At 46.2% G+C, this 72,089-nt stretch overlaps 2 protein-coding genes and 1 pseudogene across 2 annotated transcripts; 2 read left to right on the forward strand and 1 right to left on the reverse strand.

The window, feature by feature from the left end:
- The first annotated feature begins 19,489 nt into the window (after nt 1-19,489).
- On the forward strand, nt 19,490-20,795 carry LOC100037531 (probable aquaporin TIP2-2). Its single transcript, XM_044575276.1, has 3 exons — nt 19,490-19,751; nt 19,835-20,082; nt 20,175-20,795. Exons 1-3 carry the CDS (start codon nt 19,622-19,624, stop codon nt 20,541-20,543), a joined length of 747 nt encoding a protein of 248 aa, XP_044431211.1. The 5' UTR covers nt 19,490-19,621; the 3' UTR covers nt 20,544-20,795.
- Nucleotides 20,796-27,885: 7,090 nt separating this feature from the next.
- LOC123161646 (uncharacterized) lies at nt 27,886-29,092 on the reverse strand. The gene is made up of 4 exons (XM_044579457.1): nt 28,757-29,092; nt 28,584-28,682; nt 28,362-28,493; nt 27,886-28,265 (listed from the first exon to the last, which is right to left on the reverse strand). Exons 1-4 carry the CDS (start codon nt 28,998-29,000, stop codon nt 28,039-28,041), a joined length of 702 nt encoding a protein of 233 aa, XP_044435392.1. The 5' UTR covers nt 29,001-29,092; the 3' UTR covers nt 27,886-28,038.
- Nucleotides 29,093-29,734: 642 nt separating this feature from the next.
- LOC123158051 (uncharacterized) lies at nt 29,735-59,861 on the forward strand (annotated as a pseudogene).
- Nucleotides 59,862-72,089: the final 12,228 nt, after the last annotated feature.

Below are 72,089 nucleotides of genomic sequence, written 5' to 3' on the forward strand. Positions count from 1 at the left end.
CCGAAAGGCATCCCCTCTTTCGTCTTCGTCCATCGGTAACTTTACTTGGAGCTATATTTTTATTCGCCACATGATATGTGTTTTGCTTGGAGCGTCTTGTATGATATTAGTCTTTGCTTTTTAGATTTCCACAATCATCCTTGATGTACACACCTTTTGGGAGAAGCCCACTTGATTTAGAATTTATTAGAATACTCTATGTGCTTCTCTTATATCTTTTGAGCTAGATAGTTTTGCTCTAGTGCTTCACTTATATCTTTTAGAGCATGGTGGTGGCTTAATTTTGTAGAAATTGTTGATCTCTCATGATTCACTTATATTATTTTGACAGTCTCTTATAACAGCATGGTATTCGCTATGGTTATAAAATTGGTCCTAGAATGATGGGCATCCAAGTTGGGTATAATAAAAACTATCATAGAAAGTGAATTGGATGCTATGATCAATTTGATGCTTGATAAATGTTTTGAGATATTAGGATGGTGATATTAGAGTCATGCTAGTTGGGTGATTATGAACTTAAAGAATACTTGTGTTGAAGTTTGTGATTCCCGTAGCATGCACGTATGGTGAACCGCTTTGTGACGAAGCTGGAGCACAATTTTATTTATTGATTGTCTTCCTTATGAGTGGCGGTCAGGGATGAGCGATGGTCTTCTCCTTCCAATCTATCCCCCTAGGAGCATGCGCAAATTGCTTGTAGATTTTTGCAATAAGTATATGAGTTCGTTATGACTAATGTTGAGTCCATGGATTATACGCACTCTCACCCTTCCACCATTGCTAGCCTCTCTTCTGCCACGCAACTTTCGCCGGTACCATATACCTTCCTCAAAACAGCCACCATACCTACCTATTATGGCATTTCCATAGCCATTCCGAGATATATTGCCATGCAACTTTCCACTGTTCCGTTTATATGACACGCATCATCATTGTCATATTGCTCTTTGCATGATCATGTAGTTGACATCGTATTTGTGGCAAGGACACCTTCATAATTTTCATGCATGTCACTCTTGATTCATTGCATATCCCGGTACACCACCGGAGGCATTCATATAGAGTCATATCTTGTTCTAAGTATGGAGTAGTAATCTTGAGTTGTAAGTAAATAAAAGTGTGATGATCTTCATTATTAGAGCATTGTCCCAGAGTAGAAAAGATGATGGAGACTATGATTCCCCCACAAGTCGGGATGAGACTTCGGACTATATATATATATATATATATATATATATATATATATATATATATATATATATACACACACACATACATACATACATATATATATATATATATAAAGAGAAAGGCCAAATAAAAAAAGAGAGAAAAAGAGAGAAGGGACAATGCTACTATCCTTTTTACCACACTTGTGCTTCAAAGTAGCACCATGATCTTCATGATAGAGAGTCTCCTATGTTGTCACTTTCATATACTAGTGGGAATTTTTCATTATAGAACTTGGCTTGTATATTCCAATGATGGGCTTCCTCAAAATGCCCTAGGTCTTCGTGAGCAAACAAGTTGGATCCACACCCACTTAGTTTCTTTTTTTCGAGCTTTCATACATTTATAGCTCTAGTGCATCCGTTGCATGGCAATCCCTACTCACTCACATTGATATCTATTAATGGGCATCTCCATAACCTCTTGATACACCTAGTTGATGTGAGACTATCTTCTCCTTTTTGTCTTCTCCACAACCACCATTCTATTCCACATATAGTGCTATGTCCATGGCTCACGCTCATGTATTGCGTGAAAGTTGAAAAAGTTTGACATTACTAAAGTATGAAACAATTGCTTGGCTTGTCATCGGGGTTGTGCATGATTAAATACTTTGTGTGATGAAGATAGAGCAACAGCCAGACTATATGATTTTGTAGGGATAACTTTCTTTAGCCATGTTATTTTGAGAAGACATGATTGCTTAGTTAGTATGCCTGAAGTATTAATATTTCTTATGTCAATATGAACTTTTATTTTGAATCATTTGGAATAAAGAAAATTACATTGAGAATTATGCTAGGTAGCATTCCACATCAAAAATTCTGTTTTTATCATTTACCTACTCGAGGACGAGAAGGAATTAAGCTTGGGGATGCTTGATACGTCTCCAACATATCTATAATTTTTTTATTGGTCCATGCTATTATATTACCTGTTTTGGATGTTCATGGGCTTTACTTTAGACTTTTATATCATTTTTGGGACTAACCTACTAACCGGAGGCCCAGCCCGAATTGCTGTTTTTTTTGCCTATTTCAGTGTTTCAAAGAAAAGGAATATCAAACGGAGTCCAAACGGGATGAAACCTTCGGGAGCGATCTTTTTGGAACAAACGCAATCCACGGGACCTGGAGTGGACATCAAGCAACAAAGGAGGTGGCCACGAGGGTTCTCGGCATGCCCTCCAGTGCTGGGCGTGCCCCCACCCTCATGGGCCCCTCGAGCGTCCACCGACCTACTTCTTCCTCCTATATATACACCCGTACCCTGAAACCATCAGAAGTGACCACGAAAACCTAATTCCACCGCCGCAACCTTCTGTATCCGCGAGATCCCATCTTGGAGCCTTCGTCGGTGCTTTGCCGGAGGGGGAATCGACCATGGAGGGCCTCTACATCGTTTCCAAGGCCCTTCCAATGAGTTGTGAGTAGTTTACCTCAGACTTTCGGGTCCATAGTTATTAGCTAGATGGCTTCTTCTCTCTCTTTGAATCTCAATACCAAATTCTCTTCTTGGATATCTATTTGATGTAACTCTTTTTACGGTGGGTTTGTCGAGATCCGAAGAATTGTGGGTTTATGATCAAGTTTATCTTTGAGAAATATTTGAATCTCCTCTGAATTCTTTTATGTGTGATTAATTTATCTTTCCAAGTCTCTTCGAATTATCAGTTTGGTTTGGCCTACTAGATTGATCTTTCTTGCAATGGGAGAAGTGCTTAGCTTTGGGTTCAATCTTGTTGTTTCCTTTCCCAGTGACAGCTGGGGCAGCAAGGCATGTATTGTATTGTTGCCATCGAGGATAAAAAGATGGGTTTTATATCATATTCCATGATTTTATCCCTCTACATCATGTAATCTTTCTTAATGCATTACTCTGTTCTTTATGAACTTAATACTCTAGATGCAGGCAGGAGTCGGTCGATGTGTGGAGTAATACTAGTAGATGAAGGCAGGAGTCGATCTACTTGTCACGGACGTGATGCCTATATACATGATCATGCCTAGATAATCTCATAATTATTCGCTTTTCTATCAATTGCTCGACAGTAATTTGTTCACCCACCATAATACTTATGCTATCTTGAGAGAAGCCACTAGTGAAACCTATGGCCCCCGGGTCTATCTTTTATCATATAAGCTTTCAATCTACTTTTATTTGCATCTTTACTTTTCCAATCTATATCATAAAAATACCAAAAATATTTATCTTATCATATTATCTCTATCAGATCTCACTTTCGCAAGTGGCCGTGAAGGGATTGACAACCCCTTTATTGCGTTGTTTGCGAGGTTCTTGTTTGTTTGTGTAGGTGCGTGGGACTTTTGAGGAGCCTTCTACTGGATTGATACCATGGTTCTCAAAAACTGAGGGAAATACTTACGCTACTTTTTTGCATCACCCTTTCCTCTTCAAGGAAAACCAATGCAAGCTCAAGACGTAGCAGGGGCGCCCAGGGGGGTAGGGCGCGGCCCGTGCCTTGTGGGCCCCATGTGACTCCACCGACCAACTTCTTCGTCCTATATATTCACATATATTCCCAAACCACCAGAAGCATCCGCGAAAACACTTTTCCAGGTAACGTACCAGCACAAGTAAGGAAATATTGAATAACCCCTTTTCCTATAATATTACCGCTACCTACGCGGAGTCTTTTAGTATGCATGATAGTAGTATCCTCTTCATGAGGGTCTTTATTAGCAAAATCATCATTTTTTTCTTTAGTAACCTCATAAATATTTTCTTGCGCATCGTGACAAAGCAAGCAATCTAGCATTGGTTTTCCCATGAAGAGGAAAGGGTGATGCTACAAAGTAGAGATACATATTTTCCTCATTTAAGAACCAAGGTATTAATCCAGTAGGAGGAACACACAAGTATCCAATAATTGCACCTACACAAACAAACATATACTTGCACCCAACGCGAAAAATGGGTTGTCAATCCCTTCACGGTTACTTGCAAGGATGAGATCTGATAGTCATAGATATAAAACAGAAGTAAAAGTGCGAAATAAAATAAAGTAAATAAACTGCAGCAAGGTATTTTTGGGCTTTTGATTTTGTAGATCTGAAAATAATATGAGAAAAGATAGACCCGGGGGCCTTAGTTTTCACTAGAGGCTTCACTCTTGAAAGAAAGCATAAAGTGGGTAAACAAATTACTGTTGAGAAATTAATAGAAAAGCGCATAGTTATGAAGTTATCTAAGGCAATGATCATGTATATAGGCATCATGTCCGAGGCAAGTAGACCGACTCTTGCCTGCAGCTACTACTATTACTCTACACATCGACCGCTATCCAGCATGCATCTATTGTATTAAGTTAACAAGAACGGAGTAACACCTTAAGGAAGATGACATGATGTAGAGGGATAGATCCAATCAATATTAACAAACCCTATCCTTTTATCCTTAATGGCAATAATGCAAATACGTGTCATGTCCCCTTCTGTCACTGGGATTGAGCACCACAAGATTGAACCCATTACAAAGCACCTCTCCCATTGCAAGAAAAATCAATCTAGTTGGCCAAACCAAATCAATAGATCGGACAGAAATACAGAGATATATAAATCATGCATAAAAGAGTTCAGAGAAGACTCAATAATATTCATAGATAATCAGAACATAAACCTACAATTCATCGGATCTCAACAAACGCACCACAAAAGAAGATTACATCGAATAGATCTCTAAGAACATCGAGGAGAACATTTTATTGAAGATCAAAGAGAGAGAAGAAGCCATCTAGCTACTAGCTATGGACCCATAGGTCCATGGTAAACTACTCACACATCATCAGAAGGCAACAAGGTTGATGTAGAAGCCCTCCGTGATCAAATTCCCCATCGGCAGAGTTCCAAAAAAGGTCTCTAGATGGGATCTCACGAGGACAGGAGCTGGCGGCGGTGGAAAAGTATTTTTGATGTGCCCTCTTGTCTACGGGGAATATTTGGGTATTTATAGAAGAAAGATTAGGGTTGGAAGAGCCATGCGGGCTGGGGGCACAAGCTTGGAGGGCGCCCCCTGAGCTTGTGGCCATCCCGTGGACCTTCTGGCCTCCTCCCAAATCTTCTAGGGTGTCTTGTGGTCCAAGAAAAAACATCAAAAAGTTTCGTTCCATTTGGACTCCGTTTGGTACTGATTTTCTGTAAAGGAAAAACAAGGAAAAAACAATAACTGGCACTAGGTTAATAGGTTAGTCCCAAAATGATATAGAATAGCATAACAATGCATATAAAACATCCAAGATTGATAATGTAATAGCATGGAACAATCATAAAATTATAGATATGTTGGAGAACTATCAATATACAATTGCTATATTTCCAAGTTGTTAAGCATGCTAGGTTTGGTTAACTGTATAATATTCTAGTATGCTCTATTGTGCAATGTGGTGCTCAGTTAACTATTTCGTTCATTTGTTATGGTGTTCAGTTAACTGGTTGGTTCAATTTTGCAATGCGACGTTCAATTGTTGTGGCTATAATTTTGTAGTGTTATGCATGTGAGAAATAAATCAAATTTGACTGTACTAAATACATGAGAAACATATACAATTGCCACATTTCCTAGTTCTTAAGTTTTCTTGGTTTGGATAATTGGCTTTTCCATGTGGCTCGAATTAATCTGCTGAATTCTATAATGTGTTTATTTTTCATCAACATATTTTACTGATAGTATGCCAACTCTCACTTAACTTGGTCAATAACTACCTTATATGTTTTGCAGGGAAACAATGGGAGGCACAATGGTTTATCATCGAGATTTGCACATGCATGGTCCTTTGGCTAATAACACATTATTGTGCAATTGTAGGAACCATTCTAATATTTAGGTTTCTAACAGTTTGGTCTTGCACATGTAGGTCCTGCTGTCAGATGTTTTGACACACTGTTCAACCCATTTTGCATATGGGGAAATGAGAGGTCCATGAATACCAACCAAGTCAAGAAACTCAGGAAAAATTGTTAGTATGAAGAAACTAGTGACAAAAAACAACACGATCTTTGTCTGCACAATGAAGAAGACATCAATCACTATAAGATGGTACTAACTCTTATACCTTGTTTTTTTATTCCTTTGAGCCATTTCAAATTTATAGAAGATATTTTTGCATATATTTGTTTTCAGGCCTTGCCAAGGCAGTTCATCGATGATTACCTCTCAAACCACCTGTATGGTCAAAAGGCGATGAAGGTATTCATACAACACCCACGGTATAATATTGAAGTCTTCCTCAAGAGGACGAAGGATGGGATCTCAATCAATCACAGGTACTGGCCTAAAGTTGCAAGGACCTTCAATATCATTGCAGGCTTAATATTCGCCTTCCTCTTCAGCAGTTTTCCAGATGAGATTCATCTGTCTATAAACCATTTATGATGCTAATTTTCAAAGGTTTTAACTGTTGCATGTGAACTTCATGTTGTTGTATAATGGGGTAGCTAGCTATATGCGTGTATGGTGTAACTGAGTGCTGGAGCTATGTGATGTTGTATTCTGATGTATTTCAATTATGAAATCCTGGTTGCCGTAATACGAAAATGAAGTCTATTGTGTGCTTAATATGAGATGTCAATTTGATTACTAGATGGATTAAAAATAATAGGCCAATTAACCTGCTTATTGGGTTTCTCTATTGCAGAGGGTTATTGAGACAACACCGTGGGCGATGACCACAGACAACCCACACAGTTTCTAGAAAATAAACGTGTTGAATCAATGAACAGTCACACACGACTTTCTCTGGACAACTATTTGCGCTAGACCACCCATCACAAATGTTTCTATATAAAGTGTGTGTGATGGATAGACTATGCCATATGTTTATTCTAAGCACCCTGTGTGATGCATTCAATAATGCGAGCGGTAAAATTATAAATATCATTTGTGATGGCAACGCTGTCACAGACGGTGTGATGCTAAAAACTGTGTGTGATGTACATACAAATGGAAACATTTGTCTGGGATTCACTGTGTGGGATGCTAAGTATATCTCACGCGATTGGGCATGTATGATTGTTTTTTATGGCTCACCAATCACACACGAGCTCTTTTTGCCTCGCGTGTGTGACTGAAGGTGCTATTGTCAACGGTTTCTGGGTCGTGTGGGATGGACCCCCTTATCGCACACACATGCATGGTGACAGTTTAAAACTCTATCATAGAAAGGGGTTAAAAACCGTTTATATATGAGTTGCCTCCACTATTGAGTGATTGATGTTTTTGTAACGGAGTACTTGAGGGCACCTAGCGAGGAAGTGTAGCGACCACAATCCAAATGGACCGAAGTCTCTGTGCTTAAGTGTCATCCTTGGATCGGTATGCTGACACACACAGTACTCGAGGAATTATAACAGAGCTCAATCACATACTTATTACATCGAGGTCCTCATAAAGAGTATCTTTTACACAAATAATATGGCTGAAGGCCATCTAAACGAAATAACTACGGAAGCTTCGAAGATAAATGAGTCCATCAACTCCAACAGCATAGCTGAGTGCATGACCACGAACTGTCGCACCTTATTCTTCGTCGGTAAAGTTTGCAACATGAGACGTTGCAGCCGTGTAAGTCAGCACATGGAATATGTTGGCAGAGTTACACTGTAGAGCGAATGAATGCAAGAAACTATATATACATGCATATTTGAGTGGTGGAGCCTCTAAGTTTAACGTTTTGCATAAAGCTAATTTTTTTTCCTACAACAAAGGAATAAATTTTATTTACTACAAAGTTTATACCAATATTTGAGAAGGTTAATGGACGGCCTACTCCATTGGGACTTCTCCTCCGGCCTTAAGGTCGAGGCACAGGTGCGCGCACGGTTTGGATCTACGGTCCACTTCGTCCCCAACTCCGGCTCCAAGGAATTCTTTCTTGAAGTCTCCTTCTCCTCGGCCTCCTTTCCCCTCTTGGAGGACTCGGTTGGTTTGGCTCTCCAGTCATGTATTGGTGGGCTCTGTGATGGTTTCAAGGTCTTACGTTTGGGTGATCGTCACTTTCGTTTCTCGGTGGCTTCAAATCGTGTGGGTCATTTCATCTTTGGCTTACGCGATCGTATCTGGCCGGATTTTATATGTCATTTTCATCTTCACCGGGGTACGGTTTTTCACCCTCGGACGCACTCATGGCATGCGGACTCTGAGTTGACTGGTTTGGCCTATGCTCCGGGTCCGACGATCAAATCCAAATGGTTATCTTCACAGCTTAATATGCCTATGGATCCTGCATCTTTGCCCGTTTTTCAGAATTTGGGTTTGATTCCGTCGCCGACGGACTTACATTCCGGCGACCCAGCTACTCAAATTCATTTTGGTAGTTTCTTGGCTCCGGTTTCTCCGGATGTCTTTAGGATTGGATCCATATCCTTACTTGTCTCCTCAAATATCTCGGCCAAGTTGCCGTCTTTTCGTGGTGGATTTTTCAATACTGGATCATGGGATTCAATCCCGGATGATACTCTTCTTTCCATCTTGGATGGTTGGCAGGCCGGCTATGATAATGAAAGTGTCAAACTTATGGTGCAAGTTTCATCTGTCCCTACCAAAGACTATATTTACAAAAGGCTTAAACATTGTTCTTTATGTGATCGGCTCGATCATGTAGCGGATTCTTGCACTGGGTCCTTTTGTCAATGCTGTGGAGATGTTTCTGGAGATTGCTCTTGTTTAGCTTCACGTAGAAATACCCATGAGCATGGGTCATGCAAGGTGGGCCCGGATCCCTTAGGTTATCCGTGCATTGCTTGCTCTGCTACGGACCATATGACTCGACTCTGTCCTGGGCTCCGTCGATGTTCTTATTGCCAGCGCCTAGACCATGTGGCCTGCAAGCCCAAGTCTTGCAAATTTTTACCTCATTGGGCCTGGACACAAAAATCACCACAAGTAACTAAATCTGAGAGGATCTTGCCTCGAGGTGAAGCAGATGTGCCTGTGGTTGGTAATTCTATGGTTGTTGGTATGGCCCGTGCTGTTAGGGATACGCGTGCACGCTGGGTTTGGAAACAGAAACAGAAAATCCCACGCTCCTCGGATGTGGGCATGTGGCTAACCCCCATTGCTTGACGCTACGCCTCCCTAGTTAGGGTGTAGTCAATTCCGCCTTCCAAAAACCCCAATCGGGTGACTCGACGTCGTCCTCGAGCTCACCACCCACGCCACCATCACGCCCGCTCTCAGAACCCCTTGGTCCTCTTCCAACGATCTCTCTCCAGGCGGATACCCAAACTCCGACATCTCAAGCTATGGCAAACTTCCCGGTGCGCCCGTTTGCCTTCGCTCCGGAGGGATCGACCTTCGCCCGCGGCCCTGCTCATCGAGTCCAGTGCCATGTCATGGTGGTGGATGATCCGCCACTCAACCATGATGGGTATGCTATTGTTTCAGTCCATCCTCCAGTCCCAGATCATCAAAAGGAGTTTTGGCTAGCTGAGGTCTGTGGCATTATTATGGGCGATTTAGAGTTTGATTTGGTTGATGATTTTATTTACCCGTTGGGCATTGGATGTGTGGTTTTTGCGGACATGGAAAGTAGAGATGCTGCCATTAGAGAGGGGCCTCACGCCCTGACGGAGGATTCCATTTTTTCTCTAATCCCTCATAATGAAGGTCTCAATATGCGCATGCCTGCTTTTGAATATGAAGTTTGGGTCATGTTTCTTGCTTTTCCAATGGATTATCAAACTGAACATCATATTCATAAGGCTGTCTCTAATTTTGGTAAATTGCTTGTCTGGCCACGACCGGGACACAACAAAGCTCGCGTTCTTGTTAAGTGTCATATCAAAGATGTTGCAGAAGTGCCACACAGCCTTCTGGTTACCAAGGGCGGTTTGCTGCCAGGTCTTGCTCGCTCTTGGTCTGTGCCTGTCTACATTCTAAATGGTAGAAACACCATCCCAAATTTGGTTGGTAATGAAGATGTTCCTCCTCTGCTGAATGCATCACCCCACCCATATGAGCTTCCTTACTACACACTCATGCAGCAGGCACAAATCGATGAGATGACTACGCAAGCTGCTCTGAATGACGAGGCATGGAATGCCCCGGAAGCTCAGGAGAACATCCAGGAAAATGGTTGGGGCGTCTGGCCTGTGGTTCCGCCGCCATACACAGGATTCAGCTTCAGAACTTTCTTTCAGTATGACGGGCCTTCCCTGATGGATGGTGTGGATCCGGAGCACAATATTCAGGACAACTTGTCTGATGTTTGGGCCTCTGACTCTGAGTTTCAGATGGTGGATGCACTGGCTGATGGTTTTGTGCAGGGAGATCCTGCTGCCAGACTTGCTTTTGTCAGAGCTGGAGGGAACTCGGTTAGCTTCCTTGTTGTTGTGGATTATGAGTTGCTGCTTTGGATGGGGTCGATGCTCAAACGCATATATACGCCCACTATCACCTTTTAGCGATCCAAGGATGTTATGTTGCCCCTTAACCCTTTCAAATTTATGCAGTTACAACTGAACATCGCTGCTTGTGCCTGGCTTGAAAACATGGTTCCCGAATTTGACGTTTTCTCTGCGGTCTTCACTTCAGCTTTTCGTTTGGGTGCTGCCATTATTCCTTCGTCTATGCTGCACCAGATGGTGGGCCCCTGGGCTGACTCGCTTGATGCTGACTGGGGGATGACTGCTCGCTCTCCTGGTCTCAAGGCGATCACACAGCTGGTCACCGAAGATGTTGCGCTACAGTCGGTGCCTCTGTCAGGCTCTAGTGCTCTCCAGGTGATTGCCTCTTCGTCTCTGTTTAATGCTCCTCAGCCCCGCAATGTTTTAATGCCACTGGACACCACCGCGGTCAGAATAAGCAATAAATCCAACAAGTATGATGGTTTCAATATAAACCATGTCTCGGACAGTAAGCGCCCCAAGTCGCGTGTGAAGCCACGGGAGGCTTCCTTTGTCACTGTTGTTTCTTTGGCTGCTGCTCCTGTGTAGGCTACGTCTGCTGGCTTCCCTCTCCAACGTTGATTGAAGATCTTCAGCAGATAGGGAGCCGCTGCGGGATAGCACAGGATGCTCTCTCCTCCGAGATGTTGTTGGATGATCAGCGCTCATCTGCTGGTGCAGGAGACTGATTTCTATCCTGCCTATGAATAAATTGTGGAATGTGTTGTCGTGGAATATCAGAGGCATCAACTCTGATGCTAAACTTTTGGCTATTAGGAATTCTATTGATACTAGCGGTTGTTTTGTGCTATGTATTCAAGAAACTAAGCGTGAATCTTTTGATCTTGCGTTTATTAAAACTTTCTGCCCCAAGCGTTTCGATAAATTTGTGTTTGCACCATCAGTAGGGGCTTCGGGTGGACTTATTATTATTTGGAACAACTCTGTGTTTGTGGGCAAGCCTTGGTATGTGGACTCTTTTGCTGTGGGTATCTCTTTTGTTGCTACGCAATCCAATGATTCTTGGAAACTGGTCAATGTCTATGGTCCTTGTTCTGGTCAGCGTCGGGTGGACTTCACTAACTGGCTTTTTGACATAAATATTCCTGATGATGAGAATTGGCTGATTTTAGGAGATTTTAACTTTATTCGATCCACTAGTAACAGAAACAAACCTGGGGGCGATGCGACAGACATGTTGTTATTCAATGAAATTATTCGAGCACAATCTCTGATGGAGCTGCCGGTTAAGTGCAGAGCATATACTTGGAGCAATATGCAGGATGACCCACTGCTGGAACAGCTTGATTGGTTTTTTCGTCCTCCTGTTGGACTACCTCTTTCCCAAACACGATGGTTTTTCCCATGGGGAAACCGGTGTCTGATCATATCCCGTGTGTGGTTACAATTCAGTCTAATATTCCCAGGTCCAAGCTTTTCTGCTTTGAGAATTTCTGGGTTAATCTTGAAGGGTTTAACGAGGTCGTCGCTACCTCCTAGTCTAAACCTTGCTATGCCCCGAATGCTGCCTCTCGCATCTGTAAAAAGCTTAAAACACTGAGATATGATCTCAAGAGATGGAGCAGGGGTGTCTCGAAGCTTAAAACTTTGATCCAAAACAGTAATGAGACTCTGGCCGTGATGGATAACCTTGAAGACAAAAGACCTTTGTACATCCATGAGTCAAACTTCAGGAAGATTCTGAAATCTCATATTCAGACTTTGATCAAATATCAGAATGATTATTGGAGGAAAAGATGTACCGTCAGATATTTCAGGTTTGCTGATGAGAACACCAAGCTCTTTCAGTCTCTGGCCACGGAGAGATATAGGCACAATGCTATTGCCGTGCTTAGAGATGATGATGTGGAAATCCATGATCATGTTGGCAAGGAGGGGGTGCTTTTCAAAACCTATAAAGAACGTTTGGGTTCTTCTAAACCCACTAGCATGCACTTTGATCTATCCAAAATCATTCGTCAGATCGATGGGCTAGATCAACTGTCAGCACCGTTCTCTAATGAAGAAATTGATGCTGTTATTAAGGAAATGCCAAACGACATAGCCCCTGGCCCTGATGGGTTCAACGGTTGTTTTATTACGAGTTGCTGGCAGATCATCAAGTCGGATTTTTATGATCTTTGCCATGCTTTTCATGCTGGAGGGTTGGATATCACCAACATCAGTGAGGGTTACATCACCCTGATCCCCAAGATCTCCTCCCCGGAAACTGCCAATGATTATAGTACAATTACTCTATTGAATTGTTGTCTTAAAATCATTACAAAGATCTTGGCTAACAGGCTGCAGAAAGTCATCCTTAAAATCATCCACAAAAACCAATATGGTTTCATTAAAGGGAGGACTATTCAGGATTGCCTGGCATGGTCGTTTGAATATATTCACCAGTGCCATACCTCGACGCGGGAGATAATTCTGCTAAAATTGGACTTTGCTAAGGCGTTTGACACAATCGAACACGCCCCAATGTTAGAGATCATGAAGCACATGGGTTTCGATGACAAGTGGCTTGGCTGGATGGAATCTATCTTTGGCTCAGGGGTTTCCTCTTTCCTCCTTAATGGAGTTCCTGGTCGAAAATTCAACTGTAAATGTGGCGTACGGCAGGGTGATCCTCTCTCGCCTCTGATTTTTGTCCTTGCTACTGACCTCCTCCAAGCTGCAATCAATGATGCTTTTATTCGTGGTCAGGTTGAACTTCGGCTTCCTCGCAACAGTGCGGGTGATTTCCCTGTAGTACAATACGTGGATGGCACGATTTTGGTGATGCAGGCTTGTCCTCAACAGGCTGCCCATATGAAATCAATCTTGGAAGATTATGCGGCTTCCGTTGGTTTGAAGATCAATTTCCATAAATCAACGCTTATACCCATTAACATTGATCATCAGCAGGCCTGTGATTTGGCTAGGGTGTTCGGCTGCTCCGTTGGTTCCCTGCCTTTCACCTATCTTGGCCTCCCCATGGGGACGACGAGACCAAGTGTTCTTGACCTCATGCCGTTGGTGCACGCGATTGAGAGAAAAATGTCAACTGCCTTGTCGCTGATGTCGTCAGGGGCCAAGTTAACTTTGGTCAATTCGGTTGTGACTTCGATCCTGATATATGACATGTGCACTATCAAACTGCACCCCAAAGTGATCGAGCACTTAGACAAACTGAGAAGATATTGCTTATGGGCAAAAAACTCTGAAGATGGAGTCAAAAACAACTCTCTTACATCCTGGGAGCTTGTCTGTCGCCCAAAGCATTGTGGAGGCCTTGGTATTATAAATATTAAAACACAGAATGTTGCCCTCCTCCTAAAACACCTATTCAAATTCTACAACCGGGATGGTGTACCCTGGGTTGAGCTGGTTTGGGATGCTTATTACAGAAACAAGGTACCGTATACTGCTGATGCGGTGGGCTCATTCTGGTGGAAGGACGCGATGCAACTCAGCGGGATCTTTCGGGGAATCACCAGGGTCGTCCCGGGGGATGGTTCAAGCTCTCTATTTTGGAAAGATGTCTGGTTTGATGGAGATGACGCTACACTAATGGACATGTATCCGCGGGCTTTCTCTTTCTTCTTGAATGAGGATGATTCCATTGCTAAGGTGCTCACTACAACAGACCCAACCATGATCTTTAGCCTGCCGCTTTCGGTCCGGGCCAGGGAGGAGATCAGAGAGATCCAGCAAGGATCGGCGCATGTCAGTGTAGCTGTTGACCGTTGCGATGTCTGGGAATGCACGCTCGGGCATTTTTCGTCCAAGAAGTACTACGATCACTGTTTCAAACAGGTCGTGGCTGATGATGCGTTTGGTTCGCTCTGGAAGGCCAAGAGCCCGATCAAGTTCAAACTATTCGGGTGGCTGCTTCTTGTGGATCGTCTGAATACCAGAAACATGTTAAAACGTAGGCATTTTGTTGTCGCTGGTGACACCTACACCTGCATGCTTTGCCAAAACCCTCCAGAGGAAACAGCGGAGCACTTGTTTTTTTCGTGCCCTTTCAGCCAACAGTGCTGGAGTAGAGTTGGAATGTCTTGGCCGGTGGGGGGCAACAGATTAGCCTTGCTACATGGAGGTAGGGAGCGCTGGAGGCAGCCTCTTTTCATGGATATCTTTTTGCTTGCTGCTTGGAGTTTGTGGATGGAGAGAAACAACCAGCACTTCAGAGGGGTCCAGCATTCCTTCAGGGCATGGCTGGCTAGATTCAAGCATCTTTTGGAGCTGGTAATCCACAATTGTAGAGAGGAACTTCATCCTTTCATGTCTGATTACATTGTAAACTTAGATCACTAGTGCTGGTTCTAGCTTATATGGTCGGGGGGGGGGGGCTGAAAACCCATTGTAAAACACATGTAACTGTATCCCTGTGAGTAATACAAAAGTCAGTGGGAGCCTCTCCTACTGTCGCTGTCAAAAAAATATATTTGAGAAGGTTCCTCCAACTCAAATCCAAACATTAACCAAGTACTATCATTAAACCCAATACTTTAATTAAAGAGTGATGAGATCAACAATAATATCCACTTCTAGATACTCAAGATGTCCATAATCGGGGACACGGCTAACCATGATTAGTTTATACACTCTGCAGAGGTTGCGCACTTTTACCCACAAGACTCGACCGCATCCATGATCGGAAGATCGAGACATAGTCTTTCTGAAGCATTAACTCTCTGGATAGACCGGTACACCTACTTTCCCCTACATCTGCTAGTCCACCTCTTCAAGAGCTCACACAACTTACTCAACTATGCCAGAGCCCATAATGGCTTGTGGCTGCACACGAAAGTTTCTAGGTATGAAATATCATATGATCCCTTTGAGCCTGGGTGGCGAACCGAGGGAAAACCACACAGGTACTCCGGGATTCCCATGGGCAAGCACTGGTTTCTCTAGGTGCCCCAACGAATCCACCCAGATGTGTATTAAAGTAGCCACCTTAATGTTGTCAAAAATTATTATCTCTCACAACTTCCATGTACATCACGATCCAATCCCCGTCTACAAGCATGGCTAAGCAATATATGAACATAACGTATATTCCCGGGATGATCAAAGGTAATAGATTCCTACCTCATAAACTACAACCAAACCACATGTTCCCAATCCTACTCATGCAAATATTTGAGGGGAAAAACTAATGCATAGTAAAAACTGGGTATTGAAAAGTATGATCAAAGTGTAACTTGCCTTGCCGACGATCGGAAAAATCTAGATATTTGTAGTAACAAGCTTTGCACTCCGGAAAATCTAGCATAGACAAACAATAGCATACATAAGCAATCAAGAAAATGGTGCAAAGAGAAATTGAAGAAAAGATCCAAAGAACTTGAAAACAAGCAAATAACTAAATTAACCAGAGAATGAATTTTAACAGCATTATATTTATGTGGGTTAGATCTTAACAGTAAGTACATGTGATTAGCTACGATTTGCAAAAAGAATCAACTCAAACGGAGCTACAAACTCAAGATACAAACAAAACAAGTTCAAATTCAAATCTGAACTAAACTCAAATTTTAAATTGTCAAAATCATGTTCAAGTTGGTCTACTGGATAGATGGGATCGCTATGAAGATTTAGGCGTTGGTTTCGTCTAATTTGGACAAACGAACTAAAAGTTACGAAGGTTTAAATATCAGGGGCTAATCTACGAAGAAAATATTCGCGGATAGGTCCCTGGCCAAAAATTAAACTAAAAAAAAACTACCGAATAAACGTTCGCTACAGAACCCAATCTAACGAATTTCGTTCGTTACAGAAACTAATCTGACGAACGTCCGCTAAATAACCGATCTAAAATAATAAACCAAAACTAAACCAAAAACCGCAAAAACCCGGGCGAACCGGATCGGTTTTATACCTGTTCTCGACGGCGGCGGCTTCGGGGGGCGGCGATGGCGGCTTCCGGCGAGGCAGCTGGAGGGGTCGGCGGCTTCAGCGGTGGCGCGACACGGCGGCGGCGGCGGCGGCGCGGGCAGTGGCTGGCGGCGGCGCGGCTCGAGGTGAGGAGAGTCTGGGGCCGGGGCGGGGTATTTAAGAGGAGAAAGGGGCGGCTCGGCTTGGAGAAGGGGCGGCGGGGCGGCGACGGACTTGGGAGTCCGGGTCGGACTCCTCGGCGGCGACGCGTGACGCTGCGGGACTCTGTCCCGAGCAGGCGGCGGAGGCGGCTGGCTGTTGGGCCGGCTGGGCTGGGCGCGGCCCAGTTCGGTCGGCCCGATTTTTTTAAAAAAAACAAATTTTCCACAGACTAAAACACACAAAATAAATATAAATAAAATCCTAAAAATTTCAGAAAAAATCACATAGCTATATGGCCTTATTAGTGACCTCATGAACATTTTTCTAGGCCTAAATGCCTAAACTAAAAACAAACATTATAGTACTAATTACTACGCAAACAAATAAATAAACTAGCGAATAAAATCCAATAAATTCTCCAAAAATTCAAAATTTAATTTTCAATATTTTTCTACTGAATTTGGAGAAGTCGTATTATTTTCTCTCATTGTTTTAAAATATTTGGAAAAGAATTTTGCAAAACAGTTTGATCCAATTACCAAATTTTGATAAATCAAAATTGGATTTTCGTGAAACCTCCAACTCTCTCAAATTGGTCCTTGAGTTGCTTAAGGCCTCTTGGATCAAAATGCAAGCAAAACAATGCAATAAGTCATGGATGCATATGAATGATCTATGAATAACATCCCAATTTGGATGTTACAGGAAGATATCTAGAGGCTAACGGCAGAGTGAAGCAAGAGGATGGTTAGGGATGCAGGGGTCACTTGACTATATGCACTGGACCAGAAAGAATTGTCCTGCGGGATGGTAGGGTTAGTACAAAGGCCACTACAACTACATACATGTGCTAATATGTATTTGCAATGTAAACTGGAATTTGTAAGTTAGAAAAAAAAATTATACTCTGTTATATTTATGGGATCGGGTCCGGCCAAAAGTTAGTAGAGTAAATATACTCTACTAAGCTTTACTCAGCCGGATCCTCCACCTTTGTATAGTGGATCAGCTAGAATTATCCTAAGGGCATCTCCAATGCCGACCCTCAAACCGCCGCATATGTGTAGACTGCAGAAGTCATCCAACGTGGTTCTGTATCAGTCCGCTGAACGGTCCGGACGTGTTTCACCCCGCGACCCAGAGATAAATGTGGGAAGCTTTACGGGTGTCTGGACCGATGCCATGCTCGCGTCTGACCGCCCTGGCCCACCCAAACCCCCTCCCTCTTCCTCAAGTGCTTCTTGCCTGAAATGGTTAGCACCGCTCTACAGCGTCAGTGCCACATTCATGCCCGACCAGAGTGGACGCGACCTCTCACTAGCGTCGGCATTGAAGCGGCGTACCGGCTGAGAGAACGCCGCCCGCGCCGCTTCCCGGTGTGGGCAACTATTCCGCGTTGAAACGACACGACGGTCGTCTGTCCGTCCACCTGCCGCCCACATTAATAACACACGGTTGTCGAGGCTGCTACTCTGGCGCCACCCGTCCGTCCCTCCGCCGCCCACCATTGCTATATAAACGGCTGCCCCGGTCATAGCCGTAGTCATCCGCCTTTGATCCCTTTCCCTCTTCGTACCACTCGCCCATGGCTTCCTCATGCTCGAAAGATCTCTAGGACGGGCTGATGTCGGAGCAAAAGAAGAAGATGGCAGCAATTGTTGCTGGAGGACGATGACTCGCAATGGAGGACGTGGCCTGCGACGAGCCGGCGCCATCCTCCTCATCCACGCCACCGTCCTCGTCCTCGCCATCCTCGCCGGTGCATTGCACCATGACCATCGGCGAGACCCATGCCCATTACATGGACATGGTGCGATATGAGCGGGACGAGCAGTTCCAGGAGGCAAAGGCCGCCGCCGCCTACACCACCACCTCCTCTAGGAGCACTAACAGGCGGAGGAGCAGCTCGCCGCCGACAAGCAATCATGCCGGACATGTACCTGGTGGAGCAAGCGGCGTTGCTCGAATCCTACCGCGCCGGCTGTGAGACCCTCCCTCTCCTGTTGGCAGTACCGCTAGCGTCAGGCTGAATTGGAGGTCGCCTACGAGGAGTCTGACTAGGCGGCAGACGAGGTGTGGGGCAAGACCGACGAGGACGGCATCGCCGCCACCGCCGAGGTCGCGCCCCGCTGCCACGACCATGAAGTCGGCACGTCCGCTGGCGCCGCCGATAGCGAGGAGTGTTGTGCACGGTAGGTCATCGCCACTCGGCTCCCAAGAAGGCCACCGCTCCTCCCCTTTCGTCGATGCCAAGATTGGTGGGCTGAGTATCGTCGGTCCATTAGTCGCTTGATGGCGACGTGGAGACGAACAACTTCATTTCCTGGGGCTCCGGAGGTGGAGGTTACGGAGGCGGAGCTGGAGTGCGTCGAGGCAGAACTGAAGAAGGCGAAGCTTCAGTTCTCGGGGCTCATGGCCGGACATGGGGGACAGGCACCGGCGATCATTTAGTTTAGGTTGTATACCTCTAGAGTCGAACAAGTTCCAATTTTAGTTGAAATATGTCCGAAATGTAGTGAATTTCATCATGTATGTTTATATGAAATCTTGCTTGTTTGCATGAATCTCGTCTGGTTTATATGAAAATCTGCCGCGTTTGCATGAGTTTCATCCGGTTAGTTGAAAAGTTGTTTGAAACGTATGCGGATAGTGTTGAATGACGGCCTTTCGCATGCGTGTCTGCGGGCTGGTTTTTTCTGTCTCGGAGGAAATTTGTGGATTGTCGTTGGAGATGCCCTAAGTATCCCTGGTAACATGCACAAAGGTCATATTTGATCTATATTATACACGAACCTAACACCAAAAATAGGCACACATTTTATCTTATTTCAAACTGAACAGCCGCTCAGCCCATCTATAAAGCTCAGTGGCCGAGTCTCTGATCCGTATTCTAAGCGACAACATTCTACCTCTCATCCTCCCAGTTCTGTTCCTCGGCCATTCTAGCCACCATGCCGGGCTCCATCGCCTTCGGTCGCTTCGATGACTCCTTCAGCTTGGCCTCTTTCAAGGCCTACATCGCTGAGTTCATCTCCACCCTCATCTTCGTCTTCGCCGGCGTCGGCTCTGCCATCGCCTACAGTGAGTTCTGTCATGTATGCTCTGCTCGTATGGCTAAAGTGAACGACGACACCTGGGTGCTAACGGAAAGTTAATAATTGCAGCTAAGGTGAGCGGCGGCGCGCCCCTTGACCCATCCGGGCTGATTGCCGTGGCGATATGCCACGGGTTCGGGCTGTTCGTCGCGGTCGCCATCGGCGCCAACATCTCCGGCGGCCACGTGAACCCTGCCGTCACCTTCGGCCTCGCCCTCGGCGGCCAGATCACCATCCTCACCGGCATCTTCTATTGGGTTGCCCAGCTCCTCGGTGCCATCGTCGGCGCCTTCCTCGTCCAGTTCTGCACCGGCGTGGTACGTAACATCAGCCCATATATATGGGCGCGTTTTCCGGCCGGCGGACCACGAAAACGAACGACACTGATACTGACTGTTTTCTTTCTCAGGCGACCCCTACACACGGGCTTTCCGGCGTGGGCGCCTTTGAGGGCGTCGTGATGGAGATCATCGTCACCTTCGGGCTCGTCTACACCGTGTACGCCACCGCCGCCGACCCCAAGAAGGGTTCCCTCGGCACCATCGCCCCCATCGCCATCGGCTTCATCGTCGGCGCCAACATCCTCGTTGCCGGCCCCTTCTCCGGCGGGTCCATGAACCCTGCACGCTCCTTCGGCCCCGCCGTTGCCAGCGGCGACTTCACCAACATCTGGATCTACTGGGCCGGCCCGCTCATCGGCGGTGGCCTCGCCGGCGTCGTCTACCGGTACGTGTACATGTGCGACGACCACAGCTCCGTCGCCGGCAACGACTACTAAGCCAGCCATGGGAAGAGTCGTCGGGTCCATAATGCCTTCGGCAACATAAAAGTGCGTACGTGGTGGGCAGTCTCACGAATGTCTCGATGATGTGAAGAACATCCTGTTGTTTGGTTCAGATCGAAGCTGTAGCACCTGGATGATGCATGTTCCTTTATCTGTAAAATGTGATGTTGTGAAGTTGGTGGGGTTTGAGAATTCTTCAGTTGAGTTTCCTTATGCGATTCAATAAGAACATCATTGTTTAGTGCATCCAAGACCTCGCTGTGATCCTTCTCTGTTTGTGCTTTTTTTCTCCTCGAATTTTCTCTGTTTGTGTTATGTGTGATTATCGCCTGTATATCGATTTAGAGCTACATATTTTTTTCACCACGTTATTGCATCCTGGTGGTTTCTTCTTCAGCTTTTATAATGGATTCTTCATGCCTAGCTCTTCATTACCATTCATCATCTGATAAGAACAACTAGCGCGGTGTAGTGTCACATTCTCCAGCAACACAATTGAGGACACACGGTTGCAATAACACGAATTTGCACAGAGGATGGGCGAATTCTTGGGGGTTTTTAGGGTGAATTCTTGGGTTTTCGGATAAAGAGGGAGATGACGCACGCACGTCCTTCATTTCCCCGGATTGGAGACGTTGACACCTCAGTATGAGAACTGAGCTCTGTTGGCAATGCGCGGGAGTTCGCAGCCAGCCCACTAGTGGTCAAGTGAGCGTTTGGTGCTCACGGAGTTTTTCTTCTATAAAAAAATACCAACAGGCTAGTCTAGCCCAGGTTGGTCTCGGTTTTTATTTTTTTTCTATAAAAAAATGCCAACAGGCTAGTCTAGCCCGGGTTGGTCTTGGTTTTTACACCTCTAAGCATGCGACAACTATATCTGGCTTATAGCGAGGGTAACTCCAGTCTTGCCTGAAGATTTCTGTGCGGCGTATAGTACTGAGCCGGCACATTTCTACCTCTCGTTCACCCTCACTCGATCGCTGATGCCATTTTGTTTGTTTGTTTGTTTTTCTTTTGGTTTTCTTTGTTTCTTCCCCGGGTTTCTTTGTTTTCCCCTGTTTTCTTTGTTTTTTCATCAATTTTCTTTGTTTCTTTCTTGGTTTTCAATAAGAACGTCATTGTTTAGTGCATTCCATACCTCGCTTGTTTGTGTTTTTTCGTCTAAAATTTTCTCTATTTGTGTTATTATTGCCGGCTAGGACATGGCGTTTGGATTAACAGTAAAATCAAAAAAAAATAACAAAAAATTTAAAAAATCTAATATTTTGTCAATAAAAATTGATGATTTTATGCGGGCAATTTTTTATGATGTAATCACATTTATGGAGGTGCCGGCAAAAAGACAAAATCGATGCTTTAAAAAGAGTGTTTCTGGAAGCATTTTGGAACATTGATTTTGGCTTTTTTTGCTGACACATCCACAAATGTGATTCCATCGCAAAACTTGCACGCGTGTAGGAAAATCACCAACCATTTTTAAAAAAAGATTCTACTATTTTTGTTGCTATTCTTCTGAGAGCATGTGAGCTCGCTCTCACAATAGCACTTTCGCCAGGGAGAGACTAGTGTACAAAAAGCACTTAGTGTGCAAAAATAGAAAAATCATCAACATCCATCGGATTCTGAATGGATGTCTGAGATCCAGCTTGAGGAACATGGTGGAGGGATCTTTTTGTGGATAACTGTTATACAAGGGGGTTTTCATAAAATGCACAGAAGCTCCACTGACTCACATGCATTGAATCTGAGACATCCATTTAATATCCGACGGATGTCACTGTTTTTTTCTATTTTTGCACACTAGGTGCTGCTTTTACACTAGTCTCTCCCCTTTCGCCATACATCGATTTAGAGCTACATTTTTTTTTCACCACGTTTCTGCATCCTAGTGGTTTTTTCTTCAGCTTCGATAATTAATTCTTTAGACATGAATGAGAAACCACATCAACAGGTTCATGCCTAACTCTTCCCTACCAGCCCTAAAAAAAGATCTTCCCTACCATTCATCATCTGATAAGAACAACTAGCGCACCAGTGACACAATTGACGACACACAATTGACATAACACGAATTTGCACAGAGGATGGGTGAATTCTCGTGGCTCTTTTTATGGTGAATTCTTGGGTTTTGTGATGGAGAGGGAGACGATACACCCACGCACAAGAGGTGAATGATGTGTTGTTCATTTCCCAAGATGATGACAATTCTAGAGTAGGCGACAACTATATCTTGCTTATAGCGAGAGTAACTCCCGTCTCATCTGAAGATTCGTGTGGCGCCAGCACATTTCTACCTTTCGTTCGCTGTTTAGTGTGTTCGCTGCTGCGGGTTTCTTTGTTTTTATTATCATTTCTTTTGTTTTTCTTTCACATTTCTTTGTTTCTTCCTGGGGTTACTTCAGGTTTTTTTCCCATCAATTTGCTTTGATTTTCACATTTTTTTCGTTTTCTTTGTTTCTTTCTTGATTATTTGTTGGTTTTTTTTCTATTTTTTTCTTTGTTTTGTTTGATTTTGTTTATTTTTTCTTGGTTTTCTTTGTGTATTTCTTAGTTTTCCTTGTTTCCATGTTTTTGCATTTTTTTCCCATCTGGTTTTTCTTTTTTTTGGTTTTTTCTCGGCTTTCATTAGGATTTTGTCATTTTTTTGTTTATTTTTGACGGTTTTCGTTGGGGTTTTTAATACACAATTAACATTTTTCATATACATCTAAAACTTATTTTGTGTACTGGCTGAGCATTTTCTACATACGTGATCAGAATTGTTTCAAATTTAGGTTTCGATGCACAATATCTTTTCCATACACATTATAAATTTTCCGTACACATATAGAACCTTTTTTTAATACCCCTTTAAGAAACTTCAAGTACATGATTGACATTTTTTCAAACATCGATTTTGATGTAAAACAATTTCATACACTTGTATATTTATGTTATACATTTGGTACATTTTTTATATACATGTTTATTGTTTTTTCAAATGCATGATTAACACTTTTTGAATTTTGTTTTGATGTCTACTTGTTTCCATACGCCTTGTACATTTTTTCCAAACACTAGGAGCATTTTTATACATGTCTAACATTCTGTAAATACATGATTAACATTTCTCAAAATTTATGTTTTTCATGTCTACATTTTTGCATACACGCTGTACATTTTTTGTATACATCTGAATTTACACATGAAACAGTTTTCAAACATATGTGTTTGACCATTTTTTAAATATTTTTCAAATAAACTTGTTTGAATATGTTTTAAACATTTTTCTAAGTCACAAAATTTGGAACGTTGTCAACATTTATAAAATTGATGCTAACAAAAATTTTACACCGTCTTTTCTTTCTCCAAATGCACACTTTTTAAGAAAATTTTGGTAAGCTTAAGTTTTGGAATGTTTGTATTTAGAATATTTTTTGAAAATATAAACACACATAAAAAGGAAGGAACGAACAAAAATTGGAAGATATTGTCGGCACATTTATGGGCCGGCCCACTCTATGTGTCCTTGACGCGATGCTACCTCCACCTTGCACTAAGCAGGCATAGACGAACCCTCTAGAGTAACCGGGCCTCGATATTGATGGGCTTTAGTCTAGGATTATCAGCCATGCCCCTCGCTTCATTCTCGATCTAAACCTTATCAGGTGGGCCCCCCATGTCAGTTGTTGTGGGTTTCGTGACCAGCTCCCTCCTCTAAGAAGAATCAGCTTTTTTTATGTAAAAAAAAGAATTGGCTTGTTCCTAAGCCAATGATTGCGAGAATTGTTGCTTTATGTCATGAAGCAATTCTGTCGATGGAAAGTGGGTTGTGGCCCCACGATGCACATATAGGCGAGTGTTGTACACAGAGCTGGTTGAAGCACACTTTCGGACATTTTTGTCCCAGTCTAAATATCATCCCGACGAAGAGTGTAGGTAACACATGCATTTTGCATCATAATATATTAAGATAGATATTCTACTTCATGCATTTTTTATCACCACTGCATGATTTATTCTTTGAGTTTATCTTTTATTGGAGAGAATTACTAGAGGGACACTGCACTCGCACGTGCCCACCAATCGAACTCCCATGTCGGCCTCCCGGGTCAGCAACCTATATCATGCGCTTTGCTCCCTGGGCGTTGCACCCATGGCGGGGCAAATGCACCCTCATGACGGCCCTGACCACCCACCCCTGGGCCGGTAGCCACCAACTGGCACAATGGGAGGACCTCATGAATGGTGGTGTATCATGCTCGGGTCTGGTTCTAGGGGGAGAGGGAAGAGGACGAAGGGACGCCTACCGCTGCATGGGGCTTTGCCTAGTGGCGAGAAGGGAGGAAAAGATGGAGCAGGCAAGCAGTGGCGATGGTAATTGCCCTATGTCGCCTTCCGTGTGCCCCTGGGAAGGTGATGTGGGGGTCAGTTTTAATTTCTAACCGCTGAGTCGTGTATGTGTCCAACTGCAGACCATCTATAAGTAGTCACAACTCTAGATGGAACATTGAATCCAGGGTACCCTTGGCCGGGGCAGGAAGGGCGACAGCCTAGAGCCAAGCATGACAGGGGGGGGGGGGGCGACTTTGTGCGTCCTTCGTACTAGGTAAACTATATAGCCCATCATTTACTTGCTTAAAAATGGAACCACCAAGGAGTTAAAAAAAGGCTTTAAAGTCCATAGCTCAATCAGCTAGCTTAGTACGTGAATCGTGAGGGGGGCATAGGCGGGAACCCCTAATTCTTAAGCCAGCACAGGGGGATGCCTCGCGTCTGGGGGAGCCTAGATGGGCCGGGCCAACCGAGCGGGTGGCCACGACCTGTTATTTTTTTTTTCTGTTCTTTGTTCTCGTTTTTTGCTTTATTTTTGTACTTTTCTTTATAATTATAGACACACACACACACACACACACACACACACACACACACACACACACACACACACACACACACACACATACACACACACACATATATATATATATATATATATAATCTCCAAAAGTATTTGACACATATTGAATAAGCGCTAAAAATTGTTGAACGAGTATTTGAAAAATTATTTGAAAATGTTGAATAAGTATTAAAATTGTTGAGCAAGTATTTGACAATGTTGAATAAGTAATAAAAAAGGTTGAAAAAGTATTTGAAAAAGTATTTGAAAATATTGAACAAGTATTTAAAAAAAATGTTGAACAAGTTTTTCAAAAAATGTTGATCATATATATATAAAGGTTGAGAAAGTATTTCTTTTTTAAAAAATTGAAAAAGTATTTGAAAATATTGTCGATCATGTACATAAAATATTGAACAAGTATTTGAAAACTGTTGAACAAGTATTTGAAAAATATTGACAGAGTATTTGAAAAAAAATGTTGAACAAGTATTTGAAAAAATGTTGATCACGTATAAGAAAAGTTGAACAAGTATTTGAAAAAAAATTGAATAAGTATTTGAAAAATATTGTACAAGTATTGGAAAAATGTTGAACAAGTATTTGGAAAAGTGTTGATCATGTATATGAGAATATAGAATGAAAAACAAAAAGAAACTCGAAGAAAAATACTAAGAACGAAAGAAAGAATGTAGAATGAAAAAACCATGAATAAACAAGGAGAAACCAAAAGAAAAACAAATTGTAATAACGAAAAGAAAGTAATCCAGATAAACATAAGAAAGCAAACAAAGAACGGAAGAAACGTAAAAAGGAAAAAACAGAGAAATAAAAAAAAACTTGTGGTCTTTACATCAAGTAAAATGCGACTCCTATGTGAATGGAGTCAGAAGTGGCGCAATGGCTAGCATCTCTACGCAGTATCGAAACAACCCATGTTCGGTATTTTTTCTATTTCTCTATGGCGCTAGTGGGCCGGCCCGATTAGTGGAAACGCTTCAGCAAGAGAAAACTCCGGGCTCGCTGAATGCGAGAAATAGTCTTCGCGCTCCTAGGCAGCCAACTTTGATTTATTCAATCCATCTCATCAAATTTAAAAAGAATGGCATGTTCACGGTCAAATCTGACATAGAATGCTAGTTGAGACCAGACAAAGAGGAAACGCTTCAGCAAGAGAAAACTTCGGGCTCGCTGAATGCGAGAAATAGTCTTCGCGCCCCTAGGCAGCCAGCTTCGATTCATTCGATCCATCTCATCAAATTTAAAAAGAATGGCATGTTCACGGTCAAATCTGCCTATAGAATGCTAGTTGAGACCAGACAAAGAAGAGAGGCGTGGCTTGATGGTTCGGGCGGCTCCTCAGGCACGAATGGACAAGGAGCGTGAAAATCATTATGGAAAACTCAGGTACCAGGGAAAATCAAAATGGTTTTATGGAGGCTACCGAAACAATCACCTCCGACCGAAGATGTGAGAGCCCACAGACACATGTCATCGACGAGTTTGTGCGGCCTCCGCGGCTCGCCTGACTCTTGGAGGCACTCGCTACTGGAATGGACGACATCAAGGTATTCATTGGCGTTGGTTGATGAGGAACTGGGACAACGTTTGGTTGCTATGACGGAACCAAATGCATGACAATGGCTCTTCTCTCTTTTTGAGACATTATCACATGAACAGTTTGTGAAGATGATGGCCACACTATAGGCCATATGGTTGTCTCGACATAAGTCTATACACGAACGGATCTTCCAAACACCGGTGGCATTGCACGCGTTTGTATGCACGTTCATGTCGATACCAGTCGTCGTTTCTTCTCCCTTCTTCCTTTGTCTCCGCGTTGTTTCTCTATTTCACCCCCCCCCCCCCCTGAATTTCTCTATAAGTGTTTTGTATTCCCATCTGTTGAATATATTGTATACGTGTATATTGTGTCTTCGGCCCATCTCCTAGTTCCTCCGTATAGTTGAGGTTGTGGCCCCCTTCTGTATTCATATATATGTGCCTGATGCACCGATCAATGCATTGTGTTGCACAGCCTATTCTTTCCCTTCTACTCCCTCCGTTCCTAAATATTTGTCTTTCTAGAGATTTCAAATGGACTACGACATACGAATGTATATAGACATATTTAAGAGTGTAGATTCACTCGTTTTGCTTCGCATGTAGTTACTTGTTGAAATTTCTAGAAAGACAAATATTTAGGAACGGAAGGAGTACATGGTATCACAGCCAAGAGGTCTTGAGTTCAAGACCCGGCTGGCGCAATTAAAATTGCAGCGCACTTTCGATCCACGTTTAGGTTTGAGGGAGCCACACGTGAGGGAAAGTGTTGACGTATAATGTGCTGCCTAGTCTCTTCCAACAGATTAATTTTTTGGTTGCGTTGGCTAGAGCATGTATTTCTACACCCTCCAGCGGGCAACAGAACTTTAGAAGGCAACACTTCATCAACACTTCATCTGTTCTGTTGGATTTTATTTCTGCAAACACCAACACAAAATTGCAACACTTCATCAACACTTCATCTGTTCTGTTGGATTTTATTTCTGCAAACACCAACACAAAATGTATACTCATCGTATATGAAAACTGGGACAATATGGCTCCCAATCAAACGCCACACACTTGGTTTACTTTCACAAAACTGTCTGGACTCTGGACCCAGAAGAAGGTAATCAGTATGAGGAGCCCCAGCAGCCCGTGCGCCGGTGGTGCTGAACCGCCTGCAGCGCCGCTCTTCTGGACGGTGAAGGAGACGGGTGCTGGCGGCGACGTGCTCGGGTCGGACCCGTTGATTATGCCGATCCCGAGGTCTGAGCAGCCTGATCCCAGAGAACCTGCACGGTGGAAACACCAAACCGCCGGCGAGGCAGCGTTAGCCTAGTCATACTCATACTCATACCTCAGTCACGACATGCTGTTGAGTCACTCACACTGGCGGTAGCAGGGGTAGGCGTCGTCGTCGAGGAGGTTCCTGAAGCCGTCGGGGCAGGCGCACCTGTGCGCGAACGCCGAGGACTCCACCTTCTCGCAGGTGCCGCCCCCGCAGTACTGCATCAAGCAAGCTGCGCCATTGGAAGGCAGGACTCAGTGGCGAATGCTTGAATGGATAAACAGAAACTCTTTCGCGATCATCTGAGGTGGTGATTAATTACGGTCGTAGACTGAGAGGTTTGTCAGCGGTGGCGCTGCTGGCGGCGGCGGTGACGGAGCCGGAGGAGACGAGCCGTCCTGGCACGAGTAGTTGATGGTGCCTGCCCAGACGAATTACGGCGGTCGATTCTTATTGATCCATCATCAAGAAAACTGGCGTGCAGGGTGTACGTACAGTTTGGTATGGCGCAGGGGAGGAAGGGGAAGTCCACGTCGCCGAGATGGTACCGGCTCCACCCCGGGTTGCAGCGGCACGCGAACCCGAACATGTAGTCGCCAGACTCGCCGCAGCTCCCCATGCCGCACTTCACCTTGCCGCACAGATCCCCATCTACTGCACGGGCTCCTCGAGGTAGCTGCACTAGCAGCAGGGCCAGCAGGCACGCCAGCGCGAGGGCCGACCTGTTGGTACGACCCATTTCGCCGTCCCGGCCCGGCCGGATCGAGCTGTACGTACGTGTGGTTTCGTCTTGTGCCCGGATCGAGCTTGGTGCACGAGGACGATGAGGGACACGAACTTATGTATGGAAGCTAATTAACTAGTGACCCATAGCCGCCGGACGGACCATTAATGTGGCATGCACCCGCGTGGAAGAATAGAAGCAGTCAGATTTGACGTGAGATCGATCAGACTTGACGACGACCACGGCCTGCCCAGGAAGGTCGCTGGTCCAGGCTCGTCATCTGTTCCAGAACATGGACTATTTGCAGCCGAGACGGCGAGACCTGGGGTTCCTTTCTTCGGTTGATCGAGAAGGGCTGAACTTTCGTTGATAGCGAATGGACACCGCCATCGGTCGAGAAGAGCTGAACTTTCTTAATAATTTGATCGTGAATGGACGGCGCCCCGGTTAATAATTTCTTTGCTCTTAGAGCAACTCCAATGGGACGACCCATTTCGTCCGCCGCCGTCCGTTTGGGTCGGCGCGGACAGAAAAGACGGTCCAACGCGTCGATCCAAACGGACGCGTGTTCGCTTGGCGTCCGCATGGCGATCCATTTTTGAGCCGGATTTGCGTCGGCGCGGACACGAGACGGACGCGCGCGCGCCTATTCCTCTCCCCGGCCCCGCCGGTCGGTGGCAGTCACCACCATTTCCCCTCATTTTTTCAAAAAAAACTCCCGCATGCGCGCGCTCCCACCCCAACCAGCCATGGACGACGCCGTCGACCTCGACGCCGCCGCCGGCCTCGCCTCCCTCGCCTCGTCCAGCGCCGCCACCGGCTCCGGGAAAGGCAAGCCTCGTGCCCCTCGCAAGACGGCCGCCATGACCAAGCCAAAGAAGGACGACCACGAGTTTCCGAACGACTACGGGCTAGAGGAAGAGGACGAGTGTGACATCGAAGTGGAGCCTTTGTTCGAGGACGAGCTCGCAACCAAGCCGCCGGTCCTAAGCCGAAGCGCAAGAGCAAGCGCACGAAGGCGTACATGGCGGACGAGGACAAACTTCTTTGCGAGTTTTGGCGAGACATTGGACAAGACCCCAAGACGGTCGCCGAGCTAAAGCATTCAACCTTTTGGATTCTTGTCCACCGAAAGTTTCATGAGCGCAAGAAGTTTTCGCCTTAACAATTTATGAGCACGCGTGGGTGGGTCTCTATATCCAAGCGATGGAGGGTGATCCAACAAGAGTGCAACAAGTTTTGCGCCACTCTTGAGAGCGTCAAGGCCCGCCCCGTGAGCGGCATCGGCATGCAAGACATGGTATGCTAGCAAGCCGCCCTCTTTTGTGTCATCAAGTTCATCCTTTGCGTGTTCATTTGCATATCACTTGCACATATGCTTGCATGGAAACATTTTGTAGGCATTTCAAGCTTTGGAGGCATTCAAGGTTCAACACAATGGCAAGTGCTTCAACCTCTCCCATTGTTATCGGGTCATCAAGGACGAGGAGAAGTTCAAGACGCAATATGCCGCACTCAAGTCGCGTGGGGGGAAGAAAGCCGTGGAGGATGTTGGGAAGGGCGAGCCGACACGGCCGCGGGAGAAGACCAACTCCAAGAAGGAGGACAAGCGAGATGCGGCCACCAACGCCTTGATCGCAGGCATGGACGGCATGATGAATAAGAAGGACTCAAGGGAGAAGGAGCGTCGGCGTTTCAAGGCGGAGCAAATGGACGCTTTCATGGAGATCCAAAAGAGGAGGCTGGAGCTGGACGCCGAGAAGCAAGCCAAGATGTTTGAGTTAAAGGCGGAGAAGCAAGCCAAGATGATAGAGATCGAGGCTGCCAACGCCAAGACCAAGGCGAAAGAAGTGGCTCTCGCGAATATGATGACCGGGGTGGAGATCATGAAGGTGGATCTCAACACCGTGTCGCAAGGAAGAGGTCGTGGTTCGAGAAGATGCAGGCCGTCATGCTCAAGTTCGATGACGAGTGATCTATGGTGGCGAGCGCCATCTTTTTTGTATGCCGGCAGGTGTGCCGGCATGACCACGGGAGCCGCGATGGCGTGATCGAACTCAAGTCCCACCTTTTTTGTGTGCTGGCATGTGTGCCGGCCGGCTGACGAGTGCGCCAGCATGAACTATGGTGATATTTTCTGAAGCCGGCATTGTATGCCGGCATGAGACATGGCCGCTGGCATGATCGCCCGCGGGCCTATTTTTAAAAGTTGAATGCGGACATGAAATGGGTCGGTGCGTTGGGCGCACTGCCGACCCAAATGCAAAATGGGGTGGACGCCGAGCGGGCGGCCGACCCAAACGGACAATAAGCAGACAAATGCAACATCCATTTGGGTCGGCCCGTTGGAGTTGCTCTTAATGGTTGGTGTTGAGCATGAAGAAATAATGCTCTTCAATCTTTGTCGTGGGGGGTGGGGGGTAGCGACGGCAGATTCAGTGAGTTGCGTTTGGCTGATTCTTTTTAAAAGACCTGCCACGTCCGTGGACGTTAGATCAGATGTTATCTGGCGGCTCAACACTATCCTCTTCGTTGCATCAAACTTGGTGTTGCAGAGCATTTGCAACAGTTGCAAATGTCATTACAGAAACATTTTCAACAAAGATTGTGTTGCAGATATTTTTTTTCATCTTTATTTTGCAACATAAATGGTACTGTTTTGCGGGAGAACTTTTGCAACATGAATAATTTGCAGATTTTTCACTGAAAACGATGTTGTCATGTGCGGTGTGAATCGAGAATTTTCTGCAATAAAGACAATGTTGCGGGTGGACTTTTGCAGCAAAGCCTTTGTTATAGAAAAGTATAAAAAACATCGCTGGCTGGAACAACGACTGATGTCTGCTAGAATTACGTCGGTATTTCCCCAAAGAGGAAGGGATGATGCAGTATAGTGACGGTAGGTATTTCCTTCAGTGATGAGACCAATGTTATCGAACCACTACGAGAACCTCCTCACACCACGTAAACAGCACCTGCACACAAATAACAAATACTCGCAACCCGACGTGTTAAAGGGTTTGTTGATACGTCTCCAAAGTATCTATAATTTTTGATTGTTCCATGCTATTATATTACCCGTTTTGGATGTTTATGGGCTTTACTTTACACATTTATATCATAATTGGGACTAACCTACTAACCGGAGGCCCAACCCATATTGCTGTTTTTTTGCCTATTTCAGTGTTTCGAAGAAAAGGAATATCAAACGGAGTCCAAACGGAATGAAACCTTCGGGAACGTGATTTTTGGAACGAACGTGATCCAGAGGACTTGGAGTGCAAGTCAAGAAGCAATCGAGGCGACCACGAGGGTGGAGGGCGCCCCCCCTACTGGGCGCGACTCCCTATCATGTGGGCCCCTCGGGCGGCCACCGACGTATTTCTTCCTCCTATATATACCCACGTACCCCGAGAACATCATAGGCGACCACGAAAAACTATTTTCACCGCCGTAACCTTCTGTATCCGCGAGATCCCATCTTGGAGCCTTCACCAGCGCTCCGCCTGTCGGGGGATGAACCCCGGGCAGGCAACGGAACCCGAATCCTTTTCAAAAACAGCGGGGCCCGCATCGCCCCGCAAATCGGCACGCGCCTGGCCGGGTCGCTCAACCTGGCAGGGCCCGCAACCCGACCAAACTCCCCGACCCGGCAAGGTACGTCAACCCGGCCGCAGCAACTGGCGCAAGACAACTCGACCCGGCGTAACCAAGGCTTCCACGGCAAGCTAGCCCCACCCGTGGCGTCCACAACAACCCAGCCACGGGTCAGCTCCCATCCCATCCAGGCCGTACGATGGGACGAGACCTAAACCATCGATGACCAAGACAATAGTGTTTTCACCCATGGCTGTGGTCAGCTGGGGCATGGCAACAGTGCCCCTCACCTACCTGCTGACCAAGGCTGGCGTGGCAACAGTGCTCCCGCCCTCACGGCTGACAACAGCAAGCGGCAGCCTGACGGAGAGCACTGTACACGACTCGACTCGGCCACGCCCTGACGATCGACAAAAAGGCGCACAGTCCCCCTAGGCCGCGGGGCCCGCACCTAGGGGAACCCGGCGAACCACAAGCCCACAAGCGGGACCCAGCTCGGTGTCCCGGACACCGACAATACGGACCCACCGACTCGGCATATTACCATTGTAACCCTGGGTGGGTTGATCTATAAAACCCCCCAGGAACCCACGCCTACAGAGGCATGTAATGTACGAGAGAGTAAGAAACAGAAGCCCAAGCAAGCATAGAACTAGCCACCCAACAGCAGTAACGGAGAGAAGGAGCAGCCCAAGCCTTGGCCAGCTTCCTTCCTCCTCCACACAGCTCCAGGAGCAACATTGTACTATCAATCATCATCCAACCAAACTCGGCAGGACTAGGGGTGTTATCTCTCTGGAGAGCCCCGAACCTGGGTATGTCCGGCGTCCCGCGCCCGCGCATGCCAACCTCGCCTCTGGAGCCCACCAGCGCCCTCGAGCCTCCTCCTCTCTTTAGCCATCCCTTGGCATCTGCCGTGCGCCCACCACGACACCGCCGGAGGGGGAATCGACCACGGAGGGCTTCTACATCAACACCATAGCCTCTCCGATGAGTTGTCAGTAGTTTACCATAGACCTTTGGGTCCACAGTTATTAGCAAGATGGCTTCTTCTCTCTCTTTGAATCTCAATACCATGTTCCCCTCGGTCTTCTTGGAGATCTATTCGATGTAACTCTTTTTGCGATGTGTTTGTCGAGATCCGATGAATTGTGGGTTTATGATCAAGTTTATCTATGAGAAATATTTGAATCTCCTCTGAATTCTTTCATGTGTGATTAAGTTATCTTTGCAAGTCTCTTTGAATTATCAGTTTGGTTTGGCCTACTAGATTGAGCTTTCTTGCAATGGGAGAAGTGCTTAGCTGTGGGTTCAATCTTGTGGTGTCCTTTCCCATTGACAGCAGGGGCAGCAAGGCACGTATTGTATTGTTGCCATCGAGGATAAAAAGATGGGGTTTACATCATATTGCATGAGTTTATCCCTCTACATCATGTCATCTTTCTTAATGCGTTACTCTGTTCTTTATGAACTTAATACTCTAGATGCATGTTGGATAGCGGTCGATGTGTGGAGTAATAATTGTAGATGCAGGCAGGAGTCGGTCTACTTGTCACGGACGTGATGCCTATATACATGATCATGCCTAGATAATCTCATAATTATTCGCTTTTCTATCAATTGCTCGACAGTAATTTGTTCACCCCCCGTAATACTTATGCTATCGTGAGAAGCCACAAGTGAAACCTATGGCCCCCGGGTCTATCTCTTATCATATAAGCTTTCAATCTAATTTTATTTGCATCTTTACTTTTCCAATATATATTATAAAATACCAAAAATATATTTATCTTATCATATTATCTCTATCAGATCTCACTTTCGCAAGTGGTCGTGAAGGGATTGACAACCCCTTTATTGCATTGGTTGCGAGTTCTTGTTTGTTTGTGTAGGTGCATTGGACTTTTGAGGAGCCTCCTACTGGATTGATACCTTGGTTCTCAAAAACTGAGGAAAATACTTACGCTACTATTGCTGCATCACCCTTTCCTCTTCAAGGAAAACCAACGCAAGCTCAAGACGTAGCAAGAAGGATTTCTGGCGCCGTTGCCGGGGAGGTCTTCATTCAAGTCAAGACATACCAAGTACCCATCACAAACTCATCTCCCTCGCATTTACATTATTTGCCATTTGCCTCTTGTTTTCCTCTCCCCCACTTCACCCTTGCCGTTTTATTCGCCCTCTCTTTCCCAATCTCCTCTCTCTTTTCTGTTTGCCTTCCTGTTGCCATGGCCGAATCAAAAAGAACTAAGGGTCCTTTTTAGGGTTCTAGTACCTTGGATAGTCCCTCTGTCCTCTCTAAGCTCATAAATAATGATGCTATGGAAAGACCTACCGGGGTCACCAATGAGAGCTTAAATAATTTTAGTGAAGATGACTCCGGAATTTTTTGCTATTTGCTTGACGAGTCTTTAAAAGTGCTTGGGATAGGTTATTAAGGATTCGGGCTAGCTATGTGCCATAATATCAAATTGAAGTTTACCTAAAAGGTTTCTATGTTAGCTTACCCGCTTCTTTCAAGCAAGTTCTAGATTCTATTTTTGAAGAAGGTTTTCTTAAGGGGGATGCTATAGATACCTATGAAAAAATGAAAACTATATTTGGGCACCCTATGAATGATAAGGTTGAATCTACCACTCTCTTATGCTTTTATCAAAATGAAATTATCAAGGAAATGAAGGCTAGCTTAGAGGCAAATTTCCGTAACGTGCTTAATCTTACTTCATCCATTAATGGCAATGTGCTTTCCCTAATTAGAAGAATGAATACCATAGAAAGGAAACCCTCTCCTTCCTTTCCAAGTGCCAAAGATGGCACTACTTAGATCTATCCTCGCTTTTATGCCTAGCTAGGGGCGTTAAAGATAGCGCTAGTTGGGAGGCAACCCAATTTTATTTTGTGTTTTTTGTTTTTGTTTCTGTTTAGTAATAAGTTTTGCATCTACCTTCTGTTTAGATGTGTTTTTATGTTCTAATTAGTGTTTGTGCCAAGTAGAACCTATAGGATAACCTATGGTGATAGTTAATTTGATTCTGCTGAAAAACAGAAACTTTGCACGCACGAAAATAATTTTGTTAATTCATAGAAACGTGCTTTTGCGCTGATTCCTTTTAATGTAGATCAATAGACAAATTTCCCAGGACTTCCTATTTTGGTAAGATTTTTAAAGTTCCATAAGTATTCAGGAGTTACAGATTGCTACAGACTGTTCTGTTTTGACAGATTCTGTTTTTTGTGTGTTGTTTGCTTATTTTGATGCATCTATGGCTAGTATTAAGTGGTATGAACCATAGAGAACTTGAAATACAGTAGGTTTAACACCAATATAAATAAAGAATGAGTTCATTACAGTACCTTATGTGGTGTTTTTTCTTTGTTTCACTAACGGAGCTTATGAGATTTCCTGTTGAGTTTTGTGTTGTGAAGTTTTCAAGTTTTGGGTAAAGATTTGATGGACTATGGAATAAGGAGTGGAAAGAGCCTAAGCTTGGGGATTCCCATGGCACCACAAGATATTCAAGAATAGCCAAAAGCCTAAGCTTGGGGATGCCCCGGGAAGGCATCCCCTCTTTCGTCTTCGTTCATCGGTAACTTTACTTGGAGCTATATTTTTATTCGCCACATGATATGTGTTTTGCTTGGAGCGTCTTGTATGATGTTAGTATTTTCTTTTTAGTTTACCACAATCGTCCTTTCTGTACACACCTTTTGGGAGAAACCCACTTGATTGGAATTTATTAGAATACTCTATGTGCTTCACTTATATCTTTTGAGCTAGATAGTTTTTGCTCTAGTGCTTCACTTATATCTTTTTAGAGCACGGCGGTGGCTTAATTTTGTAGAAATTGCTAGTCTCTCATGCTTCACTTATATTATTTTGAGAGTCTCTTAGAACAGCATGGTATTTTCTATGGTTATAAAATTGGTCCTAGAATGGTGGGCATCCAAGTTGGGTATAATAAAAACTACCATAGGAAGTGAACTGGATGCTATGATCAATTTGATACTTGATAATTGTTTTGAGATATGGAGGTAGTAATATTAGAGTCATGCTAGTTGGGTGATTATGAATTTAAAGAATGCTTGTGTTGAAGTTGGCAAGTCCCGTAGCATGCACGTATGATTAAAGTTGTGTAACAAATTTGAAACATGAGGTGTTCTTAGATTGTGCATCCTTATGAGTGGCGGTCGGGGACGAGCGATGGTCTTTTCCTACCAATCTATCCCTCTTGGAGCATGCGTGTAGTGCTTGGTTTTTGATGACTTATAGATTTTTGCAATAAGTATATGAGTTCTTTTGACTAATGTTGAGTCCATGGATTATACGCACTCTCACCTTTCCATCATTGCTAGCCTCTTCGGTACCATGCATTGCCCTTTCTCACCTTGAGAGTCGGTGCAAACTTCGCCGGTGCATCCAAACCCCGTGATATGATACACTCTATCACACATAAACCTCCTTATATCTTCCTCAAAACAGCCACCATACCTACCTATTATGGCATTTCCATAACCATTCTGAGATATATTGCCATGCAACTTTCCACCGTTCCATTTTATCTTTATGACACGCATTACCATTATCATATTGCCTTGCATGATCATGTAGTTGACATCGTATTTGTGGCAAAGCCACCATGCATAAATTTTCATACATGTCACTCTTGATTCATTGCCCATACCGGTACACCGCCGGAGGCATTCATATAGAGTCATATCTTGTTCTAGTTTTGAGTTGTAATTCATGAGTTTTAAATAAATAAAAGTGTGATGATCATCATTATTAGAGCATTGTCCCAAAAATAAAAATAAAAGAAGAAAGGCCAAAAAAGGAAAGGCCAAAGAAAAAAAAGAAAAAAAAGAAAGGCCAAAAGAAAAAAAGGGCCCAAAGAAAAAAAAGAAAAAAAGGGGCAATGTTACTATCTTTTTTCCACACTTGTGCTTCAAAGTAGCACCATGTTCTTCATATAGCGAGTCTCATATGTTGTAACTTTCATATACTAGTGGGAATTTTTTATTATAGAACTTGGCTTGTATATTCCTATGATGGGCTTCCTCAAAATGCCCTAGGTTTTCGTGAGCAAGCAAGTTGGATGCACACTGAGGGAGTCTTGGATTAGGGGGTGTCCGGATGGCCGGACTATGACCTTTGGCCGGACTCCCGGACTATGAAGATACAAGATTGAAGACTTCGTCCCGTGTCCGGATAGGGACTTTCCTTGGCATGGAAGACAAGCTTGGCGATACGATACGAAGATCTCCTCCCATTGTAACCGACTCTGTGTAACCCTAGCCCTCTCCGGTGTCTATATAAACCGGAGAGTTTTAGTCCGTAGGACAGATAACAATCATACCATAGGCTAGCTTCTAGGGTTTAGCCTCTCTGATCTCGTGGTAGATCAACTCTTGTAATACCCATATCATCAATATCAATCAAGCAGGAATAGGGTTTTACCTCCACCGAGAGGGCCCGAACCTGGGTAAAAACATCATGTCCCTTGTCTCATGTTACCATCCGCCTAGACGCACAGTTCGGGACCCCCTACCCGAGATTCGCCGGTTTTGACACCGACATTGGTGCTTTCATTGAGAGTTCCTCTATGTCGTCGCCTTTAGGCCCGATGGCGTCTTTGATCGTCAACCATGACACGGTCCAGGGTGAGACTTTTCTCCCCGGACAGATCTTCATATTCGGCGGCTTCGCACTGCGGGCCAACTCACTTGGCCATCTGGAGCAGATCGGAAGCTACGCCCCTGGCCATCAGGTCAGGTTTGGAAGCTTAAACTACACGGCCGACATCCGCGGGGACTTGATCTTCGACGGATTCGAGCCACGGCCGAGCGTGCCGCACTGTCTCGATGGGCATGATCTAGCTCTGCCGTCGGACAGCGCCCAGAGTGCCGCTCAGGTGTCCGCTCCGACCATTAGCTCGGAGCCGACTGCGCTAGTCGGGACGGACGGTTGGACGCCGCCCCGAGAGCAACAATCTCTATGGCGATAGAGCCGAATACCAGCCTAGTCCTTTGCAAGTCCCGTGACTCCGAGGTGCCGGACTCCGTTCCGGACTCCGAATACTCCGCACCCCTTCCGATCGAACCCGATTGGGCTCCGATCATGGAGTTCACCGCCGTGGACATCTTTCAGCACTCGTCCTTTGGCGATATCCTGGATTCACTAAAGTCTCTCTCTTTGTCAGGAGAGCCCTGGCCAGACTATGGTTAGCAGGGTTGGGATACGGACGACGAGGAAATTCGAAACCCACCCACCACCCACTTTGTAGCCACTGTCGACGATCTAACCGACATGCTAGACTTCGACTCCGAAGACATCGACGGTATGGACGCCGATGAAGGAGACGGCCAAGAACCAGCACCTATAGGGCACTGGAAGGCCACCTCATCATATGACATATACATGGTGGACACCCCCAAAGCAGGGGATGGAGATGAAAAAGCGGAGGATGACCCCTCCAAGAAGCAACCCAAGCGCTGACATTAGCGACGCCGCTCTAAATCCCGCCAAAGCAAGAACGACGAATCCGGCACCGGAGACGTCAACACCCCGGACAGTGCCGAAGACAACCCCCTCCAGCAGGATTCAGCGTGGGAGGACGAAGGAGCCAGCCCTCATGAGAGAGTGGCAGACAAAGAGGTTGAGTACGACAATTATATGCCTCCCTTCGAAGACGAGGCAAGCCTCGACGACGACGAATTCGTCGTGCCAGAGGATCCCGTCGACCAAGAGCGTTTCAAACGCAAGCTTATGGCCACGGTAAGCAGCCTCAAGAAAAAACAGCAGCAGCTTAGAGCTGACCAAGACCTGCTAGCCGACAGATAGACCGAAGTCCTGGCAGCCGAAGAGTATAAACTCGAACGCCCCTCCAAGAGTTACCCAAAGCGCAGGCTGCTACCCCAGCTAGAGGAGGAATCAACTAAACCTACATCACCAGCGTACGATGCGCCCGATCGGCCACCCAGGCCTTTCGGCCCTCAAACCAAGCCGCACCCCGGCACCGCTCTAAAAATACCAGAGCACGGGGAAACGCAACAGACCTGCGAGACATATTGGAGGATAAGGCAAGGCAAACAAGATCGATCTACGGATCGCGTGGGTGCCCCACATCACGGGACGATAACCGTCACGCCGGATATGATAAATACGGCCAGGCTGAATACAATAGACAAAGCTCATCCGAGCTACATCGCGACATAGCCCAGTACAGCGGCGCCGCACACCCACTGTGCTTCATAGACGAAGTAATGGATCATCAAATCCCCGAGGGTTTTTAACCCGTAAACATCGAATCATACGATGGCACAACTAATCCCGCGGTATGGATTGAGGATTATCTCCTTCATATCCACATGGCCCGTGGCGATGATGTACATGCCATCAAATACCTCCCGCTTAAGCTTAATGGACCAGCTCGACATTGGCTTAACAACCTGCCAGCAGAGTCAATTAGTTGCTAGGAGGACCTGGAATCCGCATTCCTCGACAACTTCCAGGGCACTTACGTGCGACCACCAGACGCCGAAGACCTAAGCCACATAATCCAGCAGCCAGAGGAATCGGCCAGACAATTCTGGACACGGTTCCTAACCAAGAAAAATCAAATAGTGGATTGTCCGGACGCCGAGGCCCTTGCAGCCTTCAGGCACAACATCCGAGATGAATGGCTTGCCCGGCACCTAGGACAGGAAAAGCTGAAATCTATGGCAGCCCTCACGACACTCATGACCCGCTTTTGCGCGGGCGAAGACAGCTGGCTAGCTCGTAGCAATAACATAACCAAGAGCCCAGGCAATTCGGATACCAAGGACAAGAATGGCAGGTCACGTCGCAACAAGCACAAGCGCCGCATTAATGGCGACAATACTGAGGATACAACAGTCAATGCCGGATTCTGAGGCCCTAAACCCGGTCAGCAGAAGAAGCCATTCAAAAGAAACCCTCCGGGCCCATCCAACCTAGACCGGATACTCGATCGCTTGTGCCAAATACACGGCACCCCCGAACAACCAGCCAACCACACCAACAGGATTGTTGGGTGTTCAAGCAGGCAGGCAAGCTAAGTGCTAAAACCAGAGACAAGGGGTTGTGTAGTGATGACGAGGAGGAGCCCCGACCGCCGAACAACAGAGGACAGAAGGGCTTCCCCCTGCAAGTGCGGACGGTGAACATGATATACGCAACCCACATCCCTAAAAGGGAGCGGAAGCGTGCCCTCAAGGACGTCTATGCGTTGGAGCCAGTCGCCCCAAAGTTCAACCCATGGTCCTCCTGCCCGATCACTTTTGATCGAAGGGACCACCCCACTAGCATCTATCACGGCGGATTCGCCGCATTGGTCCTAGACCCAATCAATGATGGATTTCACCTCACTAGAGTCCTCATGGATGGCGGCAGCAGCCTGAACCTGCTTTATCAGGATATAGTCAAAGATTAAACCCACAAAGACAACCTTTAAAGGCATCATACCAGGTGTAGAAGCCAGCTGTACAGGCTCGGTTACACTCGAAGTGGTCTTAGGATCCCCGGATAATTTCTGAAACGAAGAGTTAATCTTCGACATAGTCCCATTCCGCAGTGGCTATCACGCCCTGCTCGGACGAACCACATTTGCAAAATTCAATGCGGTGCCGCACTACGCATATCTCAAGCTCAAGATGCCAGGTCCTCGCGGAGTCATTATGGTAAATGGAAACACCGAACGCTCTCTCCGAACGGAGGACCACACAGCGGCCCTGGCGGCGGAAGTACAGAGCAGCCTCTCAAGGCAGCTCCCCAATCCGGGTGTTAAACATCCGGACAACGTCAAGCGCACCCGAAGCAACCTCCAACAAAGCCGGCTGGCACGTTACGAGCAAGCATAGCAGTGCGACCCCAACCCCAGCCCTCGCCATATGGTGATATCGGTACCACGCGTACATACTTGCGCTTTAAAAATACCATGGGCATAAGGGGAGGGGCACAACTACGACACGCCCAAAATGCGGCTCAACCGCACTTAGGGGCTCCCTATTCCGTCGTTTTCTTTTTTTATATAATTTCAGGACCCAACTATCTGGAAGGCCTGTCTGGCAGTACACTTGTCGAACACACGATGCAACAGCCAGAGCGAGAACAAGCTGCGTCAAATGTCCAGGTGGTCTCTATAACGAGTTAAATACCTGTTTTTACTTAAAGACCTGCAGCTTTCCCCTGGAGGGGGACATGTCAAATAATCCAATCCCTTGCTTCTCGCACTATTTGTATCGTTCTGCTTTCATAGCAACTCTTTTTAATAAACAATACATAGCTCTTATCTATTATTGTATTCATCTATTTTTTATACAAATATGTTCAGTCATGACATTATGCAACCGTACACTTTGGTACGGCCAATACACCAGGGGCTCAAGTACCCCATAATATGGTGTGCAAAGACCGAACACTCTCATGAGTGCGGCACCCCGAACTTATAGCACTATATGCATCGGCTCCGAATCATGTCTTGGGTCAATAGTTGGGTTTGCCCGGCTCCCATGTTTTGGTACCTTACGTTCCGCATTGTTGGCTAAGGTAGCGCTGGGAGAACTACTGCGATTGTGTCCCAGTTGAGTTGGGTTAACACCTTAGTAGAGAAAGCTAAAACTGACCGTCATGATAGTGCGAGAGACCGGTCGCTATTCGCGAGGTTTTTCGAGTCCCTAAAGACTTATGCCGCTTCGAGCGAGGAGCCGGATTCATCTGGCATAGGCGTGGATAGTGCCCCGAACTCGGTCTTCCGAATACTAGGGGCTTCGCCGAAATTTAAAATTATAGAATTCTATGGCTAAGTGAGAGTGATAAAGCATTATAAGTCCGACGGCCTGGTTCGTTGTGCTGAGCGCCTCCCTAGATGGACCCAAGAATGGGAACAAGAGCGCTCAGGTTTATCCCGAAAACCCCAGCACTCGTGGCATGGGGGTAGAAGCCGACGACTTGCATCTCTCTGATTTGATAAACGGCCGCACACAAGGTAATATTTTAAATTAACAAGCGTTGCTTAGCGCACATGAACAAAGTTTTCAGCGCACAGGATAACAACATGCGAGTCTACTCAAAAATTACATCTTTGGAGCACTCACCCGCTATAATGCGGGCACCCTTCAGGACGCCCTTATAATACATCTCGGGCGTGCGATACTCCTTGCCCGGCAGTGGCGGGTCCGTCACAAGCTTCTCCGCGTCCAGCTTGCCCCAGTGCACTTTAGCACGGGCAAGGGCCCGACGGGCACCCTCAATGCAGGCGGAGTGCTTGATGACCTCAATCCATGGACAGGCGTCCACCAGCCGCTGCACCAGACCGAAGTAGCTCCCAGGCATCGCCTCCTTAGGCCACAGCCGAACTATGAGACCCTTCATGGCCTGTTCGGCCACCTTGTGGAGCTCGACCAGCTGCTTCAGCTGGTTGCTAAGGGGCACCGGATGTCCGGCCTCAGCATACTGAGACCAGAATACCTTCTCCGTCGAGCTTCCTTCCTCGGCCCGGTAGAATGCGGCAGCATCGGACACACTGCGGGGTAGATCTGCGAAAGCTCCTGGAGAGCTCCGGATTCGGGTAAGTAACAGGTAATTCACTTTCATGTGCTTGCTTTGCATGAAGAAGGCCTTACCCGCCGCTATCTTCTTTATCGCCTCAATTTCCTGGAGGGCTTTTTGGGCTTCGGCCTTGGCGGCTTTGGCACTCTCAAGAGCCGAGGCAAGCTCGGACTCTCGAGTCTTCGAGTCACGCTCCAAGCCCTCGTGTTTTTCCACGAGAGCCTGGAGCTCTTGCCGCACCTCCGCCACCCGCGCCTCTTCCTTCTCTCGCTCGGTGCGCTCCAAGGCCGCACTGCTTTCGGCCTTGGACACTGCCTCCTTCAGGGTCGCCACCTCATTCGTGGCCCCTGCGATACCCACGTTATTCCTGTCATTTTTTGCAACCAAATCCTTTTCTATAAGGTACTACTTTAATAAGGTATCACTTACCTTCCTTGTCCTCGAGCTGCTTCTTGGCACGGCCGAGCTCATTCTCGGACCGCTCGAGGCTCTGCTTCAATGCATTGACCTCCACAGTCAGTGCGGCAGAGGTTAGCAGCGCAGCCTGCATTCCCATATTGACATATTCCTGTTAGACTCCTGCGTATATCTTTTTAGATTCTTAGCTTGGCTTTTCTTTCCGAACACCAAACCGAGCATCAGGGGCTACTGTCTATGCGGTAATATTCTTACATATCCTAAAAACTTACCTCAAAGCCTGTTAGAAGGCTGGTATAGGCTTCAGTCAGCCTGCTCTTAGCGGACTGAACTTTTCGGATCACCACACTCATAATAGTGCGATGCTTCTCATCGACAGAGGCGCCGTTAAGCGCCTCCAACAGATTATCCGGCGCCTCCGGTTGGACGGAGGCCGCCGGCGTCGCATTCTTGCCCTTCTTGTGAAGGGGCCGCCCGCAAGACTCCGGAACCACTGAAGGTTCCGGTACGGAGTCCGGCACAGGGCCGGACTTATAGCACTCTGGGGTTTTAGCCCCCTTTCGCCCGGTGTCCGGGAGGTTGCCTTGTGGCGCCTCCAGGACGACCTCCTCCTGGTTGGGCCCCTTTTGGGACTCCGCCGCAGTGTCTTCTGCGTCGCGAGGGGAGGAGGCCGTCGGAAGTGAAGTACTATTCACATCCGACGAACCCAGGGAGCCGCTCGACGAAGCGGGAAACTCATCCTTGGGCGGGCTACATGGTTGTATTCGGTGTTAGAAGACATTATGCAACAAATAAAAAATCATAAGTTATTTTGGAATCCGGACAGTTACGATCTCTCCAGGGGCTTGGCCCTCGAGGGCCACTCCTCTTCGTCGTCAGCGGCGTTGGTAGAGTAGTCCGGAGGAAGGGTCCTTCCCTTCTTGGACCCTCCGGCCTCCCCAGTTGGGGAGGCCTTCCTTTTCTTCTCTCCCCCTGATAGGGGAGAAGCCTTTTTCTTCTCCTCCTCGTCTTCGCGGGAGGAGTCCGCCTCGGAGTCATCAGATGATGAGTCTGACAACACCTGATGACGGGAACTCTTTCGAGTTCCCGTGGCCTTCTTCTTGGCCTTCTTCTCCGGCACCATGTGAGGTGCCAGAACCAGCAGCCCTGTCAAGCGGGCGTCCGCTGGGTCTTCTGGCAAAGGAGCCGGACAATTAACCTGCTCGACCTTCTTCAGCCAGTCCTGTCAAAGGTAAGGGAGTTTAGATCCCGCATAGTATCAAACTATGAAAAAGTGTCCTGTAAAGAGTAAAATATCTTACCTCGTCGGCTTTACGCCGCGAGCTGAATCCGCGATCTTCAGTAGCGGATGCGGGAGCCTCGGTGCCCTTGAACAGCACCTTCCAGGCATCTTCGAACGTAGTGTCGAAGAGCCCGCTCAAGGTTTGGTGCTGTGCCGGATCAAACTCCCACAATTTGAAGGCATGTTGTTGGCACGGGAGGATCCGGCATATGAGCATGACCTGGAGTAGTTGACAAGCTTGACATTCTTGTTCACCAGCTTTTGGACGCAGGCTTGGAGTCCGGTCAGCTCTTCTGAATCTCCCCACGTTAGGCCCGTCTCTTTCCAGGAGGTAAGCCGTGTGGGGAAACCAGATCAGAATTCGGGGGCCGCCGCCCATTTGGGGTCGCGCGGCTCGGTGATGTAGAACCACCCCGATTGCCACCCCTTTATTGTCTCCACAAAGGAGCCCTCGAGCCATAGGACGTTGGCCATCCGGCCCACCATGGCACCTCCGCACTCCGCTTGGTGGCCGCCCACTACTTTCGGCTTGACATTAAAAGTCTTTAGCCATAAGCCGAAGTGGGGCTGGATGCAGAGGAAGGCCTCGCACACGACGATGAACGCCGAGATGTTGAGGATAAAGTTCGAGGCCAGATCGTGGAAGTCCAGGCCATAGTAGAACATGAGCCCCTAGACGAATGGGTGAAGAGGAAAACCCAGTCCGCGGAGGAAATGGGGAAGAAAAACAACCCTCTCATGGGGCCTGGGGGTGGGGATGAGTTGCCCCTCATCTGGAAGTCGGTGCGCGATGCCGTTAGACAAGTATCCGGCCTTCCTCAACTTTCTGATTTGCCCCTCCGTAATGGAGGAGGCCATCCATCTACCTCCCGCTCCAGACATGATTGGAGAAGGTTGAGGTGGGAAGTGCAGGCTTGGGCGTTGGAGCTCGAGTGTGCAGGGACGGATAAGCACAGGAGGAAGAAGGCGTAAATGGAAAGGGTAGATCCTTATCCCCTTATATGGGCGGCCGCAACTACGAGCCCCCACTGGCCTAATAAAACTCGCTTATCCCCCAAGCGTCACGGTTAATGGCGCGGTTGGGTTACCCACGCTCGTATTGATGAGAATCCCGGAATAAGGGGACACAATCTCTGCTTCGACAAGACGTGCCAAGGAAACCGCCTCGCTAAACACGCTGAGGTGGAACAGTAAAACAATTCGAATAGAGGCTTGACCGTGGCATAATGTCACGCTGCGGAGTACGCCAGCAGATTAGATTTGTGCGGAAATTATTCTCTCTACGGTGGTATGTGGAGCTTATTTTTGCAGAGCCGGCCACTATCCTTGTGTTCAACATCTTCTATGAAGTATTCGGAGGAGGAACCCGCCTTGCAATGCCGAAGACAATTTGCGCACCGGACTCGTCGTCATTGAAGCCAGGTTCAGGGGCTACTGAGGGAGTCCTGGATTAGGGGGTGTCCGGATGGCTGGACTATGACCTTTGGCCGGACTCCCGGACTATGAAGATACAAGATTGAAGACTTCGTCCCGTGTCCAGATAGGGACTTTCCTTGGCGTGGAAGGCAAGCTTGGCAATACGATATGAAGATCTCCTCCCATTGTAACCGACTCTATGTAACCCTAGCCCTCTATGGTGTCTATATAAACCGGAGAGTTTTAGTCCGTAGGACAGATAACAATCATACCATAGGCTAGCTTCTAGGGTTTAGCCTCTCTGATCTCGTGGTAGATCAACTCTTGTAATACCCATATCATCAATATCAATCAAGTAGGAGTAGGGTTTTACCTCCAGGGCCCGAACCTGGGTAAAAACATCGTGTCCCTTGTCTCCTGTTACCATCCGCCTAGACGCACAGTTCGGGACCCCCTACCCGAGATCCGCCGGTTTTGACACCGACACACACCCACTAGTTTCTTTTGTTGAGCTTTCATACATTTATAACTCTAGTGCATCCGTTGCATGGCAATCCCTACTCCTCATGTTGACATCAATTGATGGGCATCTCCATAACCCGTTGATTATCCTCGTCAATGTGAGACTTTCTCTTTTTTTATCTTCTCCACACAATCCCCATCATCATATTCTACTCCACCCATAGTGCTATATCCATGGCTCACACTCATGTATTGCGTGAAAGTTGAAAAAGTTTGAGATTATTTAAGTACGAAACAATTTCTTGGCTTGTCATCGGGGGTGTATAAGATGGGAGCATTTTTATGTGACGAAAATGAAGCATAGCCTAACTATATGATTTTGTAGGGATGAACTTTCTTTAGCCATGTTATTTTGAGAAGACATGATTGCTTTGATTAATATGCTTGAAGTATTACTATTTCTTATGTCAATATGAACTTTTATTTTGAATCATTTGGATCTGAACATTCATGCCACAGTAAAGAAAATTACATTGAGAATTATGCTAGGTAGCACTCCACATCAAAAATTCTGTTTTTATCATTTACCTACTCGAGGACGAGCAGGAATTAAGCCTAGGGATGCTTGATACATCTCCAACGTATCTATAATTTTTGATTGTTCCATGCTATTATATTACTCGTTTTGGATGCTTATGGGCTTTACTTTACACATTTATAACATTTTTGGGACTAACCTACTAACCGGAGGCCCAGCCCGCATTGCTGTTTTTTTGCCTATTTTAGTGTTTCGAAGAAAAGGAATATCAAACGGAGTCCAAACGGAATGAAACCTTCAGGAGCGTGATTTTTGAAACGAACGTGATCCAGAGGACTTGGAGTGCAAGTTAAGAAGTAATCGAGGTGGCCACGAGGGTGGAGGGCGTGCACCCCCCTACTAGGCGCGCCCCCTATCTTGTGGGCCCCTCGGGCGGCCACCGACGTACTTCTTCCTCCTATATATACCCACGTACCCCGAGAACAACAGAGGCGACCACGAAAAACTATTTCCACCACCGTAACCTGCTGTATCCGCGAGATCCATCTTGGAGCCTTCGCCAGCACTCCGCCGGAGGGGGAATCGACCATGGAGGGCTTCTACATCAACACCACAGCCTCTCCGATGAGTTGTGAGTAGTTTACCGCAGACATTCGGGTCCATAGTTATTAGCTAGATGGCTTCTTCTATCTCTCTGAATCTCAATACCATGTTCTCCTTGATCTTCTTGGAGATTGTCGGTGTTAAAACCGGCGGATCTCGGTAGGGGGTCCCGAACTGTGCGTCTAGGCGGATGGTAACAGGAGACAAGGGACACGATGTTTTTACCCAGGTCCGGGCCCTCTCGGTGGAGGTAAAACCCTACTCCTGCTTGATTGATATTGATGATATGGGTATTATAAGAGTTGATCTACCACGAGATCAGAGAGGCTAAACCCTAGAATCTAGCCTATGGTATGATTGTTATCTGTCCTACGGACTAAAACCCTTCGATTTATATAGACACCGGAGAGGGCTAGGGTTACACAGAGTCGGTTACAATGGGAGGAGATCTTCATATCATGTTGCCAAGCTTGCCTTCCACGCCAAGGAAAGTCCCTATCCGGACACGGGACGAAGTCTTCAATCTTGTATCTTCATAGTCCGGGAGTCCGGCCAAAGGTCATAGTCCGGCCATCCGGACACCCCCTAATCCAGGACTCCCTCAGTAGCCCCCGAACCAGGCTTCAATGACGACGAGTCCGGCGCGCAAATTGTCTTCGGCATTGCAAGGCGGGTTCTTCTCCAACTCCATATACTTATAGAATAGTGTCCGGCTTCTGATAAATGCTGCGCTCCTTGGCTTCCACACCCAATAAAGGCCATCGTCCACGTGTCGAACGAATGCAAAAAGCCAGGGTATTTTTACATTTTCCCCCCTAGCTGCGCAAATGAGCCGCCTATAAAAAGAGACGAGGATCTAGATCCGAATCATACCATCCTCCTCCCGCGAGTATTCATCGGAGCGCCTCTGACAAAAATCCATTCCATCATGGACAGTCGATGCGGCTCCTCCTCTCGCGCTCCCAGCCCTCAGCCTGGAGTTTGGGAGAGATGCTCAGTCCCGCACAGCGAGCTAGTGGCGCTCCAAACCAAGGGATTTCTTCCCCCAGCCTTCATGGTTCCGGTTCGAGCCGGACTCGCCACCTACAAGGGCGGAAAACAGGCGGAGAGCATCCCCAATCCCTCCAAAGGAGAGCGGGTATGCTTTGTCCCTTATCTAATAAGAGGACTCGGATTTCCAATACATCCGTTCCTCCGGGGGCTCCTGGAGTTCTACGGCCTCCAGCTGCACCACCTTACGCCTGTCTCCATTCTGCACATCGCGGGCTTCGTGGCCCTTTGCAAGCTGTTCTTGGGCGTCGAGGCTCATTTTGCACTGTGGAATAGATTATTCTGCCTCGTACCCCGTTCTTATGAGGGGTCAATATATCAAGTGGGCGGAGCCGAACTATGGCGCATCGCTGGGACCGGATATCTATTTGGAACCCCGAAGAAGGCATCCGAAGACTGGCCTTCGGAATGGTTTTATATAGAAGACGCCCCGCTACCGGATCGAGTTCGGATCGGCCTCCCGGAGTTCGGTAATGCTCCTCCAAAGAAATGCCTAAGTTGGCGTCCGCGGAGCCCTCAACGGGAGAATGACAGGGACGTCATGTACCTGATGGACCGAATAAGATTATTGGCTCATTCCAGATTGACCATGATTGGGGTCATGGCCACATGCATTATGCGGGGGGTGCAGCCACTCCAATATAGGGGCCACCCCATGTGGGATTTCAACGGGGAGGATGATGCCACCCGCCATGGCCGTAAGGGGCCGGGATCAGTCGCTGATTTGGTGAAGATCTTGTCTGGCCTGTACAAAGGGGAAAAGGAGGATTTTCTCCGTGTTAAGCCATTGAATGGATTTTCTATGAACAATCCTCGAAGCTGGGTAAGTGGACATTTTCTTTTTGCTCATCTGATCCTCATTCCCACGGTTTAGTATCTCACTTCTGTGATTTCGGTGCAGGAACTGTGCCGGGCTGTAGAGGATATACACAACCCACCTCCACAACCCGAGGATCCGGAACGGTCCCTCGATCCGGCCTCCGAAGAGGATCCGGATATAAAGGTGGAGTTGATCGACGGGGTGTTCCACCAACTTAGCATTGACAATGTGTTCGTTGCCATTACGGCCGATTACCCCGGAATATTTCCAGCTTCCCCGGTAATTGTGACTGAAGCCCTGATACCATGACCCATCCATGCTTATTTCTGATCACCGCATACCGATGGTGTCCTGCAGGAGGTACCTTTGAGGCGGGAAGCCGAGCCCGCGGCGGCTGGCCAACAAGGGGCAGCTCGGCCCAGCAGGCGGAAAAGAAGTGCGGTGCGGATCGAGACGTCACCGCAACGGTATGGCGTGCCTCCGTGTCTCAAGGAAAGATTCCTAGAAGGCATGCTAACGCTCGTGATTTTTTCAGGAGAAAGAGCGCTCGCCGGACTGTGTCCGGAGAGGTTGTCAATCGAGCCTCCGCCAGCCAGGCTCCAACGCCAGGTCTGGAGGGGGAGACAAACACAAGGCGCGCGTCGGATGCTCCTCCAACGGAGGATGCCGACAGATTGTCCGCCACCAGATCTGAGGTGGAGAGCGCCATGAATCACAGGCGCCGCCGGACAATTCTTCGTGACGCATGTTTCTCCCAGAGGCCTTGAACGCCTTTAGTTTGGGAGATGCGCACCTCCGTGCCGCTCAAGATGGTCTAGCCAGAGCCACGGAGCAGTATGTGAAAGACATACGGGTGAGGAATTTTGACGGTTATATATGCCAGTAGCCCCCGAGACTTAAAATAGTTAGAATAACTGATTTAAGGATCATTTGTTATGCAGGATCTTACAGAAAAGAATACCCACCTATCCCAGGAGCTTCAAGAGTGCAAGGCCCAACTTGAGGCTGCACTAGCCGCCGCAGGGGGAGCCACAGAGACCCCCTCCGGTAATATATATTTCGAAAGATAAGTAGTTTATGAAGTGCGGCGTGTGTATCAGTCTGACAATAATATTGCAGATGGCGCCGGACTAGATCCGGACAGGCAACAGCTCCTACGCCAACTAAAGGCTGGCGAGAGCGTGCTGACGAGGGTGAGGTAAGAGAAGAACAAACTTCAAGACGCCAATACCCAGCTAGGCGAGGAACTAAAGGATGTTCGTATTCAGCTGTCTGCTTCCGTAAAGGAGAATCGGCGACTTCGACGCGGCATTTTTAGTAAGTGCTTGAGCGAATTCTCGAAAAAAAATCGGCGAGGAAGTCGATTGACAGAGCTATGTCTGTAGGTCTGCTGACAGGTCGTCCTGCGGAGGAAATGCCCGATTCAACGGGGGACCTTCTTCCCGAGCTGTTGCAACTGCACGAACGAGTTCGGCAGGCAATGCAGGGCGTCGTCCAGGCTATGTGGCCATCCCTCTCCATGCCCGAAGGCCTTGGGGAGCTTGCAAAGAAGCTTGAGGGAGTGCGGCAGCGCTTCTGGTTGTGGAAGATATCGGCCTGTCGTCAAGGTGCCAGGGAGGCCTGGGCCATGGTGAAGACTCGGTACACGAAGGCGGACCCGAATCACATGGCCGAGGTTGGCCCTATGGGTCCGGACGGAAAGGAGATCCCTGTCAGTTTAGTATATGGCCAGGTAGAACTGGCTGCCAAGTATTCTCAACAGGATTGTAAATTAGACCGCCTGTTGGATGGTATTGAAGAAGAATATACCGAGTCGGATTGACTCTGTAATGTAAAATGACATGAAAAATGCCTTCTAGCCGGATTGTAGATCGTTTGTCATTGCGGACCTTTTCGCTTCGACCTCTGGACCCTATAGTCCGGAGTGTGTCCGAATACCCTCTCGATTATGTAAGAACCGGGGCATGCGTGGAGACAAGGCGTAGGGGTCATAATTGCTTTAGCAGACAAGTGCCCAACTAGTTATGTTATATTACATGGTTAGTAAGAAACATCTTCCAGGGAGAATAGTTCCGTTAGGGGTTCCTTTCCCTGGGAGGCATGCCCTAAAGTGCATGTCCGAACTGCTAAAAAGAGCAGAAAAGCATCTGGGAGCAGATAAAAAACAAGAAAAATCATCTTTTAGTTCACCGACCGAATATTCCCTTAAGAACGCTAGCTTTCGGCTTCACCCAGTCTGAGGTACACATCCGGCTGACCCGGCAGTAACAATCGTAGAGGTGCTCCCTTTACCACCTAGCCGAACGAACGGGAACGTAGGGGTAAGCACAGGAGCCAGGCAACCCAGCTTGGCCAAAACTTAAGTCATATCGATGCATATAATGGTGTATAAAAGGTTCATGCGGAAGTGTCACACATGTTTTCGGCATGAGGCCCGTTTACATAAACTTCTGATAAAGAAGCCCCCAGGTATGATGAGCGCGGGTGGCGTGTCAAGCATGTGCGAACAATGCGCAAGCAAGCCCCTAAGGGCTTGGGAGAAGGGAAAAAAGGGATGAAGAGGGAGGGAAATGCCAGACAGCTAATGTGAAAATAATAATAATAGTAAAGGGGACAGAGGAAGGAGACGAACACGGAGTCCGGCGCTAGGCGTAGAATCTTCGTAGGCGTGTTGCGTTCCATGGGTTCGGCTCGAGTCGGTTGTCCGATGCGTTTCGCAGACGGTACGCTCCACCAGTTAGTACTTGGTCGATTATGAAGGGATCCTCCCATTTGGGCTTTAGTTTGTCCTTTTTCTTGTTCGACAGGCGTAGAACTAGTTCGCCAACGTTATAAGTTTTGGCCGTACTTCTCTGCTTTGATATCGTCGAGCCTGCTGTTGATAGAATGCGGAACGGGCTTTTGCCACGTCGCGCTCCTCCTCCAATATGTCCAAGCTGTCCTGCCGATCGAGCTCGGCTTCTCTTTCTTCGTACATGCGCACGCGAGGTGAGTCATGAATTATGTCGCAGGGCAGGACTGCCTCTGCGCCGTATACCATAAAAATGGTGTGAATCCGGTAGTGCGATTCGGCGTGGTCCGCAGCCCCCAGAGTACGGAGTCGAGCTCCTCTACCCAGTGCGTGTTAGATTCCTTGAGGGATCGCACTAGTCTGGGTTTGATGCCGCTCATGATGAGACTGTTGGCTCGCTCGACTTGACCGTTAGTTTGTGGGTGATAGACTGAAGCGTAGTCGAGCTTGATGCCCATGTTTTTGCACCAGAGTTTAACTTCGTCGGCCGTGAAGTTTGTGCCGTTGTCAGTTATGATGCTGTGGGGGACGCCGTAACGGTGTACAACCCCGGATATGAAGTCTATCACTGGTCCGGATTCGGCCGTCTTTACAGGCTTGGCCTCTATCCATTTGGTGAATTTGTCCACCATGACCAGTAGATATTTTTTCTTGTGGGTTCCTCCTTTAAGGGGTCCAACCATGTCAAGCCCCCAGACCGCAAAAGGCCAGGTGATGGGTATGGTTTGTAGGGCGGTAGGCGGCATGTGGCTTTGATTAGCGAATAATTGGCAACCGACGCATCGCTGCACTAAGTCCTGAGCGTCTGTCCGGGCCGTCGGCCAATAAAATCCGGTACGGAAGGCCTTGCTTACGAGGGCCTGGGCTGCGGCGTGGTGCCCGCCTAGTCCAGCATGAATTTCAGCCAGAAGATTTCGCCCTTCTTCTTCAGAGATACACCTTTGAAGGACTCCGGTTGTGCTCTTCTTATAAAGCTCTCCCTCCTGGACTTTGTAGGCTTTAGATCGCCGCACTATGCAGCGGGCCTCGTTTTGGTCCTCGGGAAGTTCCTGCCTAGTTAGGTAGGCTAGGAATGGTTCTGTCCACTGGGCAATGACTGCAATTATTGTGTGGGCTGATGGTGTTGCTTCGTTGGCAGAGCCACCAACTGTGTCAGAATGTTTGGTGAGGGGTAGTGTGGCTGTGTCCGAGCTGTTGTTTCCGAACTCTCCCTCCCATGTTACGGATGGCTTGAAAAGCCTTTCTAGGAAGATGTTGGGAGGGACGGCATCGCGCTTTGAGATGATGCGTGCCAGCACGTCTGCTGCCTGGTTGTTCTCCCGAGCTATATGATGAAATTCGAGCCCCTCAAACCGGGCTGACATCTTTAAGACGGTGTTGCGATAAGCTGCCATTTTCGGATCTTTGGTGTCAAAGTCTCCATTTATTTGGGATACCGCAAGGTTTGAATCCCCACGGACCTCTAGGCACTGAATGCCCATGGAGACTGCCATCTGGAGACCATGTAGAAGGGCCTCGTATTCGGCTGCGTTGTTGGAGTCCGTGTACATTATCTGGAGTACATATTGGACTGTATCTCCTGTAGGGGACGTCAACACGATGCCAGCCCCCAGGCCAGCCAACATTTTCGAGCCGTCGAAGTGCATGATCCAGTTGGAATATGCGCCGTACTCTTTAGGGAGCTCGGCTTCGGTCCATTCAGCGATGAAGTCAGCCAAAACCTGCGATTTGATAGCTCGCCGTGGCTTGTAAGTTATATCGAACGGGAGGAGCTCAATGGCCCATTTGGCAATCCGGCCCGTTGCGTCGCGGTTGTTTATAATATCATTAAGAGGTACTTCGGATGCCACTGTTATTGAACACTCTTGGAAATAGTGTCGCAGCTTCCGGGATGCCATGAACACCGTGTATGCTATCTTTTGATAATGCGGGTACCGTGACTTGCATGGGGTTAGGACAGTGGACACGTAGTAAACTGGTTTTTGGAGAGGAAACTTGTGTCCGTCCGTTTCTCGTTCGACGACGAGCACCGCGCTTACAACTTGATTGGTTGCCGCGATGTATAATAGCATTGGTTTGCCCGTATTGGGCGCGGCCAGGACCGGATTTGTTGCTAGTATGGCTTTGATTTCTTCGAGTCTGGCCGTGGCGGCATCCGTCCACTCGAAGTGTTCGGTGCGCCACAGGAGGCGATAAAGGGGTAATGCCTTTTCTCCTAAGCGGGAGATAAAGCGGCTTAGAGAAGCCACGCATCCGGTCAATTTTTGTATTTGCTTGAGGTCTTTTGGGATATCCAATTGCGACAGAGCTCGGATCTTGGCTGGGTTTGCCTCAATTCCTCTACCGGATACAATGAAGCCCAAGAGCTTTCCGGCTGGCACGCCGAAAACGCATTTTTCTGGGTTGAGCTTAATGTCATATGCTCGGAGATTGTCGAATGTGAGCCTCAAGTCGTCTACTAGAGTTTCGACATGTTTGGATTTGATGACCACGTCATCTACGTATGCTTCAACTGTTTTGCCGATCTGGTTGGCCAGACATGTCTGAATCATGCGCTGATATGTTGCGCCGGCGTTTTTGAGCCCGAAGGGCATCGTGTTGAAGCAGAATGGGCCGTATGGGGTGATGAATGCCGTTGCGGCTTGGTCTGACTCTGCCATCTTGATTTGGTGGTAGCCAGAGTATGCATCGAGGAAACACAATGAATCGTGTCCTGCAGTGGCGTCGATGATTTGATCAATTTGGGGGAGGGGGAAGGGATCCTTTGGGCAGGCTTTATTTAGGTCTTTGAAATCAACACATAGGCGCCAGGATTTGTCCTTCTTTGGTACCATCACCAGGTTTGCTAGCCAGTCCGGATGTTTTATATCTCTGATGAATCCGGCTTCCAGTAATTTTGCTAGCTCCTCTCCCATGGCTTGTCTCTTGGGTTCGGAGAAACGCCGAAGAGTCTGCTTAACGGGCTTGAACCCTTTTAGGATGTTCAGGCTGTGCTCGGCCAGCCTGCGTGGGATTCCTGGCATGTCTGAAGGGTGCCAGGAAAAAATGTCCCAATTTTCTCGTAGGAATTCTCTGAGTGCGGCGTCTACATCAGGTTTTAGTTGTGCCTCGATGGAGGCCGTTTTTGTGGCGTCCGTTGGATGGACTTGGAACTTGACTATTTCGTCTGCTGGCTTGAAGGAGGTGGACTTGGATCTTTTGTCGAGTATCACATCGTCCCTGTCCACCGTGGAGCGCAACACAGTTAGTTCCTCAGCCGCCAGGGCTTCGGATAATGCCTCAAGGGCCAGTGCGGCCGTCTTGTTTTCGGCATGGAGCGTTGTGTCCGGATCACTAGCAAGAGTGATGATTCCGTTGGGTCCGGGCATTTTGAGCTTCATGTACCCGTAATGGGGTATAGCTTGAAAAATTGTGAATGCTTCTCGCCCTAACAGAGCATGGTATCCGCTGCTGAACGAGGGCACTTGAAATGTGACCTCCTCGGATCTATAATTATCCGGCGTGCCGAACACCACGTCCAGTGTGATTTTCCCTGTACAACATGCTTCCCGACTAGGGATTATTCCTCTAAAGGTTGTGTTGCTTCGCTCAATGCGACTCCAGTCTATTTCCATTTTTCGCAGTGTTTCCTCATAGATGAGGTTCAATCCGCTGCCGCCGTCCATGAGTACCTTTGTAAGCCGGAAGCCGTCCACTATCGGACTGAGGACCAATGCAGCTGGTGCTCGAGCTGACCGGAATTTAGGTTCGTCACTGGCATTGAAAGTAATAGCCGTGTCACTCCATGGATTTATTGTTGCTACCTGGTAGACTTCGGCAAGGCTGCGGAGCGTTCGCTTCCTCGCATTGTTCGATGCGAAGGTCTCGAAGACTGTTGACACCGTACTGGCGTTTCTGGGGTGGTGCTCTGTGGATTCTGGAGTTAGAAGCTCCTCGCCGCTCCTGGCCACCTGCCGGAGTATCCAACATGCTCTAAGGCTGTGAGTTGGTGCGACTTCCCCTGAACTATGAATTTTACAGGGTCCATTGAGCCATCCCTCCAATACGGTCCCATACCCTGTAGAGGGTTTTTGTTTTTTGCTGTTTGGCTTAGGTGCCTGGCGATAATGCGCCCTTTTGTTTCAGACTGGGATTGTATTCAGGGCAGGATTGTCCCAGAATTTTGTTTCGGTTTTCCGAACGCTTTTTGTCGCATAGTACTTTTGTACTATGGGTGTCAAGTTGGCGAAGCGTGTAATTTCGCGACGACTTATGGCGTTGAGGATTCCGATGTCCATACAGTTGTTACAGAAGAATGTAATTGCATCCTTCTCACGGCAGTCATTTATCCTGTTAATAACCAGGAGGAATCTGGCCCAGTAGTGGTGTACTGTTTCCCCGGGCTCTTGCCGTATTTGGGATAAATCCCTTATAGTTGGGTGGGCGGGTGGATTTAAATCCGAAACCTCGCCCGATCTAAGACTCAGGGCCAAGAAATTTCTGAATCTGGAAGCTTGTTTTCTTGGACGTTGTTTGATGAATCGAGCCTGCTGCCTGACTTCAGGTTCAGGGCTTGGGTGACATCCTCCCCTCCGCGGATATCCGGCTTGGAGGAGTCGGGAATCCGGACACATCTGGTCCTTAGGATGGGCGAAGATTCACCGCGTTGTTCTTCCACCACTTCAACATGGTGGGTGACCTGGGGAGAGTCAATCTCTCTCTGATCGGGTTTAAGCCCCATCTGTCCATAATCTGTAGTGACTCCCAGGGCGGCGATGCGATCCAAGAGCTCGTTTAGAGGAGAGAGCTCCATCGGATCTAACTGCTCGGCGAGTTCCGAGCTGATCTGGAGGTTGCTTTCGATGACCCAAGAGGTCATCGCCGGCGCGGCGACCGAACAGGTGGTCATTAAAAACCTGCCTAGCCGGATAGTTTGGCCGACAGCCAAAGCTTCTTTAGCAACAGCACCGTCTTTAAAGACGGGGTGCGGGATCCTTCCTGTTGGTGACGACACAGAGGAACTCTTAATGAAAGCACCAATGTCGGTGTCAAAACCGGCGGATCTCGGGTAGGGGGTCCCGAACTGTGCATCTAGGCGGATGGTAACAGGAGACAAGGGACACGATGTTTTTAGCCAGGTTCGGGCCCTCTCGGTGGAGGTAAAACCCTACTCCTGCTTGATTGATATTGATGATATGGGTATTACAAGAGTTGATCTACCACGAGATCAGAGAGGCTAAACCCTAGAATCTAGCCTATGGTATGATTGTTATCTGTCCTACGGACTAAAACCCTCCGGTTTATATAGACACCGGAGAGGGCTAGGGTTACACAGAGTCGGTTACAATGGGAGGAGATCTTCATATCGTATTGCCAAGCTTGCCTTCCACGCCAAGGAAAGTCCCTATCCGGACACGGGACAAAGTCTTCAATCTTGTATCTTCATAGTCCGGGAGTCCGGCCAAAGGTCATAGTCCGGCCATCCAGACAGCCCCTAATCCAGGACTCCCTCAGAGATCTATTCGATGTAACTCTTTTTGCGGTGTGTTTGTCGAGATCCGATGAATTGTGGGTTTATGATCAAGTTTATCTATGAGAAATATTTGAATCTCCTCTGAATTCTTTTATGTGTGATTAAGTTATCTTTGCAAGTCTCTTCGAATTATCAGTTTGGTTTGGCCTACTAGATTGATCTTTCTTGCAAAGGGAGAAGTGCTTAGCTTTGGGTTCAATCTTGCAGTGTCCTTTCCCAGTGACAGCAGGGGCAGCAAGGCACGTATTGTATTGTTGCCATCGAGGATAAAAAGATGGGTTTTATATCATATTGCATGAGTTTATCCCTCTACATCATGTCATCTTTCTTAAGCCGTTACTCTGTTCTTTATGAACTTAATACTCTAGATGCATGCTGGATAGCGGTCGATGTGTGGAGTAATAGTAGTAGAAGCAGGCAGGAGTCGGTCTACTTGTCACGGACGTTATGCCTATATACATGATCATGCCTAGATAATCTCATAATTATTTGCTTTTCTATCAATTTCTCGACAGTAATTTGTTCACCCACCGTAATACTTATGATATCTTGAGAAGCCACTAGTGAAACCTATGGCCCCCGGGTCTATCTCTTATCATATAAGCTTTCAATCTACTTTTATTTGCATCTTTACTTTTCCAATATATATTATAAAATACCAAAAATATATTTATCTTATCATATTATCTCTATCAGATCTCACTTTCGCAAGTGGCCGTGAAGGGATTGACAACCCCTTTATTGTGTTGGTTGCAAGTTCTTGTTTGTTTGTATAGGTGCGTGGGACTTTTGAGGAGCCTCCTACTGGATTGATACCTTGGTTCTCAAGAACTGAGGGAAATACTTACTCTACTATTGCTGCATCACCCTTTCCTCTTCAAGGAAAACCAACGCAAGCTCAAGACATAGCAGTTGTCAATCCCTTTCGGGTACGGCGCCTCAAGATTAAATCTGAGAATGGTTTTGTTGTAACCGGGTTTGTTGGTTCGGTTTCTCTATGTGGGTATGTGTAGTTCGGGTGTTAAGGGGCCGACTCTGACAATGGTTTAATTTAGTTCGGTTTTGTGTATCAAATGGTTGGGTATAATCAGGAATGGGCTCAAACAGTTATGGTTCCAAAAAGTTAAACCCATGGGTCGTGCGCGGTTTGGGAGAACTATTTTAGGCCTATTTGCTCCATGGTTGCCTATAACAGAGTACATGGTCGGTGTGGGGCTGCACGCAAGGTGTTTGCTGAAAGGTGTTTTGAGGACTTCCCGTCCTGCTTCGGGGAGAGCGGGGTCCAGATCGCAGACACAGTGTCGTCCTTGAGCAGCGCTGGTAAGGGTGCGACGCTGAACATGGTCACCTGCCTCTACCTTATGCAGTTCGCTCGCCGGCCCTGCGTCATCTCCGTCACCTGTTGCAAGGGCCTCATAGGGTAGGGCGTCAACATCGTCATCAATGGTCTGTCCGGCAAGAGCCTCTGCAAGGCGGACATCAAGCTCGGGCTTTTCTCCAAGAAGAAGGGCTCCAAAAGCCTCGACATTGACGGCGGCAAGGTCGACATCTTCTAGGGCCTGATGGCCGCTAGGTCCAGCATGGAGCCAAAGCCGCTGGAGGGCTTCTTCGTCACGCTGGTGTTCGACCTCGAACTGGTGCTCCTGCTCGGCGACACGAAGAAGGGTGCGTACAACAAGACCGCCAACCAGCCGGCGCTGAACGAACGCGGCCAGGAAGGTGCACATTTACGGCAAGAAGATTTTACTCTGCAGTTCTGCGACAATGGCCAGTTCCATGATAGTTACATAGTGTGACACTGTTGACCTCAAGGTTCAGTAGTAGGACGAGCACACCAGGTTGCTCTACGTTGCACTACCAATCCAGGTTCAGCAGTTGATGCTCTCATGCCATGGCAAATCAAGAAGCAAGATCAAAATGAAAATATGATTAATTGATCTACTAGCTTGTCGGCCATGAATCCGACCTTGCAGGTGACCATCTTACTAAACCACCTGGATGTTAGCTTGCGAGTTGCCTTATGTGTTGACCCAGTAGAGCAAACAGTTTTGAACCCACTTTAGAAAATGGTTTTAATCATCAATGGGCACTCGGTTTAGTTTAGTTTGGTGTAAAGATCGGGTGGGTTTGGTTTTAGTTGGGTTGATAATTTTTTAAATGGGTTTGGTTATGGTTGGGCTGGCATAAATTTTCGTGTGGGTTCAGTTGAGGTATGGTGAAGTTTTCAAACCATCCTCAGGTTTACTCAATATAGGCAAATAACGTGAGATAAAAGTGTTAGATAGGATAAATATATCGCGGAACAAATAAATTACAGCAAGGTATTTTTGTATTTTTGGTTTAATAGATCTGAAAATAAATGCAACGGAAAATAGATCGCAAAGGCAAATATGATGAAAAGAGACCCGGGGGCGTAGGTTTCACTAGTGGCTTCTCACGAGAAAAATAGCAAACGGTGAGAAAACAATTACTATTGGGCAATTAATAGAACTTCAAATAATCATGACGATATCCAGGCAATGATCATTATATAGGCATCACGTCCAAGATTAGTAGACCGACTCCTGCCTGCATCTCCTACTATTACTCCATACATCGACCGCTATCCAGCATGCATCTAGTGTATTAAGTCATGGAAAAACAGAGTAATGCAATAAGAACGATGACATGATGTAGACAACATCCGTTTATCTATTATGAAGATATGGATCCCATCTTGTTATCCTTACTAGCAACGATACATACGTGTCGGTTCCCCTTCTGTCACTGGGATCAAGCACCGTAAGATCAAACCCACTACAAAGCACCTCTTCGCGTTGCAAGATAAATAGTTGTCCAAACAAAACCCAAATATCAGAGAAGAAATACGAGGCTATAAGCAATCATGCATATAAGAGATCAAATAAGACTCAAATAACTTTCATGGATAAAAACATAGATCTGATCATAAACTCAAAGTTCATCGGAACCCAACAAACACACCACAAAAAGGCTTACATCATATGGATGTCCAAGAGACCATTGTATGATAATCAAGAGAGATAGAGGAAGCCATCTAGCTACTAACTACGGACTCGTAGGTCTACAAAGAACTACTCACGCATCATCGGAGAGGCACCAATGGAAGTGGTGAACCCCTCTGTGATGTTGTCTAGATTGGATCTGGTGGTTCTGGACTTTGCGGCGGTTGGAATTGATTTTTGTCGACTCCCTAGGGTTTCTGGAATGTTGAGGTATTTATAGAGCAAAGAGGAAGTTCAGGGGGCACCCGAGGTGGGCACAACCCATCAGGGCGTGCCTGGGCCTCCTGGCGCGCCCTGGTGGGTGCTGCTCCCCTCGAGCCACCCCCAGTTGCTTCCTTGGCCCACTGGATGTCTTCTGGCCCAAAAAATATCATCCAGGAGTTTCGCTGCATTTGAACTCCGTTTGATATTGATTTCCTATGATGTAAAAAACATGCAGAAAACAACAACTAGCACTGGGCACTATACTATGTCAATAGGTTAGTACCAAAAATGATATAAAATGACTATCAAATGATTATAAAACATCCAAGAATGATAATATAATAGCATGGAACAATAAAAAATTATAGATATGTTGGAGATGTGTTAGCATCCCCAAGCTTAATTCATGCTCGTCCTCGAGTAGGTAAATGATACAAACATAATTTTTGATGTGGAATGTTGCCTAACATGTTCATCACATTTCTTTTCTTTATAGCATGGACATATGGACTTTTATATGATTCAAAGCAATAGTCTAGTTTTGACATGAATATTTTAATACTCAAGCATACAAACAAGCAACCATGTCTTTCAAAATATCAACACTGAAGCAAGTTATCCCTAGCCCATCATGCTAAATCATTGATCCATTCATGAAACACACTCGAATATTAGCTACACCCAATGCTCAAATACGATCATAGTGCCCTTTAGTTGGTGCTTTATAAGAGAAGATGGAGACTCAAATTCAAAAAAAATCGCATAAGTAAAAGAAAGGCCCTTCGCGGAGGGAAGTAGAGATTTGTAGAGGTGCCAGAGCTCAAAGCTTAAACTGGGAGATAAAAACATTTTGGGAGGCATACTTTTCCCACCAACGAAAACGACTTAGAGATCTCAACACTTTCCATGCTAGATACATCATAGGCCGTTCCCAAACAGAAAATAAAGTTTATTCCTTTTCCATTATTACTTTCACTTTCCATGGCTAACCGTATCCACGGGTGCCCTCCATACCAACACTTTCCAAGGTATTTATTATTTGACAACATAAAGTAAGTTCATTATTGATTTCGGGACTGGGCATTGCTACGTCTTGAGCTTGCGTTGGTTTTCCTTGAAGAGGAAAGGGTGATGCAGCAATAGTAGCGTAAGTATTTCCCTCGGTTTTTGAGAACCAAGGTATCAATCCAGTAGGAGGCTCCTCAAAAGTCCCACGCACCTACACAAACAAACAAAGAACTCGCAACCAACGCAATAAATGGGTTGTCAATCCCTTCACGGCCACTTGCGAAAGTGAGATCTGATAGAGATTGTATGATAAGATAAATATATTTTTGGTATTTTATGATATAGATTGGAAAAGTAAAGATGGAAATAAAAGTAGATTGAAAGCTTATATGATAAAAGATAGACCCGGGGGGCATAGGTTTCACTAGTGGCTTCTCTCAAGATAGTATAAGTATTACGGTGGGTGAACAAATTACTGTCAAGCAATTGATAGAAAAGCGAATAATTATAAGATTATCTAGGTATGATCATGTATATAGGCATCACGTCCGCGACAAGTAGACCGACTCCTGCCTGCATCTACTACTATTACTCCACACATCGACCGCTATCCAGCATGCATCTAGAGTATTAAGTTCATAAGAACAGAGTAACGCATTAAGAAAGATGACATGATGTAGAGGGACAAACTCATGCAATATGATATAAACCCCACCTTTTTATCCTCGATGGCAACAATACAATACGTGCCTTGCAACCCCTATTGTCACTGGGTAAGGACACCGCAAGATTGAACCCAAAGCTAAGCACTTCTCCCATTGCAAAAAGATCAATCTAGTAGGCCAAACCAAACTGATAATTCAAAGAGACTTGGAAAGATAACTCAATCATACATAAAAGAATTCAGAGGAGATTCAAATATTTCTCATAGATAAACTTGATCATAAACTCACAATTCATCGGATCTCGACGAACACACCGCAAAAAGAGTTACATTGAATAGATCTCCACAAGAGAGGGGGAGAACATGGTATTGAGATCCAAAAAGAGAGAAGAAGTCATCTAGCTAATAACTATGGACCCGAAGTCTGTGGTAAACTACTCACAACTCATCGGAGGGGCTATGGTGTTGATGTAGAAGCCCTCCATGGTCGATTCCCCCTTCGGCGGAGCGCCGGCGAAGGCTCCAAGATGGGATCTCGCGGATACAGAAGGTTACGGTGGTGGAAATTGTTTTTCGTTGGCTCCTTCGATGCTTTCGGGGTATGTGGGTATATATAGGAGGAAGAAGTAGGTCGGTGGCCGCCTAAGGGGCCCACGAGACAGGGGGGCGCCCTCCACCCTTGTGTCTACCTCGTCTGCTTCTTGGCTTGCACTCCAAGTCCTCAGGATCACGTTCGTTCCAAAAATCACGCTCCCGAAGGTTTCATTCCATTTGGACTCCGTTTGATATTCCTTTTCTTCGAAATACTGAAATAGGCAAAAAAACAACAATACGGGTTGGGCCTCCGGTTAGTAGGTTAGTCCCAAAAATGATATAAATGTGTAAAATAAAGCCCATAAACATCCAAAAGGGGTAACATAATAGCATGGAACAATAAAAAATTATAGATACATTGGAGACGTATCAAGCATCCCCAAGCTTAATTCCTGCTCGTCTTCGAGTAGGTAAATGATAAAAACAGAATTTTTGATGTGGAATGCTACCTAGCATAATTCTCAATGTAATTTTCTTTATTGTGGCATGAATGTTCAAATCCAAATGATTCAAAATAAAAGTTCATATTGACAAAAGAAATAGTAATACTTCAAGCATACTAATCAAAGCAATCATGTCTTCTCAAAATAACATGGCTAAAGAAAGTTCATCCCTACAAAATCATATAGTTAGGCTATGCTTCATTTTCATCACACAAAAATGTTCCCAAATTCTACACCCCCGATGACAAACCAAGCAATTGTTTCGTACTTAAATAATCTCAAACTTTTTCAACTTTCACGCAATACATGAGCGTGAGCCATGGATATAGCACTATGGATGGAATAGAATATGATGATGGGGATTGTGTGGAGAAGACAAAAAAGGAGAAAGTCTCACTTTGACGAGGATAATCAACGGGCTATGGAGATGCCCATCAATTGATGTCAACATGAGGAGTAGGGATTGCCATGCAACGGATGCACTAGAGCTATAAATGTATGAAAGCTCAACAAAAGAAAACTAGTGGGTGTGCATCCATCTTGCTTGCTCACGAAGACCGAGGGCATTTTGAGGAAGCTCATCGTACGAATATACAAGCCAAGTTCTATAATGAAAAATTCCCACTAGTATATGAAAGTGACAACATATGAGACTCACTATATGAAGAACATGGTGCTACTTTGAAGCACAATATTTGAGACTCGCTATATGAAGAACATGGTGCTACTTTGAAGCACAAGTGTGGAAAAGGAGATAGTAACATTGCCCCCTTTTTATTTATTTTATTTTCTTTTATTTTTTCTTTTTTTCTTTTTCTTTTTTTCTTTTCTTTTTGGGCCTTTATTTTTTTTCTTTTCGGGACAATGCTCTAATAATGATGATCATCAAACTTTTATTTATTTACAACACATGAATTACAACTCGAAACTAGAACAAGATATGACTCTATATGAATGCCTCCGGCGGTGTACCGGGATGGTGCAATGAATCAAGAGTGACATGTATGAAAAATTATGCATGGTGGATTTGCCACAAATACGATGTCAACTACATGATCATGCAATGTCAATATGACAAAAGTAATGCGTGTCATGATGATAAACGGAATGGTGGAAAGTTGCATGGCAATATATCTCGGAATGGCTATGGAAATGCCATAATAGGTAGGTATGGTGGCTGTTTTGAGGAAGATATAAGGAGGTTTATGTGTGATAGAGCGTATCATATCACGGGGTTTGGATGCACCGGTGAAGTTTGCACCAACTCTCAAGGTGAGAAAGGGCAATGCAGGGTACCGAAGAGGCTAGCAATGATGGAAAGGTAAAAGGGCAATGCCGTGGCCATAAGCTTGCGTTTGAAACGCTCTTGGTCGACGGGATCCTCTGGCACGACGAATTCGTCGTCGTCGAGGCTTGCCTCGTCTTCGGAGGGAGGCATATAATTGTCGTACTCAACCTCTTTGTCTGCTGCTCTCTCATGAGGGCTGGCTCCTTTGTCCTCCCGCGCTGAATCCTGCTGGAGGGGGTTGTCTTCGGCACTGTCCGGGGTGTTGACGTCTCCGGTGCCGGATTCGTCGTTCTTGCTTTGGCGGGATTTAGAGCGGCGTCGCTAATGTCGGCGCTTGGGTTGCTTTTTGGAGGGGTCATCCTCCGCTTTTTCATCTCCATCCCCTGCTTTGGCGGTGTCCACCATGTATATGTCATATGACGAGGTGGCCTTCCAGTGCCCTATAGGTGCTGGTTCTTGGTCGTCTCCTTCATCGGCGTCCATACCATCGATGTCTTTGGAGTCGAAGTCTAGCATGTCGGTTAGATCGTCGACAGTGGCTACAAAGTGGGTGGTGGGTGGGTTTCGAATTTCCTCGTCGTCCGTATCCTAACCTTGCTAACCATAGTCTGGCCAGGGCTCTCCTGACAAAGAGAGAGACTTTAGTGAATCCAGGATATCGCCAAAGGGCGAGTGCTGAAAGATGTCCGCGGCGGTGAACTCCATGATCGGAGCCCAATCGGGTTCGATCGGAAGGGGTGCGGAGTATTTGGAGTTCGGAACGGAGTCCGGCACCTCGGAGTCACGGGACTTGCAAAGGACTAGGCTGGTATTCGGCTCTATCGCCATAGAGATTGTTGCTCCCGGGGCAGCGTCCAACCGTCCGTCCCGACTAGCGCAGTCGGCTCCGAGCTAATGGTCGGAGCGGACACCTGAGCGGCACTCTGGGCGTTGTCCGACGGCAGAGCTAGATCATGCCCATCGAGACAGTGCGGCACGCTCGGCCGTGGCTCGAATCCGTCGAAGATCAAGTCCCTGCGGATGTCGGCCGTGTAGTTTAAGCTTCCAAACCTGACCTGATGGCCAGGGGCGTAGCTTCCGATCTGCTCCAGATGGCCAAGCGAGTTGGCCCGCAGTGCGAAGCCACCGAATACGAAGATCTGTCCGGGGAGAAAAGTCTCACCCTGGACCGCGTCATGGTTGACGATCAAAGACGCCATCGGGCCTAAAGGCAACGACATAGAGGAACTCTCAATGAAAGCACCAATGTCGGTGTCAAAACCGGTGAATCTCGGGTAGGGGATCCCGAACTGTGCGTCTAGGCGGATGGTAACAAGAGACAAGGGACACGATATTTTTACCCAGGTTCGGGCCCTCTCGGTGGAGGTAAAACCCTACTCCTGCTTGATTGATATTGATGATATGGGTATTACAAGAGTTGATCTACCACAGATCAGAGAGGCTAAACCCTAGAAGCTAGCCTATGGTATGATTGTTATCTGTCCTACGGACTAAAACTCTCTGGTTTATATAGACACCGGAGAGGGCTAGGGTTACACAGAGTCGGTTACAATGGGAGGAGATCTTCATATCGTATCGCCAAGCTTGTCTTCCACGCCAAGGAAAGTCCCTATCCGGACACGGGACGAAGTCTTCAATCTTGTATCTTCATAGTCCGGGAGTCCGGCCAAAGGTCATAGTCCGGCCATCCGGACACCCCCTAATCCAAGACTCCCTCAGTGTGCATCCAACTTGCTTGCTCACGAAAACCTAGGGCATTTTGAGGAAGCCCATCATAGGAATATACAAGCCAAGTTCTATAATGAAAAATTCCCACTAGTATATGAAAGTTACAACATATGAGACTCGCTATATGAAGAACATGGTGCTACTTTGAAGCACAAGTGTGGAAAAAAGATAGTAACATTGCCCCTTTTTTTCTTTTTTTTTCTTTGGGCCCTTTTTTTTCTTTTGGCCTTTCTTTTTTTTCTTTTTTTCTTTGGCCTTTCCTTTTTTTGGCCTTTCTTCTTTTTTTTTATTTTGGGGACAATGCTCTAATAATGATGATCATCACACTTTTATTTATTTACAACTCATGAATTACAACTCAAAACTAGAACAAAATATGACTCTATATGAATGCCTCCGGCGGTGTACCGGTATGGGCAATGAATCAAGAGTGACATGTATGAAAATTTATGCATGGTGGCTTTGCCACAAATACGATGTCAACTACATGATCATGCAAGGCAATATGATAATGGTAATGCGTGTCATAAAGATAAAATGGAACGGTGGAAAGTTGCATGGCAATATATCTCGGAATGGTTATGGAAATGCCATAATAGGTAGGTATGGTGGCTGTTTTGAGGAAGATATAAGGAGGTTTATGTGTGATAGAGTGTATCATATCACGGGGTTTGGATGCACCGGCGAAGTTTGCACCGACTCTCAAGGTGAGAAAGGGCAATGCATGCTACCGAAGAGGCTAGCAATGATGGAAAGGTGAGAGTGCGTATAATCCATGGACTCAACATTAGTCAAAAGAACTCATATACTTATTGAAAAAATCTAGAAGTCATCAAAACCAAGCACTACGCGCATGCTCCTAGAGGGATAGACTGTAGGAAAAGACCATCGCTCGTCCCCGACCGCCACTCATAAGGATGCACAATCCAAGGACACTTCATGTTTAAAATTTGTTACACAACTTTAACCATACGTGCATGCTACGGGACTTGCTAACTTCAACACAAGCATTCTTTAAATCCATAATCACCCAACTAGCATGACTTTAATATCACTACCTCCATATCTCAAAACAATTATCAAGTATCAAATTGATCATAGCATCCAATTCACTTCCTATGATAGTTTTTATTATACCCAACTTGGATGCCTACCATTCTAGGACCAATTTTATAACCATAGCAAATACCATGCTGTTCTAAGAGACTCTCAAAATAATATAAGTGAAGCATGAGAGACTAGCCATTTCTACAAAATTAAGCCACCGCCGTGCTCTAAAAGATATAAGTGAAGCATTATAGCAAAAACTATCTAGCTCAAAAGATATAAGTGAAGCACATAGAGTATTCTAATAAATTCCAATCAAGTGGGCTTCTCCCAAAAGGTGTTTACAGCAAGGATGATTGTGTTAAACTAAAAAGCAAATACTAATATCATACACGACGCTCCAAGCAAAACACATATCATGTGGTGAATAAAAATATAGCTCCAAGTAAAGTTACCAATGAACGAAGACGGAAGAGGGGATGCCTTCCGGGGGCATCCCCAAGTTTAGGGTTTTGGCTATTCTTGAATATCTTGGGGTGCCATGGGCATCCCCAAGCTTAGGCTTTTGCCACTCCTTATTCCGTAGTCCATCAAATCTTTACCCAAAACTTGAAAACTTCACAACACAAAACTCAACAGGAAATCTCATAAGCTCCATTAGTGAAAGAAAACAAAACCACCACATAAGGTACTGTAATGAACTCATTCTTTATTTATATTGGTGTTAAACCTACTGTATTCAAAGTTCTCTATGGTTCATACCACTTAATACTAGCCATAGATGCATCAAAATAAGCAAACAACACACGGAAAACAGAATCTGTCAAAAACAGAACAGTCTGTAGCAATCTGTAACTGGCGCAAACTTATTGAACTTTAAAAATCCTACCAAACTAGGAAGTCCTGGGAAATTTGTCTATTGATCAGCAGCAAAAAGAATCAACGCAAAATCACGTTTCTGTGATTTAACAAAACTAATTTCGTGCGCATAAAGTTTCTTTTTTTCAGCAGAATCAAATTAACTATCACCATAGGTTATCCTATAGGTTCTACTTGGCACAAACACTAATTAAAACATAAAAACACATCTAAACAGAATGTGGATGAAATTTATTACTAAACAGAAACAAAAACAAAAAAACACATAAAATTGGGTTGCCTCCCAACTAGCGCTATCGTTCAACGCCCCTAGCTAGGCATAAAAGCGAAGATAGATCTAAGTAGTGCCATCTTTGGCACTCAATTCATAAGTAGCTCGCATGATAGATTCATAAGGTAATTTAATTTTCTTTCTTGGAAAGTGCTCCATGCCTTTCCTTAACAGAAATTGGAATCTAATATTCCCTTCCTTCATATCAATAATCGCGTCAATCGTTCTAAGGAAAGGTCTACCAAGAATAATAGGGCAAGAAAGATTGCAATCTATATCAAGAACGATAAAATCTACGGGCACCAAATTTATATTTGCAACAATGAGAACATCATTGATCCTTCCCATTGGCTTTTTAATGGTGGAATCCGCAAGGTGCAAATTTAAAGAGCAATCATCAAGATCGTGGAAACCTAGAATATCACATAAGGTTTTCGGAATCATGGAAACACTAGCACCCAAATCACACAAAGCATGACACTCATGATCTTTAATTTTAATCTTTATAGTAGGTTCCCACTCATCATTAAGTTTTCTAGTTATAGAAACTTCCAAATTAAGTTTTTCATCATAAGATTGCATCAAGGCATCAACCATATGTTTGGTAAAAGCCTTATTTTGACTATAAGCATGAGGAGAATTAACAACGGATTGCAACAAGGAAATGTATCTTTATAAAGAACAATTATCATAATCAAATTCCTTGAAATCCGAGATAGTGGGTTCAATGCTATTTAAAGTCATGACCTCTCCAATCCCACTTTTACCAAATTTAGCATCAAGATCTAAAAACTCCGAATTATTGGGACGCCTTCTAACTAAAGTTGACTCATCTCTAGTCCCATTATTATTAAGATTCATATTGCAAAACAAAGACCTCATAGGGGACACATTAATAACTTTAAGATCTTCATCATTATATTCACCTAATTTTTCTGGTTTGGCAGCCATCTTATTGACTAAGGTAGCTTGCTTATCAGAAATTTGGGCTATAGAATTTTCAAGCCGGGTAATTTGAGAGTTTAAACCATAAAATTCTTTAGACATATCATCAAGCTCCTTGTTCATAAACCCCAAATAACCTTTTTGTTCTTTAAGCTCTTTTCTGAAGAAATTATTGTGCTCAAATTGTAAAGTCATAAAACTTCTAATGTTTGATTCAATCCCTTCCAACCTTCTAAGAAGGAGGTCGGTACTCTTAGGCAAAGCCATAAGGATAAACAGGCACACAAAAAGACAAGCGAGAGGGAGAGGAGAAGATTGGGAAAAAGAGGGCGAATAAAATGGCAAGGGTGAAGTGGGGGAGAGGAAAACGAGAGGCAAATGGCAAATAATGTAAATGCGAGAGAGATGAGTTTGTGATGGGTACTTGGTATGTCTTGACTTGAGCGAAGACCTCCCCGGCAACGGCGCCAGAAATCCTTCTTGCTACGTCTTGAGCTTGCGTTGGTTTTCCTTGAAGAGGAAAGGGTGATGCAGCAATAGTAGCGTAAGTATTTCCCTCAGTTTTTGAGAACCAAGGTATCAATCCAGTAGGAGGCTCCTCAAAAGTCTCACGCACCTACACAAACAAACAAAGAACTCGCAACCAACGCAATGAAGGGGTTGTCAATCCCTTCACGGCCACTTGCGAAAGTGAGATCTGATAGAGATAGTATGATAAGATAAATATATTTTTTGGTATTTTATGATATAGATTGAAAAAATAAAGATGCAAATAGAAGTAGATTGAAAGCTTAGATGATAAAAGATAGACCCGGGGGGCATAGGTTTCACTAGTGGCTTCTCTCAAGATAGCATAAGTATTACGGTGGGTGAACAAATTACTGTCAAGCAATTGATAGAAAAGTGAATAATTATGAGATTATCTAGGTATGATCATGTATATAGGCATCACGTCCGCGACAAGTAGACCGACTCCTGCCTGCATCTACTACTATTACTCCACACATCGACCGCTATCCAGCATGCATCTAGAGTATTAAGTTCATAAGAACAGAGTAACACATTAAGAAAGATGACATGATGTAGAGGGATAAACTCATGCAATATGATATAAACCCCACCTTTTTATCCTCGATGGCAACAATACAATACGTGCCTTGCAACCCCTATTGTCACTGGGTAAGGACACCGCAATATTGAACCCAAAGCTAAGCACTTCTCTCATTGCAAGAAAGATCAATCTAGTAGGCCAAACCAAATTGATAATTCAAAGAGACTTGCAAAGATAACTCAATCATACATAAAAGAATTCAGAGGAGGTTCAAATATTTCTCATAGATAAACTTGATCATAAACCCACAATTCATCGAATCTCGACAAACACACTGCAAAAAGAGTTACATCGAATAGATCTCCACAAGAGAGGGGGAGAACATGGTATTGAGATCCAAAAAGAGAGAAGAAGCCATCTAGATAATAACTATGGACCTGAAGGTCTGTGGTAAACTACTCACAACTCATAGGAGGGGCTATGGCGTTGATGTAGAAGCCCTCCGCGGTCGATTCCCCCTCCGGCGGAGCGCCGGCGAAGGCTCCAAGATGGGATCTCGCGGATACAGAAGGTTACGGCGGTGGAAATTGTTTTTTGTTGGCTCCCTAGATGTTTTCGGGGTACGTGGATATATATAGGAGGAAGAAGTAGGTTGGTGGCCGCCCGAGGGGCCCACGAGATAGGGGGGCGCACCCTGTATGGGTGGGCGCGCCCTCCACCTTCGTGGCCGCCTCGGCTGCTTCTTGGCTTGCACTCCAAGTACTCTGGATCACGTTCGTTCTAAGAATCACGCTCTCAAAGGTTTCATTCCGTTTGGACTCCGTTTGATATTCCTTTTCTTCGAAATACTGAAATAGGCAAAAAAAACAGCAATACGGGCTGGGCCTCCGGTTAGTAGGTTGGT

Source organism: Triticum aestivum, chromosome 7B (assembly GCF_018294505.1).
Source record: "Triticum aestivum cultivar Chinese Spring chromosome 7B, IWGSC CS RefSeq v2.1, whole genome shotgun sequence".
Lineage (NCBI taxonomy): Eukaryota > Viridiplantae > Streptophyta > Magnoliopsida > Poales > Poaceae > Triticum > Triticum aestivum.

Bases quoted from the DNA above. Each gene is read 5' to 3' on its own strand.
- LOC100037531 (XM_044575276.1), top strand. From the start codon at position 19,622: ATGCCGGGCTCCATCGCCTTCGGTCGCTTCGATGACTCCTTCAGCTTG. The intron at 19,752-19,834 runs GTGAGTTCTGTC...TAATAATTGCAG, and splicing joins CGGCTCTGCCATCGCCTACA to CTAAGGTGAGCGGCGGCGCG. The intron at 20,083-20,174 runs GTACGTAACATC...TTTCTTTCTCAG, and splicing joins TCCAGTTCTGCACCGGCGTG to GCGACCCCTACACACGGGCT.
- LOC123161646 (XM_044579457.1), bottom strand. From the start codon at position 29,000: ATGGGTCGTACCAACAGGTCGGCCCTCGCGCTGGCGTGCCTGCTGGCC. The intron at 28,494-28,583 runs GTAATTAATCAC...CCAATGGCGCAG, and splicing joins AAACCTCTCAGTCTACGACC to CTTGCTTGATGCAGTACTGC. The intron at 28,266-28,361 runs GTGAGTGACTCA...TCCACCGTGCAG, and splicing joins CTACCCCTGCTACCGCCAGT to GTTCTCTGGGATCAGGCTGC.